Source organism: Cenococcum geophilum, assembly GCF_001692895.1.
Source record: "Cenococcum geophilum 1.58 unplaced genomic scaffold K441scaffold_20, whole genome shotgun sequence".
Lineage (NCBI taxonomy): Eukaryota > Fungi > Ascomycota > Dothideomycetes > Gloniales > Gloniaceae > Cenococcum > Cenococcum geophilum.
Genome location: NW_027137578.1, coordinates 794,189 through 855,136, shown reverse-complemented (window position 1 = coordinate 855,136; position 60,948 = coordinate 794,189). Strand labels below are relative to the sequence as shown.

At 39.9% G+C, this 60,948-nt stretch overlaps 8 protein-coding genes across 8 annotated transcripts; 2 read left to right on the top strand and 6 right to left on the bottom strand.

The window, feature by feature from the left end:
• Positions 1–14,456: 14,456 nt before the first annotated feature.
• Positions 14,457–15,659, top strand: K441DRAFT_687030 (uncharacterized protein; the record flags this gene model as incomplete). The annotated part of the gene is made up of 1 exon (XM_067652052.1): positions 14,457–15,659. The coding sequence occupies one exon, from the start codon at positions 14,457–14,459 to the stop codon at positions 15,657–15,659; it is 1,203 nt and encodes a 400-aa protein (XP_067504193.1).
• A 679-nt stretch (positions 15,660–16,338) lies between these two features.
• On the bottom strand, positions 16,339–18,504 carry K441DRAFT_635984 (uncharacterized protein; the record flags this gene model as incomplete). The annotated part of the gene is made up of 3 exons (XM_067646450.1): positions 18,351–18,504; positions 17,973–18,277; positions 16,339–17,920 (listed from the first exon to the last, which is right to left on the bottom strand). Coding segments are annotated over exons 1-3 (2,010 nt in total), but the record flags the coding sequence as incomplete, so codon positions are not given.
• Positions 18,505–21,081: 2,577 nt separating this feature from the next.
• On the bottom strand, positions 21,082–22,808 carry K441DRAFT_108550 (uncharacterized protein). The gene has a single exon (XM_067639942.1). The coding sequence runs from the start codon at positions 22,711–22,713 to the stop codon at positions 21,157–21,159; it is 1,557 nt and encodes a 518-aa protein (XP_067504191.1). The 5' UTR covers positions 22,714–22,808; the 3' UTR covers positions 21,082–21,156.
• On the bottom strand, positions 22,744–23,862 carry K441DRAFT_559703 (uncharacterized protein; the record flags this gene model as incomplete). Its single annotated transcript, XM_067643465.1, has 4 exons — positions 22,744–22,872; positions 22,929–22,994; positions 23,042–23,410; positions 23,461–23,862. The coding sequence occupies 4 exons, from the start codon at positions 23,860–23,862 to the stop codon at positions 22,744–22,746; spliced, it is 966 nt and encodes a 321-aa protein (XP_067504190.1).
• Positions 23,863–24,542: 680 nt separating this feature from the next.
• K441DRAFT_677248 (uncharacterized protein) lies at positions 24,543–26,113 on the bottom strand (the record flags this gene model as incomplete). The annotated part of the gene is made up of 4 exons (XM_067651045.1): positions 24,543–25,230; positions 25,285–25,725; positions 25,780–25,889; positions 25,973–26,113. 4 exons carry the CDS (start codon positions 26,111–26,113, stop codon positions 24,543–24,545), a joined length of 1,380 nt encoding a protein of 459 aa, XP_067504189.1.
• A 2,502-nt stretch (positions 26,114–28,615) lies between these two features.
• K441DRAFT_522952 (uncharacterized protein) lies at positions 28,616–29,578 on the top strand (the record flags this gene model as incomplete). Its single annotated transcript, XM_067642152.1, has 3 exons — positions 28,616–28,853; positions 28,887–28,999; positions 29,024–29,578. Coding segments are annotated over 3 exons (906 nt in total), but the record flags the coding sequence as incomplete, so codon positions are not given.
• Positions 29,579–29,647: 69 nt separating this feature from the next.
• Positions 29,648–30,396, bottom strand: K441DRAFT_659545 (putative 3-demethylubiquinone-9 3-methyltransferase). The gene has a single exon (XM_067648554.1). The coding sequence runs from the start codon at positions 30,277–30,279 to the stop codon at positions 29,785–29,787; it is 495 nt and encodes a 164-aa protein (XP_067504187.1). The 5' UTR covers positions 30,280–30,396; the 3' UTR covers positions 29,648–29,784.
• A 1,423-nt stretch (positions 30,397–31,819) lies between these two features.
• K441DRAFT_659544 (uncharacterized protein) lies at positions 31,820–32,379 on the bottom strand. Its single transcript, XM_067648553.1, has one exon. It carries the CDS (start codon positions 32,161–32,163, stop codon positions 31,924–31,926), a length of 240 nt encoding a protein of 79 aa, XP_067504186.1. The 5' UTR covers positions 32,164–32,379; the 3' UTR covers positions 31,820–31,923.
• Positions 32,380–60,948: the final 28,569 nt, after the last annotated feature.

Below are 60,948 nucleotides of genomic sequence, written 5' to 3'. Positions count from 1 at the left end.
TGGTATTATGGTCCGTAACTTAAGTATTGGGTATACTTTAGCCAGTAAGATTAATTTTAATGCCACTTAGGTTTGTGAAACGAATTTGGTTAAATAGGTTAGCTATAAGGCCAAAGATTCTATTAAGTTTAAAGGAGGTAAAGAGGTTGCTAGTTTTAATATAATCTAAGATCTACTCTTTAGTCTATTCCGTTTGGTTCTCCTTATATAGTGTGTTGTATAGAGACCGTATAACAGTAACTTATTTATCCCTTTTAACCTATACGCCTTAGTAACGTAAAAGGGTTTGTAGGTTATAGATAGCAGTAGGGCTGTAAGCCTTAAAAATAGCTTCCGTAAAGTTTATAAAGTCTTCCTTATATTACTCCTACAGGTTGTTATTTATAAGCTTAAAATATCCGTATTTAAGGATTTTGTATTTAATATAGTTGTTAACGTTAGTTATAGACGTAAGGTTAACTCCTTAGCTCTATTTCTCTTAACCTTTATTAATCTGCTTGCTTGTGTCTGTTATACTATATAGTATAGTACGTAGCGGGTAGAAAAGGTCTTATAGTGGTCCGTAAAGGCGGTTAATAGGTCCGTAACGGTTTGTAGGAGGGTAGGGGGTTTCCGTAAGGTCTTATAACGGTCCGTAAAGGTAATTAGTAGGTCCGTAGTGGTTTGCGGGAGGGTAAAGGGTTCTATAAAGGTCTGTATTATTACGGCTCCGTAACGGATCTAGTTAGGGGGCTCGCTTGAGCCTTGGCATATGTATATAGACGTGTCCTTTTCCACCTTCTGCTCCTTATCTTAATATCTGGGTCCATAGACATTCCAATTGTACAGGCTTGCATACGTTCTTTACGGCGCTCGTGCCTCGATTAACTAAGTCGCTATAACATATATTCGCGTTTATAACTTTTAGTAAACCGTACTAAGACTTAAATAAGTATATAGAGTTAGAGATAAGTCTGTAATCCCTGACTTCTAACCTTCTAGTAGGTCGTACTAGAAGTCTAAACAGGTGGTCACTATTAAGTATCGCTTAGGGGGAGGTGTTAAGTGATTGCTAATCTGTACGCGCTTACTAATTAGTGTTTATACTAATTTAATAGCATAAGTAAGTTAGATCCAGGGGCACGAAATACGTGTAGTATTATATACTCTTTTAGATAATAGTAACTGTTAATTCTATTAAGGGGCCGTCGAAATCGGACTCTGCACCTATACGCGGTAACGGCTACGAACTTAGTCTTTGAAGTTCAGATCCAGAGCCAACGTAGAGACGTCGTATAGCGTGTGGACAGGACCTAGTGGTGGTTGTGGGCGTTAAGGGCGGTGGTAAAAAATTTTCGGATGGTGAGATCTTGAAAACCACTACTGTTGGCCCTCTACAATACGACGACTACTATATTATTCTCCTATTTAAGGCACCTATACGATCCAACATGGATATATAGCATTTAACAGCATCCCCTAACCCCTAACAGAAAGTATTAACGACCTTTTATATTAATAAATAAGCGAACGCGGAGTAAATAAATAAACGAGTAAATATACGGCCCCTCCTAACCCCCAGGGCAATCGCCCGCGGAGCATGCGGTCACTCGCTGTTTTTAACTACCAAATACTACCTAGCAGCCTAGATTGCGACCCACAGTTTTCCCTATCTCCTTTTAACGGAGTAGTGCCCTTAGAAAGGGCCTAGCTAGGGCCTAGGTATAAAAGATACCTAAATACACAATATATCCCGCTCGCTTATTAGTATTACGGTAGTTAGAACGGATAAATCCCCCTTATACCTTTAATGGCTCTAGGGGGGGGGAGGCAAGGCATATATAGTAATAGTCTATAAGAGATAGTATATAGGGGATAGGTAAGATACGGAATAAGATAATAAGACACAGTAATCAATTAGTAGGGCCTAGCTGGGATGTAGTAAACCCCAGCTTTAATAAGCTAGAGAAGGAAGTAGTAGTTCCTAAGGAGTTTAAAACATCTAAGGAGGAGGACGTGCTATAGGCCTGTAGGGCCGCTGCTACGTGCAAACATGGCAATTCGGGGTTTTTTATCCTACTAAGGTGGCTTATAGGGTTTTTCCTTCCCCTAACTGCAGGGTTTTTCTTTATGTAAATTATAAGTTTTCCCCCTATAACGGAGTAGTCTGCGTGGGCCAGTAGGATCCGTATCAGACGTTAATTAAAGAATTACTACTAATTCTATTAAGGTAGACTATATAGTCTATATACTGGTGCGACCTCCCCCTAATTAGTTAGTGCCTTATAAGTGCACTAAACGCGTAAGTAGGTAGCTAATACACCTAACGCGTAAATGTGTGGTTAGTGTACTAAATGTATAGGTACACGGTTGGTACAACAGGTGCTATAATTATACATTTATAAACCTTACTATATTTTAAACTTAATACGGATTATATAAATATAAAGTACTCCTCTTTAGACTAATTAACGGACTTACTATATACTAACGATATATAAACGATGTACTCTTTAACTACTTTAATGACTTCTATATAGCCTACCTAGATAATATTATAATTTACTCTAAAAACGAGCTAGAATATAAGGAGTACGTTTATAAGGTTTTATAACGGCTCTATAAGGCTAGTCTTTAGGCTAATATTAAGAAGTTGGAATTTAGCGTAAAGTGTATAAAGTACCTAGGGTTTATTATTAGTACGGACAGAATTAAGGTAGACCCGGAAAAGACGGCCGTAATTAATTAATAGGAACTACTACGGACCGTAAAAGGGATATAGTTATTCTTAGGCTTCTATAACTTTTACTAACGCTTTATTAAGAACTACAGCAGAATTACTTAGCCCCTTAGCCGCCTTACAATAAAGGACTAGCCCTTTTACTTTAACACCGCATATAGGTAGGCTTTTAATAAACTTAAGAAACGGCTGGTCTCCGCTCCTTTACTCGCCCACTTTAACCTAAAATGGCCCTTAATGCTAGAAACGGATGCCTTAGATAGTATTATTACTAGCGTTTATTCCTAGAAGCAGACGGATAGGGAATAGCACCCTATTACTTACTACTTAAAGACTATAGTAGATGCTAAGCTAAACTACCCAATTTATAATAAAGAAATGTTGGCTATTATCTATAGCTTTTAGCACTGGTAAGTATAGCTAGAAGGGACTCCTAAACCTATCTAAGTGGTTTTAGATTATAAGGCCTTAGAATATTTTATAATAATAAAAGCCCTTATAGCCCGGCAGGCGCGCTAGGCGGATATCCTATCTTAGTTTAACTTCCTAATTATATATAGGCCCGGCGCTATTAACCGTGCGGACGCTCTTATAAGGCGTAAATAGGACCTAAATAACCAGATAGCCGCGAAGATCTTATTACGGACCTAGACGCTACTATAACTAAAGCACCTTAACCCTTAAAATATAGGAAGAACTAAGTACTAAATCTTTAAGCGCTAAGATATATCCTATTAACCCTATGGAATTCGACCTTATTAATAAACTACTATAAGTAAACTATATGGACCCTTCTCTACAGGAGTACCGCGAAAAGGCAAAGGATATTACTAGCTTATGGTCCCTTAAAAATAGACTACTTAAGCACTAGGAACGGCTAGTAGTAGTAAAAAAATAGAACTTATAAACCCGGCTTATTGCTAAAGCATATACCTAGGTCTTTACGGCCTACCCTAAAAAAAATAAAACCTATAAGATTATTAGTAACCGTTACTACTAGCCCGGAATAGTTATAGATATTAACCGTTATATACAGAACTACAATAACTGCCGTAGGTCTATAATCCCACAAGATAAGACCCTAGGACTATTAAAGCTACTCCCGATACTAGAACGCCCCTAGTAGCATATCTTTATAGACTTTTATAAACTACTAGTAGACCGTAACGGTTATGATATAGTTATAATCTTAGTTAACTATTTTAGTAAACGCCCTTTCTTAATCCCCTATTACAAGAATATTAATGCTAAAGAGGCGGCCTAATTATATATCTACTATATCTACTAAATTTACGGACTACTAAACACTATTATATTAGACCGCGGACTGTAGTTTATATTAGCTTTTTGGAACGAGTTTACCTAGATCCTAAGAATTAGGCTAAAACTTTTTACAGCATACTACCCCTAGATAGATGGCTAGATAAAGATTATAAATTAATACTTAGACTAGAGACTTCGGCCCTTTATTAACTACTTTTAGGACAACTAGGGTAAACTACTACCCCTTATAAACTACGCCTAGGCGACCCTACCCTATAACTCTATAGGATTTACACCTATCTAACTAGAAATAGGGTATTTACCCTAAATAAGCTTTAACTAGGATAGGCTAGAAGGACCACAGACTGTACGTAAGAAATTATCTTATAAAGAAGCCTAGTAGTACGCTAAGCGCTTAAAAGAAGCCTAGATAGTAGCCTATATAAACTTAAAAAAGGCTTAGAAATTAATGTAATAGTAGGTAAATAAGCATAGGCGAGAGCCTGACTTTACCGTAGGTAATATGGTTTAGGTTATAATAAAGAACTAGAAGATAAAACGGCCTAGCTATAAGCTAAACTATTAGATAGTAGGGCCGTATATAATCCTTAAGAAAATAGGCAACTTATATAAAGTAAAGCTCCTAGATTTAATTAAGGTTTACCCTTGTCGGTATACTCGCTTTATTAATATGCACGAATATCACTTATAGTGGTACGTATGCGGTGTTGAAGTTAGTAGTTAATTGTTGTCTAGAAGTCAGGGGTTGCTCCAAGTCAGATTAGCTAGTCTTGCCTCGTAGTCTCATAACTACGTCACGTAATTAACGTTCCGACACTAGAGCAACTCTAAAAAGAAGGCTAATCTACACTCTAAAGTTAAGTCTACTTCTAGACTATTTGTAGCGTATACGCAATAACTAGCTCTTCCGTCTATAATACGCAATAGCTCTACCTTTAATCCTAAAGCGCGCCACCTATTAGATTCTGCCATACCGTTAAACTAGCCAATTAGGATTTTCTATCCCCGGGATAAAAAATTGCTATTAGCTCACCTATAAATCCGAATCCGTTCGTTTAACCTACCCTACAGCCTATAATTTAACTTAATTCGTGTTAATAAGCCGTAATAGTGCCGTATAAGGCTTGCCCTTTATTATAGCGTCCGTAGGGTTAGTATCTCTATTAATCTACTTAACTTTAGTAATCTATCTTTATTTATAAGCTTAGCGAAGGCACATTATATTAATTATTAAGCGTTTCTCTTACGTAGTTTCTAGTCAGATAAAATAGTTATATAAGGACTTTAAGTTAGTATAAAGAACGAGTAGCAAGTTGACCTGTAAGACCTTGTCTAGCGTAGATTTAATTATAGCGCCTATATTAAAACCATGCGCTATACCGTACAGCTCTAAGGCTAATACACTCTTAGTAACTCTTTGTACTTAATTAAGGACCAGTAAACGATATTTGCCTTATTTAAGGTGTCTGCTAGTATAAGTATGTAGCCAATTTACGAAGATAGGTCCTTATTATTGGCGAAGGAAGCGTCTATAAATACTAGGAGTTATAAGGTATTAGCGTCTAGCTTAACAAACTTTAGGCCTCTATTTGCGTTCTTAATCTGCTAGCTTAATCGCTTATTAAGACTCTTTGCATTATCTTTAACTAGGTTAACTATTTAGGCAGTAAAGAATAGGTTATATAAGGCCTCTAGCTGACAGACTAAGGCGATATAGGCTCCTCTAGCGCGTTAAGCGATATACTAGTCCTTTAGCGTAAGTAGGTTATGCGTAACTCCTCTAGAGCTAGTGCTGTCTACTAGCGTAGTATTAACCACNCTAAGGTTCTTACACTNGCGCNTTTNTATTNGNNTAATNCTCCTATCTTATATTAATTAAATAAGTCCTCTATTAAACTTAATTGGTATATTAGCGGTTAGTTACTCTCGCTCCTTAGCTATAAATTTGGCCTTATATAGTTCGCTTTATTTAGCCTCTAAAAAGGTATTGTCTATAAGGAACAGTGTATTATTAGTCTATAGGCCAACGATTTTAAAAGGCTTATTACTGTAAAGCAAGTAGGGGTTATACGTGGACTAGTCCATTCGCAGCTAATTAACGTAGTGTAAATAGTAGGTCTTAAACCAGTAGTTTCTAGCTTTAGGTATACTATAAAGTGGCTTTACAACCTTTAGAACAGAGTCCGTATTAATTCCCAGTTATTTATTTAGCTTATATAGCGGTCGTACGTAGAACTCGCGGTTTAGGTTTATAGTAGACTGGACGTAGGCTTATAAGATGTCTTAGAGGTAGAGTTGTGTTTATAGTAGCATAGCAACAATATAGAGAATTAGCCGCTAACTAACTCGTTAAATTATTAGTAACTAAGTAAGGACTAGCTCTTTCTCTAAGTCATTATAGGCCTATATAATAAGTCGTGATTTCTTAAAGGCTTTATTAGTTTCCTTATTCTTAATCTCATTAACAAACCATAAATTAAAGAGTTTAACCCCCTTTGGCATATTATATAGCTTAATAATCTTAAAGACGCCTTTCTTTTTTTTTTATTTTTTTTTATCCGTTGTATTATACTACGTACAATACTGCGCATGCAGCCTCTAGGCTATGGCGCTATAGTTCTATATACATGAATCCTTTCTAGGCAGCTTAACATGTACTAGTAGCTATATCCTAGTAGTTTATAAACCCCTAAGGGTATATAGCTCCTTAATAAAACACTAAGGTGCTGCAACTACTAGGGAATAAGAAAACGGTAGGAAAAACCATAGAAAATCCTAACACCTGTCCCTGTCCTTTTGCAATTTATTTCTGTCCTTTTGCTCTCTAATATCTTTTTAAGAGCCTAGTAGGAGTTGCCTCCTTCTAGAATCCTATCTGTTTTATTCTTCCATAGAATCTTCTTCACGTACTAGTTTAGCTGCTTTAAGAGTCTCGCAGTCTTTACTATTAGCAAAGTGTTTTTCTTTACAATTAATGCAAAGAGGGGTGGTATGCTGGCAAGGCTTGCCTGTTACTATACAGGTAGAACAGGAATGGTCTTTAGATAAATNTGCAGCTGCACAGTATCTGCAGGCCCTAGTAGAGCACCTGTCTCCTATATGGCCAAATTTTTGGCAGCTCGTACACTACGTAGTAGGAGAGACTTCGAGGTATTTTACTACCTTAGTAGCTGTACCTACAATTGATATCTCTTTTTACTTAAGGATTTCTTGTCTTTTTTCTTCGTTCTCTATAGTAAAAACTATAGAGCCAAATCTGGTCTNTNGATTNTGTCTTTTTTNACTANATNAGATCCATCTAGGTAGTCCTTNTATCCTTATAGNATTAAAGGTCTNAATTTCTTCCTTTAGGAGCTTAGAGCCTCCTTCTCCTAGAAAAGGTAGGGTAGGAACCCCGTGGGCTATAATTTGAACCCATGGTTCTAGTTTTTGTTCTCTTTAAAAGGTAAAGCAGTTATGCCAGATATCCTTATATTTAACTAAGAAATCTGCATTATACTCTTCTGTAGTTATAAGGAGAATATTTTGTTTTCCTTTGTTTCTAGCTATCGATGCTAAAACTGGCTTTTTTACTTGCAATTTTGATGCAAATAGTTGATTGACTTTGTTTCGTATATAGAAGAAGGTATCTAGGGGTTGGTCCTTTTCGTCTGTAACTAGGACTAGCTTCTTTTCTTATAGCTGCTTTTTCTTACTTCTAGTAGAAGTGGTAGGAGATGGTAGTGATAAGAGGGTAGGGAGGAGGACGAAGAAGGGAGGTCCTTCTTTAGTCTTTCTGCATAAGTTTCTTTAATAGGGGCTACCTCCTTACGGAGAGCTCTTATTTCTTCTACTAGTCCTTTTAGGACATTGTTTGCGTTCTCTTTTTCTTCTTCTTCTTCTTCTTCTTGTGTAAAGGGTTTTCTCCTAATAGGATACTTCGTGTATAGTACACTAGCTGTTTAACTTGTTCTTTTATTTCTTCTTTTTCTTCTCTTGTTCTAGCCCTATACAGGCCTGGGTTAGGCTTTCTAGAGCGAAGCTTAGATGTTGTTCTGGAGAAAAGGAAAAGGGACCTGTATTAGCCATACTATCCGTAGTAGTTGGTTTTGTTATCTTTTTTTGCAGGTTTTTGGTTTTCTTTTTCAGGAGAAGACTGAGGATGTCCTCTTTTTTCTCCTGTCCTAAATAGGCTAGGAGAAGGAGAAGGGGGAGAAAAAGTAGATGTAGAATCTTCATCACTTATTTCTATAGGTTTTTTTTTGGACCTCTTAGGCCTTGGCATTTTGTATCTTATAGGGGTTTCCTAGTTTTTACTATCTTTATACCCTTTCTCCTTACTAATCCTACTAGAAGATTTCTGGGGAGATTAGGCTAAAAGGTAGTAGAAAATCTAGCCTCTATATTTCGTGGTTTTGGTATTTGGTTTTGGTGTTCCTATCCGTGCCTCGCTTATAAGCTAGGACCACCCTAAGAAGAATTTTCTGTTGGGGGAAAGGGGGTAAAACGACAAATAAATCCACCTCTAGCTCGCTAGGCAGTAGGAATTAAGTCTTAAAAGTTCGAAAATCGATTGTTTTTGATGGTAAGATGGGTATGCGTAAGTTTTGGAGTGTGGCGCTACCTTTTGGTAAGGTTGCATGTGCGGTGAGGTGTAAACGCCTTTCTTAAGTAGGCCTATAACCTCCTTTTATTATAAAGTGCTAAATTAGGTGTTACTATCGTTCTGTAAGTAAATAGTAGTATTAGCTATATCTACGGTATTATCGTCCTACAAGTAGATAGCAATATTAGCGATATCCGCGATATCAGCGATATCCGCAATATTACCCGTAAAAGCGCCTATATCTATTATAGTATCCGTAATAGCTATATCTGAAACAGCCGTAAGCAATAGGTATTTACGGAGGCGGCCTCTACCTTGCTTTAGTAGTAGCTATAGTTTAGCCTTAGGTAACGATTAAGGTTTGGCTGGTAAAGGTACTAGTTTATCTAATTTAACAGACTCTCGTGGTTTAACTAGGTCTTATAGGTCTAGTAGGTAAGATTTTACAACCGTAGAGCGGAAGGTTATAGGTCCATTTAGTAGCTTTACAGTGCAGGTCTTACCGTTAACGGTAAGTAGTATATATAGTCCGTCCTAATAACCACTTTAGCTAGTATTACCTTCTCTTTAGACTAAGACAGGCGAATTAGGTAGGAGGCCATAAATGGCATTAGTTTATGGTCCGTTTCGCATATTAAGAGCGTTAGTAATCTATCGTTTAGCTTATAGCTTCTAGATTTCCACTATTGCTTTCTTAATAGCCGCAGCTCGCTATATAACTGAAGGTAATGGCGCGTCCGATTTAACCATTTGGGGGTAGGCTCTAAAGACTAGGAGTATAGGGACTAGGCCTTTTAGGCTAGCCGTGTTATTAATAGCTTTAAAGGCTATTTATAGGGCCATCTCCTTACTAATTTTAGGGATTTTAGTCGTAATAATTTAGTAGGCTTATTGTAGCAGACCGTAGTAGCGTTCTACCATTCTAATAGAATTGTGTAATTCGACTAGAACTAACTTTGTAGTTGCTCCTATAGTAGTAGCGTAGTGCTTAAACTCCTTACTAACAAAGTTCTTTCTAGCGTCTATAGTGATTAAGTCTGGTAGTCCTAAATAGCTATTAATTTAGCACATTTAAAGAATATCCTAAGTGTACTTAGCGCTGATATTTTGTAGCTATCTGCCAGCTTAAAATTAAGTTGCTTCGTCAACTACGTATAGTAGGGGGGAGCCGCTAATATATATAATGTCGATGATAATGTTATAATTAAAATTAATATCGTCTTATAAGATAAAGTGAAATCTACTTAGAGATCTGCTATGCTTCTAGCAGTGGTAGTAGAGTTTAGTTAGCTCTTTAATAGCAGATCTATTAGTGTTATAGCTATGACTAGCCTTATTAAGAAGCTTTTGTAGTTTATTAACTAATGGGTAACTAAATTAACGGTGTAGACGTCGTAGTTCTACGTTAGTTAAGTAGTAAGGGTTTATATTAAAAGACTTAACTAAATAAGGCTGTAAGGAGAAGCTCTATAAAAGAAATAGGTGGCTAAATCATCTAATTACTAGCACCTTTTTAGTGCGAGTGATAATGACGTCCTTTAGGTTATCGTATTTAATATAAAGTCTATCCATATCTGCTAAGCAAAGTAGGAAAGAAGTATCTACTTTAATAATATGGAATTATACCTTGCCTATAGGGCTGTTGACGTCTATGGTTCCAATAGACGTAGAGGCTCTAATCCCGAGTTAGACGGTTACTTAGCCCTTAGTTAACGTGTTAAGACTTACGGACTTATCTACGGCCTATAGAGCTTAGAACCGACCGCAGCTAGCTATAGACTTACGCGAAGCACCTATATCAATTATAATTCCTATAAAGACCGTTAAGGTATATCGTAACGCTGTGGCTGTAGCCGTACTATAGGCAAATAGGTTAGTCTCCGTGTAAGGTTCCGTAGTAAACTCCATAGTGAGTTCTAAAGCCGTAAGCAGGTATATATAAGCCTTATTAGCTAGTTCTACGCTTATAGAGGTTGCTTCCTCTATAGTAAGTGTTCTAAAGGTAGTAATATAGGTAGAACTATTATTAGGTTCTTCGGTATTGCTTTTAGAGTTATTAGCGTCGTGTATATAGGCTTTAAAGTCTAAGTTATCCTCTTTATCTCTTTCGTAGGCGGCGACGTATTATTTAAAGTGGTTATTAAAGTTGCCCTTATTGCGGCCCTTAATATTAATAAAATGTCTCTTATAGTCGTCTCTGGACTAATTATGCTCCTTCTCTATATATTTTTATAAACGGCAGTCCTTCTTCTTATAGATATAGTACTTGGCCTTTAGTCTGCCGTTAGTTTTATAGGGGCGATTGCTGCCATAGCGATTGGTATTTTAGTCTCAATTTTGGTTATTTCAATAGTAATATTAATCCGTAAAAAAGTTTTAGTAAGATAATCTTATTAAGGCTTATAGGGGGTGTTCTTTTTCCTATATAATAATGGAGGATTATAGCTTATTAATTAACTAAGAGAGGTCTTTTAAAGGGTTAGGGATAGCGATATGGCATACTAGCACTTCCTAGTAAGTAGTGACTAACTTATTTATAAAAATGCGGTTTGTATAAAAGTCTAGGTATAGTCTATAACGTTGCTTTAGCAGTTTATCTATAAGCAGTTAAAAGTTTTAATAAATTAACTTATTAGGGTTCTCGTTTATAACTCCTTAGAGGGTTATACTGTTCTACTCTATAAGGTTCTTACGGTAGTATTTTAGCCCTTTAAAGAACTGTTATATATAGTTATAGGCTTCCGTAAAAGGTCTTAACTTAAGGTTGCTATTATAGTAGTGGTCCTAAGTAAGCCCTTTTAGCATGTTAGGGAATGCCACTATATAGCCTTCTAGTGGTAAGCTAGATCTTTTACAGATGTTATAGAAGATGGTTAGCTTAAAGTTAAAGCTGTTATTAACTCCATCGTACTTTTAGTTGTCTGTGTAGATCTTCGCAATTATAGCCACCTTTTTGCTATATTTAGGTCCTTGCTCCACACTAGGCACGGCTAGTTTAGGTAGTGTATATATATATAGCTGCTGCAGCTGCTGCTCTCTTAGCCATAGCAGTTGGTTAATAAGAGCGTAGATTTAGTTATAATTGGAGGATTAAGGACTGGGAGGGGTAGTAGGGGTAGTGGGGGTAGTAATTAGAGTAGCTGGCGGTGCAGTAACCGGAGTAGCTAGTAGTACGGCAGCTAGAATAGCTAGTGGAGTTAGTAGAGTAGCTAGTAGTAGGGCTGAAGATATAGCAAGCTTGTCTAAGGTTAAATTAAGTTAGTCTTGCAGAGTTATTATAATTATTAGTTTTACCTCTATAAGGGCCGCGATAAGCTCCTTATCCGTCTATTTATAAAACTCTTTTTTATTAGCGACGTCCGTTAGCACCTTATTAAGGAAGTATCTCTTATCTTACTTAACAATATATACTCCTCTCTTAACTAGGTATTAACGGATTCCTACTCTAGTATTGGATTATACTCGTTTAAAGGTCTCTGGCGTAAAGTTCTTAAAGTCTTCCTAAAACACTATCTATAATGCAAAGTCTATAAGGTTAGATTATATATATAGGTGTATCTTGGTCTCCATATACTCTATTAAGTCGTCATCCGTAGCCATCTCTAGGTCGATTTTATAGCCGTATTTAGTAATTCTTTCCTTCTAGTTAATTTCTATATTATCGTGTCTTTGTGTATAAGGGTAGGTATAAGGGTAGTCGTCGGTTTAAAGAAGTTAAGGTTTAAGGTGAGGATATAAAGGTATATATATATCCTATTGACAAATCTACAGTTCTTAGACACTGTAGATAATTCTTAGTAAAGATATAGTCCTCTAAGCGATCTAACGCGTTAACAGTTAAGTTAATACATGGTTTTAAGCTTTAAGGATAACGTAGCTCTCTTTAAGTAAAGATATAATTCTCTAGGCGATCTAACGCATTAGTAAGCTAATACGTGGTCTCGAGCTTTAAGGGTAACGTAGTTTTCTCCTTTAACTAAAATGGGGCGATAGCTCTGTAATCTGACGCGTTAGCAGTTAAGCTAATATATGGTTTCGAGCTTTGCTATTGCGTATTTCCTAATCTGTACGTCTACTAATTAGTATTAGTATACTCGCTTTATCAACGTGCACGAATATTACTTGTAGTGGTACGTATGCGGTGTTGAAGTTGGTAGTTAATTGTTATCTAGAAGTCAGGGGTTGCTCCGAGTCAGATTAGCTAGTCTCGCCTCGTAGTCTCGTAACTACGTCACGTGATTAACGTTCCGACAACCCTATCTTCTTACTAAATAAGCTATAGAAGGCCGCGAATAACCTATTACCTAGATAAAAGAACAAACCTCCCCTACTAATTTAAGTTAGTGGCGATAATAAATAGGAAATTAAAGAAATACTAGCCTATAAACTAGTATGAAAAACGTTAAAGTACCGCGTTAGTTAGAAAGGCTATAACTTAAATCCTACTTAGTACCCCGTATAGAACTTTATTAGCAATCCCTATAAGCTTTAAAAATTCTATAGCCGTTACCCTAGTAAACTAAAACCCCTAAAGTACCTAGATAAGTAAATAAAGTGCTAATATAGTAAAGATAATAGGCTACCGGAAGAACATAAAGATAAAAACGCCCTATAGGTATAATACGGATATACAAAGCCTAAGGGTAGGCTTTTGCGGAGGGGGGGGTAATGTTACGGCACTGGCAGAAAACGGCAGAACTTGGTGGCAGAACTTGGCAGAATTTTGCGGTCACGTGACTAGAGAACCATATAAAAGAACCCTACTTCGACCGGCGCTGCTCTTCTTCTCCTTTCCTTTCTCTAGCTTTAGATTCTCGTTAATAGACAATCCAATTGTATAGGCTTGCACGTCCCTCATACCGTGCTCATGCCTTAATTGACTGAGTCGCTAATAAAGCCTAGCCTTTAGCTAGGCCTTAGCTACCTCTAAGCGGCCCTTAGGTAATACACCTAAGTAAGGGATAAAATAACCCTTACACCTTTATATATTACGAATTTTAACAACTATAGTACTCTAAATCTCCTTCTAAATTCGCTATTTATAAAATTCCATTTTATAAAAACGATAAATATTAGTTACCTTACCTTAAATAACTTAACTTTAAAGATTGGGTGTATATAGCAATTGTATATAGAAATTAGCAGATTTTATAACCTTATATTTTTTATTACGGAGCCTTAATTCTTTTTAATCCTATTAGCTAGTTCTTATTAACAATAGTAGGACGAATTATACCAGCCTAAGGGATAGTAAGCTTAGATATAAGCGGAGCCTTTAACTATATATTATATAAGAGACTTCTATAGATCTTAAAAAAGAAGGGCGTACTAGACTAGATAATTAAGTTTACCTAAGCCTTCCTAATAGCTATCTTTTATGCAATTCTTATATTTACCGCTTCTATTTACCGCTTCCATTCTACGATAGCTAGGTTTGTATTTGCGGGTTTTAGAAACGCCTTTATTCACCAAGCCATGGTTACGCATATTTATTCACAATCTTACATACCTATCGTTTGGCCAATTGGGTTCAAACACGCTTCCCCAAAAATCTATGCGGGAGTGAAGCTGTGAAAGCCAATACTCCCGCAACACGCGCCAAGGGAATGTGAAACACAAATTACCTTTTGACGTGCTCGATCACAGCTGATAATCTACAAGGCTTGACGCAGGCTGTGGGGATGGAAAAGTTACTACAATCTTCTTCCTCTAGCTCACTATATCAATGACTCCCCAGCAAACAACAGAGCCCTTACTTATCAGCCACAGGTTTCACAGCGGTATTACAAAACCTTATTAACCTTCGCCTTCCCACTCACAAAAAGCCGGTATTCTAATTAGCGTTGTCTTTGAAGGTTCTCTGAAAAAATGCCAGCCTGTAGCTGCGGCAGTAACTTCTCCACTCCTCAAGCTCTTAGCCAGCACCAGAAAGCCAAAAAACATTGCTTCTGCAAGCAATGCAACCGTGCTTTCGCAACTCTTCACGGACTAGGACAGCATAACCAGGCTCTCCACAGCTGGGCTTGCGGACAGTGCAATGGAGTATTCAACACGCAGCAAAAGCTCGGCCAGCACCAGAGGGGAACCAGGCATTGCTATTGCTGTGACTGCAATCGAACCTTCGTCCACAATGACGCGCTACGCCAGCACCTCCGCTCGTCCCTTCACGCTAGTCAGTTCCATTGTTGCGACTGTGATCGCGACTTCATCAATCAGACCGCCTTGGAGCAGCACCTCGCCAACAAGATCCACAGACCGGTACGACACCAGACCTACGACCGGGTGTGTATGGAGTGCGATCGTGAGTTCGAGACCGAGCGAGCGCTGGAGCAGCACCAGGCCTCGTTGGTCCATCGGCCGCTCAGCAACATAAAGTGTGTGGGCGGGAATGGCGGTCGGAAGGGATGTCAGCGGAGCTTCAGCAGCCCGTCGGCGTTGCTGCATCATCTGGAGAGCGGAGCCTGTCGCTCGGGGATGACGCGGCAGAATCTGAATGCCGCGATACAGCAGTATGACACTGATCGGATTATCAGCAGCAGTGTCAATACGACAGGCCTCATGTTACTGGAAGCTACGGGACGACAGCAGACGAGGGCTAGCTCCAGCGCCGCTACGCCAACTACAGACCCAGACGGAGGCGTAGTGTTCACACCTATGAGCAGCAGTTCGCGGAGCAGTATCCTCTCACCGCAGATATTAACACCAAGATCTTCCTTTCCAGATAGTCTCGCCATCTCCTGGCTGGTGTCGTCATCGCTAGCTTGCCCCTTCTGCCCTGCGACTCGCCCTCCGTTCCAGACGCTTCAATCGCTCCAGCAGCACCTCTGTTCGCCCGCGCACGCGCCCCAGACCTTCCACTGCCCGGTGTCCCTTTTCCCGGTGTCCGGAAACATGTCTGTTCATAGTAATAGTTCTGGGATGAGAAAATCCTTCTCCACGCTTAGCGGACTGGCGCAGCATCTTGAAAGTGGTGCCTGCGAGGGTGGGGTAGCTACGTTACATAAGGCAGCGGAGTATATCGAGGACAGACTGAGTGGAATTGGAATGAAGAAAGTGAAGTTGTTGATGTAGATGTGCATTTGGACATCTCTGATTGGTTGGAGGAGCTGGACATCCTTAGCGGTTTTAGCTCTCGGTGGTGGTGATGGGTGAACCGTGGCATTCTAGGCGCATTCGTCATCTCTACTTCAGCCAATTTAGTTGGCTCTTAGGATGACTGCCGCTAAGCAAGCTACTTCACATGCTTGAAAAATCCTTTCGCCTTGTGATACCATTTCTTTCTTCGCGAATATTCCTCACATAGCTTCTTTATCTCTGGATGTAGTGGAAGATCCTCCGACACCTTTGGGTCTGCGCCAAACTCTAGAAGTATTTCCACCATACGAGCATTTGGGAAAGGGGGATTCGATAACGCCGATCTCTTCCCGATTGTCCTTCTTAGCGCTACAACCCAGACTTTTTCGCTTTCCCATGGCCCCAGTAAGGCCGCTTGGAGCAATGAGGTTAGCCTGGCGTTATCTAAAGGGGGTTGGGCTTGAACTAGCGTGACCTCGACATAGCTACAGAGACCATGTTCAACGGCCAGATTCAGAAACGAAGGCTCTTGGTTTTTACAATCCCAGGATGGCCACTGAACGGCCACGCGTTCGCCTCGGCAGACTGACCCTACCTTTTCCACCTCATTAATATAGTCGGCCTGCGGTTCGCTATCACGTAGCTCAATCAGCATTGCAAAGTCCAAACTCCAGAATACCGTTTCCCAAAAAGTGTCAGTTTTCCTTTTCCCATCCGATAGGGTCTTCAATTGCCAAAGGTAGGAATTTGCCAGGCATTTCACTGGGTCAAAGGAGTCGTTGGTAGCATTGCTAATCTTTGCCCAAACATGCGGCATTTCGACGAAGTCTTTCACCGTTCTGTGGAGGTACTGGACTCGCGGTTCCTCTTCAACGAATGGTGCTTCTAATAAGCCTTTGCATCGGCTATTGAGCCTCCGTCGCATATCTTCTTCCCTTAACTTCTGTTCTGCATTAGTCAACTCCTTCACCTCTGCTCGCATACCGGAGTCCGTATCTTCCTCGTCCGCGTAGTAAAACCCAAGAAGAGAAATTGGATATTGAGCAGCTCTGACAATCTGAAGATATTGACAAGCATGTTTGTAATAGAAAGAATCTAGGCTATTCAGGATCTTGTCGAACAGATCTTCCAAGTCTGACGGCAAAGTTTCCAGTCTTCTTTGCAAATCCGAAATTCTATCGGAATTTGTCAAGCCTTGGAGAAGTGATTGAACAACTAGGCGGACCCATAAGAATACTCCAGAAGCCTTCTCTATAATGCCTTCGATGAGGTTGGAGGCGTACTCTAGCTCCCGAGCTTTAAGATGGGAGTAGCGTCTGTTTTCATTGAATTTAGTGGTGATGTAGAGTTTAATATCATCGTAGGTGAGTTGCTCGAGTAAAAGGTTTGGTCTGTTCTCAAACGCATCTTCAAATACTAGCCAGGGACGGCTTGCAGTGCAGATCTTGACATGTGGTAATCTGGTAACCCCAACGATCATATCTACTAGCTCGCCATGGTCGCCGTCAAATTCGTCTAGTCCATCGATCAAGAGAAAAAGCCGAAGCGATTCGTCTGAAGTGAGTATGTGAAAGGCTCGGCTTAGCTCTGCCCATGTCCAGTTTGGCAGGCGCCCCCCGAGGGGATTGTATGTCTCATACCGATCTGCAAACAGTTTAGTCGTAAGCTGCGGACGCTGCTTCAGTATTTGGTGTAGAAGCGATTGTAGAAGTCCCATTCTCGACATTTGCATAACAGTACCCGAATTCCAAAAGTAGAAACCAGCAGTCAACAACGGAGATCCGCCAACCCAAGTCTTCAGGTATTCCATTGTGCGAGGGTCGTGGTACAAATACTTCATAAGAGTTGATTTACCTGACCCTGCTTTGCCGGTAATCCAATAGATGTTACTGAAATCATCAGTTTCCAGCCAGTCAACAAAGCTCGCCCATGGTTTGCTGCCTTTGCTTGCGGTATGGAATATCCAGTCGAACGTATTTTGGTGAGCCTCACAAATTCGATCCTCTCGCTCAGGTCTGTCCGGGAAATCGAGGTGCTTCAAAATCATTCGATGGAAACTTGCTTCCGTCTGCAATCTTGCGGACTCATCCAACTGCGTAGAAACCATGGCAATGTGATTCGTGTTGTTCACCTGGAGATTCTTCTGGTAAATTGCATCGAGCAAGTCTGCTTGCCATTGTTTATTTTCTTCCATGAACCCTTTCATGTCGTCGCTAGGCTGAGGAATATGGACGCTAGGCAGCGCATCGATACGTTCTCTAAGCCGTTGATCAATGCGAGGAGCATTATCAGATGAAGACAATGCCATACCGAAGACAAACTAAGAGGGTGGTGTCTAACTGCTTCCTGATTCCTTCAAGCCTCGTCTCTAGTGCACGAGTTTTTTCTTGAGACCAGACGCTATTCAACGCTTGCCGGAAACTTTCCCATCTTTTGTGTGGTCCTTTAATTTTCAATTTTTCCAGCTCTTGTAACAGCTCGTTACTCACAGCGCTGCATTCCTTACTAAGTTGTTGAAGTTGCTTTCCAGCAGCGGTAACTTTTTCCGGCGAGGGAATAACGCGACCATCATTTTTAGCCCATTCGCGCTCCCGAGCCAAGGCTTCTCGTCCCGTCTTGATATCCGCTCGCTTCGATTTTAGTTCGTCGCCGAGTCTAGAGGTTTTTGGCAACATGTTCCAGCGCCACGTTGTCCTCCAAAGCGCCATCCGCAGATTGGTAAATCTCATGGCTTTGCGAGATTAGTTTGCTTGCGAAGTCGACGAATTGAACGATGTTAGAGGCCAGTCCTAGTGCTGTGAGCGGATCCATGGCGACCCTTGTGCGGGAGCAAAAATTTCGGGGATCAGGCTGAGTGACAAGAATGAAGGGTGGCCGAAGGTGGGGTGGGGATATGCGGCTGAGCTGTCACTGCAGCCAACCCAGCCTTGCTTGACCGTAAGTGGCAGTGTCACGTTATTTCTCATCATTTCAAAATTTCGATTAGGCATTGCACATTCAAGTGCCTTTCTTACTTTCTCCCGTTCTCGCTTTCGACGCAGACATGCCCACACGAAGAGTGGAATATCCTGTAAGCCAGGATAATCCATTATACCGCTTGATGTTCCCTAATTCGGATACAGATAATGAGCAGGTTATGGAGCTAAAACGTTGTGTATTGCTTAACTTCTATCCCTTACAACGTCAATTCGGGTCCTTAGGTTATCGATAAGGGCTAGCCAATTAGATTAGATAAATTCGGCGCCCGTACTCAGATATATAAAGTCGGTAATATTTATAAAATACTTTATAGAACTGATATATAAGCTTAATCTTTAGATTTAGCTCGTTTAATATAAAACTTCTAGCAGTAGTCCCTCTTGTAGAACGGTATTTTATATATACTACAGCTAAAATAAGTCCTTAGAAGACGCGCACGCCTTTCCGTTTAAAAACGGCATTCACGCACAGGCCACTTGCTCTAAGGACCCTGACATTGCAAGGATAATTGTGGAGAATTTGGCCGGCATGAGCACTGAATACCACCCCCACGCGGGTTCTGGCAACCAAAGGCATCGTAAAGACGGGCGAGAAAGACGAGCTAGCTCCTAAATCAGAACTAGGCTATCTTGGCTAAAATAATCCGGATGCGGCAGGAGAGTCGTCTCTATTTCCCAGCAGAACCGCGCGTTATAGATTCTTGGTACGTTGAGCCTCTAGAGCCGATCCCAAAAATGGCAGAGCCGTACGGCTTGCAAAGAGGACTGAATAGACGAGTGGATAAATGGAAAAATTTCCAGTAGCAGACAGATAGTCCTCATTCTGATGCGACTGAACTTCCTTGGCGATGGTGTCTTGTTCGGAGGCGAAGAGCTGCGAGACACTCAAGGGCTGGGTATAGGCTTGATCAGTAGAGAAAGGTCGCTACGACCATCATTGAAGCTTTACGCGCCATAGCTAGATGTTGGTGGCGGAGGTAGATTGGAAAGTCGAGTTATTGGCCGGCTAGTTAAAAGATTGTAGGTGATACACACCTGGTTAGTTTTGAACTTCTTGAACCTCGGGAGCAACTCCGTCCATGAAGTTCTGGTTGTAAGTGTCCATTGGCGGAGTTGGTGAAGCTCGTGCCTATTATCCCTGGCAGCTTGAGTTAATTTACTAGATACTCATGCTATGCTCTCGCGGAGTGAGGCGGAAAGCGGCAAGCTGCTGCTGAAGCTACTGTGCCTGTTTAGCTAGTGCGATCTTAGTCGCACAGATATAGGCATCCGTCGGGTCGTACTCCTGCTCCTGTTTGTATCACATGGAATATCCTCCCCGGTCCGCAGATCCCAACGTAAGAGCTTATGCGCCGTAGTCATTCCAGAATTCTGCGCTGGATGATGCAATAGCGCTCTGTAGATCTTAACTTTCGGAAGAGCATTGCATGGTGCGCACTCGCTTGGGCGCTTCGTTGTGACTATCGTTCACGACAAGAGAACGTTCTCGTAGTCGAGATCGTGCTCTTTCTAAACTATTCACGAGTTTCCGGCGTGATAGCACGCCGTAATAGATTAAGTAATGGAGGTTCTTCTCTGGTAATGGCAGATCTGGGTTGGCTCCATTGTCTAAAAGGAAGTTGGCGGTGTTTTCATTGGTATTCTTCGACAAGAGCTGCCAAGCATTTCCCCAGTACGAGATTCGAGCGTTGATATCGAAACCATGCGCAATAAGTAATTCCATAGCTCCGCGGTTTAGATGCTTAACCGCAACTTCCATTGGCGAACCCAGTCGGTCCTGGTGGTAACGTCCAGGACGATAAATATGTGCCCCATGTGTGATAAAAAGCTCGGCTAAGGCGAGGTGGCGGTAAAAAATGGCCCATGAAAGACAGCCACTTGTCCACTCGTCGTCGGATTCTATCTTTAACCCCGCAGCGAAGAGTGTCTGGACGACCTCAATGCTGCCACCACGAGCTGCAGCAAAGAGAAGCCGCTTCCCTTCCTCTGAATTGACGAAGGCAGAACAATGCACGGAACTTAGGCGGCGACGCAAAATCTCTACGGAATACTGATTCAAGCTGCAAGAGGCCATGAACTCTAACAGAGTAATAGGAATTGTCTCTGAGTACGTGGTCCGAGTGTACGAAGGGATATAAGCTTGGTCAATTTTACGGAAGCTGCGAATCGCAATTCCAGAGTGCCTTTCAATAAAACTGCTCTCCACAGCATCTGGCCTTCGTTCGAGACAGGGTAGGCTTCGCCCCAGCGGTGGGATACTGTTAAAGTGGAAAGTCGTATCGTCGCTGGGAGGCACGGTAAAACCTAAGATATGCACTTTTGCCATTTTCTCCTTTACAGTGATTTGACGCCATTTTGAGAAGGCACTATCATATTAACATCAGCAATGTTCAAAGATGCGAATATCACGTTGTAGGTTCGAGAACTATAAAGACTTTGACGGAGGTTGTAGGCCAAAGGGACAGAGACTGAGGTATGATGACTGAAGCAGAGGCTTCTTTTATAAAGTTCGGCACTTACTTCTTTGTTTCCAGCAAGTTGATGACCAACTGCACTTGATTTGTCTCCCATTCAGCATTTTGAGCACAGGTAATCCACCATTGCAAAACGAAAACATAGAACCGCAGTCTAGCGTTCGCTTCTATCTCAAGATTAGACTCTGGCCAATCACGCTCAACTAGAGTTGAAGAGGCCCGCCCTCTTTCCTCATGCAATGTTTCGATTGAAGTCTGTTCCACCAAGTCGACAAGTGCATTTATGCAAGCGTTCAACAGCAACACGTTGCCTGTAATGAGCTTGCCGTCCGTTTCCGTCGCTTCCAAAGTTTCCGGGGCGCTTTTCGAGAGAAATTGGAAAACGGTGTGGTGCGCGAGGCGCACGATTCCAGGATAAGCTTTCGTAGAGTACATATCTTGCAACGTTGGTTCTAGGCCTTCATATGGAGAATCTGTCTCCTCAAACTCCAACAACCCTCCGCAAACAGCCAAGATACGCGTCTCGGCAAGGTAAGTATTGAAATCTGTATACTTACCGGTGGCGAAATGCACCGCATATCGGAGCTGCAGGGGCGTCAGGTACTCAGGGGTGCTGATCGTTATAGCTAGCATGGTGCGAGCTTCGTTCCGGTCCTCAGGGTCTAACTGATCCAGGATACGCTGATAAATGTCATCAAGCTCCTGTGGCATCCCTTGCAATCGTTTTAATAGGCTTTCAATGTCCTCCCCGCGTTTAGCTGCGCGGAGAAGCTCGCGGCTTGCCAACTTCACCCATATGAATAATCCCTGAGCATGTACGATAATCTGATTGACAAGCGTGCGGTAAGTGTCACCATGCCTTTGGATGAACTTTTCGAAGATGCCGCTTGTGTATTTTCTAATGTCGCCGCCAGTCTCGTTTTCCATTAGAAGCATTTCAGAAGGGTTGAGCTGCTCTCGAAAGTCGATGTGTGGGCGGCTGGACACACATAGCTGTAGATTCTTCGTACAAGCTTCTGATATACTGGTGAATAGTTCGGCTACCACGGCATCCTCGCCCTCATATTCGTCAAGAGCGTCCACAAGGAAGAAGAATCGAGTCTGTGGCGAATGTTGAATGATCGCGAGAAAGCATGTTTCAAGTATCCGCAAATTCCAAATGATGCCGCCGTGTTGTTGCTTCATCCTCCGAAATTCATCCTCCACTGCATGAAACAAGTTTGATCGCAAGGACACCACATGGTAGAGCAACGTGCGCAGCATTCCCTCCGCCGATTTAGCCATTCGAGAGCCTTTATAGTCAAAAAAGCAGGCGGCTACGACAACGCCCCTACCTTTACCAGTTATGGCTTCTTGGTTTTGAAGTCTAAGTGAGATTGATGGCGTATCCGCGAGATGTTTCATAATGGTTGATTTGCCAGAGCCTGCTTTCCCTGCAATCCAGAAAATGCCTGTCCCGGACTGGAGCCATTCCTTAAATCGGATGTGTGGACGTGTCCAGATCCAATGAAGAGTATCTGGATAGGATGTTTCGATTAGGTCCTGCCGATTTGCCATGCCGTGGAACTCTAGACTTTGGAGGAACTCTGCCGACTTCATGAGCCACGCGCGTCTGTGGATTGATGAATCCTAACCTTCTTGCAAATTGCTTGAGAATGCCTGATGATTGCATGAACGAAGTTCCTTGATCCACTTGAATATTTCGCCCTCCACGACCTCGTAGCCTGGGTTTCGGGCGGAGGTAAACTTTGTCATATCCTAAGTCAGATTAGTACTGGCATGTCTCGCACGCGCCGCGATGAGAGAATGCTCACCATATGGTTTGCTCGAATACCATAGCTCGGATATGCAGGTAGGATCGCGGAGTGTTTGGGTACAATCTTTAATATCAGCTATCGAAAGGGGGAAGCAGAATCGTTGAGCTCACATGTCCTAGGCCCTTCACTGGAAGTTCTTCGTAGAAACACACAACGGCAATCTTGTCACCGGCGTCGCTGCGTCTTGATAAAAGACCTTGGAATCCTTTCCCTACGTTTGCAAGAACTTCCGAATCTGGCTGAAGGACTGCGACAATATCTCGATTACTTGTCTTTATCCATTTGGCCATGTTCGATGCAAACGTAACCCATGCGGCATAATCAGAGCCATGATGCGGAGTGCCTAGGAAGGCAATCCCGAGGGTGTCTTGTTCGATGGATCGAATATCGGCTTGCGGGCTGGACCTCGACAGGTTCAGTGCGCATTCCGTGACAAGACCACCCAAGCTGTGCGCAATGAAAACAATTTTCCGACCATCCTGCGGTATGGTTAATATCAACTGTGACGCTCCGGGGATATTGTCAATACCGTGTTTGTTTTGGCCCTCAGTCGCGACAGAGCACCTAATAGGTTCTCTGCATGATTTCCCACGCGGTTGGACGAAGCCGGACCCCAGAATTGTGTAATGTCTGCATCATAGTCAAATGCAAGGATACGCGCGTCTGGATAATCTTTTGGCAACAGATCATAGGGCCAGTAAGTCTTCGTCTCCTTATCCTGGTGAAGCCAAGTACTGTATGCATTGCCTGTCAAGCCGTGTACAAAAACGATATCTACGATAGCTGAATTGGGATCTTCTGGTTCATGAAGCTTCGTCAAACCAATGTTAAGGCCTTTGCCGATCGGAGGAGCAGACGCAGCGCTCGCAGAGGAGCGTACGGGTTCGGTGGAGTCGAGTGATGCTTCTGAAAGACCCGGTGAGGATGCCATCAGCGCGACTGCATTCGCAGATGCGGGTGAAAACGATCTTTCATCCCGTGTAGCAATGCCCCCCCGCAGAGGTCCCAACTTCTGTTCGATCATCGTCTGTGCGCTTTCGTCGCCCGAGCAGCTGGGCCAGCCGTTCAAATGGCATGTTCTCAAGATCTGGGAAGTGAACGAGTGCTGATAGTGCCAACGCTGGCTTTACGCTCTGTCATGCCGAGGCTGTGGTGTGTGTGTGTGTTGTGTGGGAGCCTAAACGCGGCCTTCCGTACGCGCGTTGGCGGTGAGACATTACTTTTCCTTTCGCATTCGCTCTTGTTAGACTCCACACCAATAGGAGAGTAGCGGGCACCCATTGGCACTTTACTCCATTCCTTAACCCGGTTAAAATTGGTTGTACGGTTATCGATAAGGGCTAGCCAATTATATCAATTAGATCAATCCCAGCCCGCGAACATTAAATCAGATCAGGACTTTAGATGAAGGTGACCTCGCTTTGCATTACATGCATCCATCTAGCCAGCCAAATATGTCCGAACAAATGTACGCGTAAGAATGGTAACCCGAGACATAGTGTCCGTCCTGAATCCCTGAAGCATATAGCTTCGCTACTGGTCCAACTCAACACGCCGGAACCCGATATCCAAACAAAATAAAACATACATAAAGAAAAGAAATCCATCATGTTAACGAAAAGCAACCCCTGATTCCATATTTTCCTCAGCGAGAGCCCCAAGAACTTTCCCCGAACCGTGGATATTGCGCGAATGATCTAGCAACTTATCCTTTCGATAGAAGCGCTTCTCACAATCAAGCTCCTTGCAAACAAAAACTCGCTCCCGAGGATTGTGTTTCCGCATGTGACGGTCACGGTCGCTTCGACGGCGGAATGAGCGCGCAGTGCAGGCCGAATGTGTGCATTGGTATTTTCGTGACTTAGGAGGTCGCGTGCGCGGCTCAGTGTCGGCAACATGGCGAGGGGAACTAGAAGGTTGGTCATCTAGAATAGCTGGTGGTTCTTGAGCTAGAGTAGCCGTGCTTGATTGGTCTCGATGATACTCCAAGCCCGGAAGAAGAGCATAGCCGCTCGTTGTGCATGGTGAACCATCTTCGAATGGGGCAAGAACAGATCTATCGCAGGACGTAGGCGAGGCTATAAAGAGCTCGGGAGTTTTTGGAGATTGCAGGTTCTCCGTTGCAGTCAGGAGTGGCTCCTCACCAATCCAAGCAAGAGATGTATCCAAGGTATGGTCAGTCGCTCGATCACCGAAGACAGGGTCGAAGTCGGCGAGAAGCGAATCTCCAAACTGTGCTGATACATTCCCGCCTGCTGGATAATCCGGGATGAGTGAATTATGGGCTTCTGGGACCGGGCTGAGAATATCAATATCAAGGACCATTGGATCCAAGACCTAGTTTTGTACTTACAAAAGTGTTGTATCGTTGAAGATATGTCCAGAAGCGGACGTATTCAGGATCCTTCTGTTATTCAACCAATCCGAATTCCAATTTGAATTGTCATCGATACCAGCTCCGGAAACAGGATTACTACGGTCTTCAGCGGGACGGCAGTGTTCCTGTAATTCATGGGGAAGGCTAAGGTCTGCCTCGTTCTCATATCTAGGTGAATTCGAAGCTAAAGTTTCTTGTCTACAAACATCCGCACTGGTTTCCAATATTGAGGTATGCTCAGCTACGAGCAACGAAGGAATGGAAATGGTCGGGGTAGTAGCAACCGGGCAATTATACGATCCCGAAATTGTGACGCCATTGACTTCGTTGTAGTCCGAAGAATGGTGTGGGACATGGTTGAGACCGATGATGGTGGGTGGTTTATTTGCCGTAGTGGGAATAAACACCAGAGCATGCCTAACCCGCGTCAGCCCCAAAGGAATAGCCTAAACTTCGCACGAATTCTCAAACCTCCAATGTCCACCGCTGTGCTTCAAGTGATGTGAATCTTTGGGAGTGGGAAGTTTTGCGCTGCTCGGGCATGCAGCCCAATCATGTTCTATCGGTAGTCTTAAGGTAGGCTACATGTGTCAGGAGATGTGTGAGTAAAGCGTCGACCTAGGCATGCTTTAAGGGTTAGGGGTTAGAAGTGAAATTCACTCACTCGTGCTAACGGTTCAGTGGCATGGGTAGTGCTTACTGAACCATCAGCACGAGCATAGCTCGGGGTGTACACAGCGAAGGATGAGAGTTGCGATGAAGGCGATACAGCATCCCCCCGCTCCAAGACTAAAGTTTCTGCCATCTGGTTTGGTGCGATCGGCGTTTCGGCGGTTCCTCATCCAAAGCTGGACGTATTTGTCTTATAGAGGATGCTGCCCTTATCGCATGGCCAATCACCTTGCACTGGTAGCACTGCTGATGTCCTCCGGATTGCAGGTGTAACTGCCTAGCGTCCCAAGGGCCGTCGGTGTGGGTTGATTTGCGGTGGTCTGGTTAAAATGGTGAAAACCTCAACGGCTTCGCTTCGGGATGATGCCCTCCGCTCTAGGTGTTAGCTTGCAGAATAGCAGTGTCGTAATATTATCGTACCTTACCGACTTCTCTAATTATCGAGTTTGCGGTCTTCTCACGGGCTCTGAATTCGGGTTTTTTGGTCGAAAAATGTGCGACTCGTGTAGTACATAGTCAGTGGTTAACTAACGGCGTACCTTTCCTTAAGCATCACGAATGAATCTACGGGAGCGTGAAGAGCTCTGAGGAATGAAGGAAAGCTACAGTTTATACTATCCTTGAAGCGAAGGGCGCCAGGCAAAATTAATGCCTTGCCCCGCTTTTCGCCCGGGCTACTCGCCCTGGCTACTCGCCCTAGCGCAAGAGAAAGCCATCGGCGTGCTGGCAAGGCTGAGATATACGAATCATGAGAGGCCCGAAGAGCTGCTTCGCAACGCCCTTTTCAGGGCGCGCGCGGAGTGCGACGTGGCCCGTTATTGTTATCCAGCGGCTTCCGCCCCGATGGCACGCCCAGATCATAGAACTGGCTAGATTTAACAGGGACCCCTGTTTTCTCTCCACGAAATGACCCCGAGGTAGCGGCTCGAATCATGTCGCCCTGATCATGGGCCCTTTCGTGGCTCGAGCGTTGAGACTGCATTCAAGAGTACGCGCTCTCACCACCACCGCAGGTAATTTCATTGCCTAGTAGCCCTGTCTTCCCGATACTCACACCTTAACCATAAACCTCCTATGTGCCATTGCCCATTGCCTGGCCTAAGTCATCGCATCTAACAACCGCACCTCAACTTTCGCCCGATTCCACTCCGCCGTCACCGTCACCAATTCAGCCTCAAGCAGCGCTGCTGCTCTCATGGAGAGGATTTAGGATAATAAAGCAGCTTCCGGGGAAGAAGCTACTGGATACTGGTGTCTAGATATAGCTGGCAGGATTGACTGTTGATTAGTTGATCCCTGCTCATAATCCGTCTGGTGAAATGAGACAAGCGTCGCTTGCATACCTTCCCTGCTGGATCTCTAATGGCCTATCGGGACTTACTGGAAATACTTTCAGTGCTTGGAAGATGGAAGAGTGGCAGAGACTGCGGGAAATCCGGCTTGAGACTGCATACAGCTATTCGAGTTTCGTCTGCTTTAGTAGCTAAGAGAAATGTGACCTGGCAGGCCGCAAATAGTCTCGAGGGTATGAAGATACCCTGCTGGGGATGAACCGGAACATGAATGATGCTTGGGTCAAATGGTGAGATATATGAAAGCTGACTGAACGCTTTCACTCCTTGGATTCGTTGTTACACAGCGAAGGCCTCACACAGTCACAACCATCTTTGCAAACAACGTCGTTCCAGGAGCAAAAATCTGTCCTTGGGGGTTCACAGCTCGTCGAAACAGATCTAGACCCACGGGCAGATTAGGCTTTGTGGCTCGATCAACCAGGCGGAAGGTAGCGATATGCCGGACTAGGAGGCATTTGTGTCATAGAAACGGTTGCCAGCAGTCTGAGCGATTCAACTACAATTGCCGTGCTGAGATTAATCATGGCAAGCACTTGCAACCAGTAAATTTTGAAGATATCTTACCTCAACACTTTCACATCCACACCGCACCCGAGCGATTCCGAGACATCCATGGCCCATTTTTCCAAAAGGGTTGCTGCAGCGGTAGTCATGCTCGTTTTTCTAGAGCAAAGTCAGGCCGATGTGATTTTAAACAGGTAAGAGTTCGTTTTGATTTGTCCGCGTTCAATTCCAGTTGGAGTTGTTCCGGAAGATTGATACATCTGCGGCACTTACGTCCCAATATTATCATCAAAGTAGAGACATACTCTGCTGCTGGGTGACAGAATGCCTAGGCATCAGACCTAATCCTCGGCATTCAGCCAAAGTCTTCATGATGAACAATATCTCAAAACTAATTTGAAATGCGAGATACGCATGACGATACTATCGAAGTCCCCACAATATGCTCTCTGAATTGTTCCTCTGAGGGCTTTAATAGCCATGTCGTAAGCTCTGAGACTGAAGGAGTTGGGAATCCAAATTCAATGTCATTCCAACAATGTTTGAATGGACTTTCTTTACCCTCACTCGTTGAACTTTCGCAAATCTGTGTGCTTGGGTACTTTTATTTAAAACTGCTTTATATTTTAGCTCTATTTCATTATTCATTCTCGTAACTCTCAATTATGCATGTCATGCTATGGTCAATAATATTCTTTACATGTATTATTGCGCTAGCTTGTACTGCTATAAAAGCAGGACTACTTACGTCTCTTAGGAGACCAGGCAGCTCCGAGCTCATATATCAGTTTGAGAAAGGTATTTCACTTGAAAATATTGCAGTCCGTTCAAACGGTCAACTACCCGTCACTCAGATCGGTCAACCGGAGATCTACCAGGTCAATTGCCAGGCTCCCACTTTTCCTGACACTGTCCCGTACGCAACTGGGCTCTTCGGCATTGCGGAAATAAGCACGGATATCTTTGCATTCGTCGCTGGAAACTACTCCTCTGCTGCACTCAGTCCTATGCTTGGTTCGTTCTCCGTCTAGACAACAGACATGGGAGCAATGACCTCCCCTGATGCTCCAACTCGACCTTCTATGCGCATCTCTAAAGTCATGCATATCGACTCGGCGATGTCTCTAAATGGGATGACTGCGCTTCAACCTCAGTCGCATGTCACAGCCGGCTAATCGAATTAGCTATCCACTCTGCTTATCGCGGATTCTTTACAGAGTGTCGTCTACCATCTCAACCTACAAACCCTCTCTTACTCCATCGTTCTCAACGACGGCGCAACCATGGCACCGCTTCCAAATGCCATTCCTGTCATCGGGATTAACGGCTTCCACTACCGTCCGGCAGATGGAAATTTCTACTACTCCAACTCTCTCCAGGAGCAATTCAACCGAAGTACCTATCGCGATCACTGGAAATCCACCACAAGTCACGGCTGCGGGCGAATACACTGCTATTGCCGGTGGTATCTTCAGCGCGACTTCGCGCTAGGCGAGTACGGGACTGCTTACATTGCTGCAAATCCGATAAACGAGGTCTTCAAAGTGACGCAGAAGGGTGAGGTGAGTGTAGTAGCTGGAGGTTTGAATGATACGACTGTAGCAGGAGATGCAAGTGCAGCTTTGGGGAGGACAGAGAGGGATAAGAACGTTCAGTATGTAGCCACAAATGGAGTCACAGCGGCGCCGGTTAATGGGACCTATACGGAGGGCGGTAAGATTGTTGCTGCAAGAGTATAAGGACAGTATTGGGATGCATGTTTGCAAATGTAATGCGGGATCAGGTGGATTACTGGGAGTTTAAGCACGGCTGAGTTGAATAATTTTCCGAGGGACAGGACAACTGACTCAATTACCCTACTCTGTACTACATGATATGGAGGTAGAAAAACCCTCAACTCTGATATACGCTGCTATTTATTTTCTTCTAACCAGTCTGCCTTGTCTCAACCGTCATAGGCCTTTTGCAACTCCGCTATGTCCAACTTCTTCATGGCCATCATTGCGACTGTCACCCGTTTCACCTTTTCCACATCCGAATCACCAAGCATATCCTTCAACACTGTTGGAACAACCTGCCACACCACACCGAACTTATCACCCAACCAGCCGCATTGCTGTTTAGTATCATCTGCGTCCTTCCCAAGTTGTTCCCAGTAATAGTCGACTTCTTCCTGATTAGCGCAGTCGATCTGGAAAGAGATTGCTTCGTTGAATTTGAATTGAGGGCCGCCGTTCAATGCCACGAATGGCTGCCCATTCAATTCGAAGGCTACGACAAGGACACTACCCGGTTCACGGCCATGCGTTTCCTTGCCTGCCTCGGTATAGCGTTGTGTTTTTGTGATTTTGGAGGCTTTGAAGATGGAGGTGTACAGGTTGGCAGCTTCTTCAGCTTGGCCATTGAACCATAGACAAGGGGTGATTTTGCTAAGTGACATGTCGAGGAGAAGATTTTCTCTGCAGAATAATCTTAATGATATTTTTCGTCGAAGTGGTCTTCTCAATCCTCCTTGCTACAGTTGCGGTAAACTTATAGTCTCCCAAAGATGCCGAGAATCCCAGGCTCCAATGCAGTGCCAAGGCTTCATACCGTCGTCGAAAGACTAAATACGAAATACGTGGATTGCGAAGAAATCGAATGCTCAAGGACAACAATCATTTGTCCTTCTCAAGCCTCCACAGGCAACAGCGCCACATTCCCCGCTTAACACTAGCTAAGCTTCCCACTTCAACCCTAACTCGTCAGTTTGCGAACCACCCTGGCGCATCCGGTGGTTAGCGTGTTTTATTAACTTTCCCTTAAATAGCAAAAATACCAAAACTTCCCCTACAAAAAGGCCGTGCAGACGTGGCTGCGCTAACCACCGGAATTGAAGAGACGCTGTACAATAGACCTGTGTGGACGAACTAATAACTTGAAGTAACAGCATTTTATGGTAAGGCGAAAGAAGCACGCCAGTTTGAATGGCCGCTTGGGCAAGGGCATCATTATCTCACACGTCACCTTCAGAAGTTCAAAGGAATAAAATTCTCGCTTTATTTCATTCCGGGCGAGCTAGCGGTTTAAGGACTTTTCCTATCGCTGCAAGATCCACATATCATCCTGGCTAGCATAGGAGCTGTAGATGCAGTAGTAGCCATCCCCACGAACAACGGGCTGATGCAATACTGGGACTAAATAGTCTCTTGCTTAAAACTTCGAGCCGCCCGAAGCAAAGAAAAGCAGAACCGACAAACCATCTCCCAACCATCCCCAAACACGAACGACAGTAAGCAAAGAGTCAGAAATCGCAAGCTGATTGCACTTTTACTCCCCAACCCCCACTCTCGCGCTTCATCATCACTATCCCTCACCGCAGCGCGACCCACAAAACCCCACCACACGCCATTACTCGCAAGTCGTCAACAATGGGCTTCGGTCCGGCAAACAGGATGCCCTTAAGCCCGCCGACATGATGCGTCTGGATCTCCGCCGAGTGCTCAATCTTGGCGCTCTTATCCGCGCCCCGGATCGCATTCAGCAGCACCTCATCAAACGGGACCAGCGACTCGACATCCAGCTTATCGCGACATTTGGCACACCCCTGCACACCCCAGCGACTCAACACGGCATCGCGGCCGATCTCGACGCGCTCATGACCAGCGACCTGGGCAAACGTGCGGACGACGAAGGAGCCGGGGAACTCGGCGTGGTTGATACCATGCGTGCGCTTGAAGCTGGCGATAAGCGCCGTGTGCGGCGCGCCCAGGAAGGGCTCGCCGAGCAGCGGGTCCAGCGAGCCGACGTCCGTCACGTCCTCCGACGTGTACCAGGCGCCGCCGCCGGCCCGCTTGAACGGGTACAGCGGCGTCTCCACCGTGAGCGGCGTCCCCGGCGGGATGTCCGGCAGGCCCTCGACGCTGACGGTGCCGCCGAAACCCGGGATGATGGCTAGGGTGCCCGTGGCCGCGGCGTCGTGCGCCTTCTGCCGTTGCCGGAAGACGTAGTCGACGAGGCGGTGGTGGAGGAAGAACGCGGGGTCGAAGCCGGCCGTCTCGTTGTCGCCCATGTTGCTGTTCGCGCCGAGGATGGGACCCGCGTTCTATACGCCCGCCTGGTAGAAGCCTCCAACCGCAAGGTGGATGGCGTTGTGTGGGCTTTCGAGTGAAACGACGTACTGCGGGTCGGTGCTGCCGTGATCTTTGATCCATTGGGTTGCACAAGAGTTGTTGGAAAAGACTGTGTAGTTGGGAGCTTCGAGGCAAAGCCTGTACCTGCTGTAGACCGAGTACGTGCCAGGCTGCCTGGTTGTTGGATCCGTCGGATCCGGCGTGATCTGCATCGTGCCACCCAACCAGTTTGCGACGTTAACATTCAAGATCTGGGTTTGTACCGCCCGATCGGTGTAGGCTGAATTGTGAAGCTCCGTGTCCTCCCTATCTTGTTCAGTGGTGTTATCAATATTCGATATCAGAATGAGGCCATATTGATATTGATATTGAATAGCAATTCAATATTGAATTCTTGCCAAGCCTCTATACAAATACAAGGTCGAACAGTGCACAACCAAGGCCACAGCCTTACGTCCAAACTACATAGAGGAAGTAAAAGGAACTTAGCTCGCCTTAATAAAGTATTACTCTATTACTTTATCTATAGTTATTAATAAAGGGTACTATAGCTTAAGAAGTTTTTAGTTTTTAGTTATATCTTATAGTTATATATATTTAGCAAGGAGCTAGCTTGCTTAAAGCTACTTTTAAGAGGATATCCTTATATTTTAAATAGGTATTAGAAAAAAGATATTTAATTAGCTTTTTATTAGTTTCTGTCGGATGAACAAGTCACTGAGAAGAACTCTGTCGATTGAGGCTAGCTCTAGAAGCTCTCTATATACATAAGGTAGGGGCAACAGACTAACGACGACGCTGACGGCGATTTGTAACTGTTACTCAATCGCCACCAGGTCGATATTGCCACTCAGTCGGTAATATGTAATGAATAGGTAATAGAAATAAATAGTAAGACATACGATGGTGTCGACCTGAATCAGGTTATCTTGTCATCGACTCAGCTACCTCCCATTGACTCAGTCATTGACTCAGTCATTAACTCGGTCACCTACCCCTTGTTTCCATTGCCACCCCCCCACCCCCTTCTCGTTCTCATTTCCTACACCTTTCTTATATATATAGAGGCTCTTAGAGCCACATTCAATAGTAGCTCTAAAGCTAATTATAAATATTAACGCCGCCTATTTAGTTATTATAGTTAATAGAGAGCCTAGGAAGCGTTAACCTCTTAATTAAATTATTACCCTAAACGTTAGCTACTAGCTTCTTAAGGAAGGAATTATATGCTTGCGGCCGACGCTGATTAACTTATTAACATCCTTATTGCTATATAAGTAAACCATTATTAAAAATTGTACTAAATTCTTATTCTACTATACAATTAAAAGCACTAAATTAATAACTATTTCTGTAATAAAGTTAAACAGTAGCCTTGCCTTCCTTTTATTAGCCCTTTTATATACCTTTAGATAGGCCGTTAAGTTTAATTAAACCGTGCTAGCTATAGCAATTCTAAGCCGTTAAAGCACTTAGAGCAACGGAATATTTATAAAATAGTTATCTAAGAATAGGCGAAATTAATAAGCTTAAAGAAGAAGTTGTTAGGTAAGGTAGAAAACGTACTTAGAGGTCTTTAAAAGGGCAATATCTTAATAATCTATTTAAGAAAGAAGTCTAAAAAAGTAGTTAGGTAAGGTAAATATAAAGCTATAATAATATCTATATTAACAAAGGCTTATTATCTTAAAGCCCTTAGGTATTAGTTTACTACGCAATTTAATTATAGCTGTAGATTATCTAGTAAACCTTACTATTATTTTATTAAAGCTAACTATAGATCTAGATATAACGTACTTTCTAAACGCCTCGCGTAAATAATATTTAACGCCTTTTGGTAGAGGTAGTAAGACGTAAAAAAAAGTGCTTAAGTTACTCCTATTTTTTAACCTATAAATAAGCTGATTAAGTGTTTAGGATATTTAGGATCTATAGCCTAAAGATCTTGTACTTAGGGAGCTTTAAAGACGCCTATATATAATAAGTCCTACCTAAATTATTAACTTGTTAGTAGAGGTCTCCTTCTATGCCTATAATTGTTTACTAGCGTATTATCCTAACTAGTAATATCCGCTAGCGTTTTAAGAAGCTATATAGAGGTTCGTGTTAATTATAAGCTTCTTAAATATACTAACACTAAAGAATAATAGAAATACTTAAATTAGTAGGTTCTATCTAGATCTATTTTTATTAAATACTATACTAATCTAATCTACTACCACATAGTAAGTAGAGCGTTTAATGTCCTTATTCTAATTAGGAAGATTATTAGATTTAACGTCCGTACTAAAGCCGTTAATAGGCTTATTAGCACGCTAAGTGGCAAATACTGTTAGACGCTGAGCAGGCTGATGGAAATGATATATATGATACTCTATGAGCAAGGATCTTAGGGGCTCGAAGGCCCCGAGAAGATATCTACACGATGGCCCGCGCGCTGTCATGTGACACGTCGCTGAGCTCAAAGAGACTGCCTAAGTACCCCCCCTACTAATACACCCCCCAGGCTCTATGAGCCCTAGCGAATAGGAAACTCCTCCGGGATGACTATACTATGCTCTATAAGGTTGTGGTTAATAGGTAGGGGTAGTATAAGTAGTAAGAAATGTAATTGGGAAAATGGAGATTTAGAATATCGACGACGCTTAATCGCCCGTCTCCCATGCTGAAAAGTAGTATTAGTGACGATGGTTCTGGAGGAGTCCTCCACATTCGTTTCTGGCTTACATAAGCAGATTCCCTTTGTTTCCATCTTGGTTAGAGTTAGTAAGCAACCACTTCTGACTTAGTAGGTATAGGCCTATATAAGGGCTTATATCCGTCGTAGATAGACTCCATAGCTTCATTTATTCATTCAATATCATTCAGTTCATCAATTAGTAAGCCTTTGAAAATTAAAACCGAGTCGATTTGCATTAATTCCGGGGTTCCGCCGGTCGTAGTATAATTTCCTAATCAGGCCTAGGTGGCCTAGGTAACTTTAGTGGCACCGACACCTTCTTTAATCGCCTTATAGGCGTCCTTTGGTAAGCTTTCGTCAAGCCGTCTGCTGGCTGATCTACGCTCGGTATATAGTGCAGTTCAATCCTGCCCTGTTCAATATCCTTAACCTTGCGGAGCTTGATATCCGCATATTACTCCTTTAGCCTTTTAACGAATCAATGCGTCTTAGCCTTCTTATGTTAAGTCATTTTAACAGTTAGTGTCTACCGCCAGTAAGGAGCCTCTGGTGACTGTAGGGCTTCCTTTAATATTCGCGGTATCTTGATCTTGTACGGAGCTTTTAGATGAGGCTCCGGAGGGGTCGGCTGTATATGTGCGTAAGACGAGCATGCGACTGCCGTATAAGAGACCCTCTTTAGTTAAGCAGCCTTTGTCTCCACACCCCCCTTAAGCTGTTGGTCAATTTAATAGACGCCGCTGTTATTAGAATCGACGTCGTCCTGATCGTCGCCTTTCGCAATCGTCGGTATTATGCTCTCCCTGCCTACGAGGAGAGAATTGGCAGTTAATTGCCGTGCTGCCTCCTTCGTAGTAGGTGCAGTTTAAGAGATCTGGCGCTTTGCCGTCAAGGCGTGCGTAATATATTAAGGCTTTAAAGCCTATTGAACGACATATAAGCCGTTCTTATAAGTCGCTCTGCCCACCACTAAATTGTCGGAGTACCTTTGAATCGTACGGCCACCTATTTCCTTGTCAGGCCCAATATAGAGCTTCTTGTGCCTCTTAAGAGCCGACTCCAATAGGAGCTTGTAAGGTAATTTGGGTGCATAGTAGGCCTCTATAGCTACCATGTAGGTATCGCCGTTATCTATTAGTAGAGGTATGTGTACCATTCCTTTACTAATTATATAGTGGATAGTCCCTCCTAACGTTCCTATTTTATACGGTGGTAATAGTATCTTATACTTAATAAACTGGCTTTATTTATTGCTTATTGTAATATTAGAACAGAAATTAAGGAACCAGTCGTCCTAATTGCTATCGCCTAAGCCGTTGACTATGGCCATGCTGCTAATAAATAGGCCTTTTGCTGAGCCTCTGCCTGTCATTCCGACTTAATAATTTAAATTTGGTGTAGTCTCCGCCCCTTCCTGGGGTGGGTCTATATATAATATATGCTTTTTATAGGGCCTCTACGTCGGATATTAAAGCTCTGGGTAAAGGTAGAAACACCTCTCTTTATCGCTAGGGTGCTTGCTATTGCAATATAAGCAGCGCTTAAGTTCCTTTTCTTCTAAATTGGATTTTGGTTAATTGTCTTTGGGTAGCTTCTTGCTAACTAAGGATATCGCGATAGAGGTAGCTGGTTGAGTACGACTCTCGTCTATAAGGTTGCTTACCAGTTCCTCTATTATAATAAGGTCTTTCTCCCTTATAACTCTCCTGGCTGCCTCTTAACGATTGGCTGTCTATATTAGGAATTCCTTTTCTACCGCGCAAAGCAATCGGGCGTGCGCCTGCTTCCTTAATATCGGCATTAACGCCGTGTTTGATTTTCTTATACCTAAGGTAAAAGCTTCTATATAGGCTTTAAGTAAGGTATAGTCTTTACAATTAAGATCGAGCCATTAATTTTATATTTGGTAGTTATAAACGAGACCTTATACGGTGTAGAGTGATTAAATTAAGCCAAGTAAATCTTTAATGGAGTCGCGCGGCTTGCCTAATACAGTAAGTCGATCGTGAATTAATTCTGACACTACGCCCTTAATTATCTTAAGTCCCATTATCTGTTTATAACGCCATTCTCGGCGGTTATCCGTATTTATTAGCGGCTCTATAGCCGTACCTTGTATCAGTGGTAGGAGGTCTTAAAACTCAAGTTATCGTACGATTCGACGATACCATTCTTTGTAATTGCTCTCCCCTTTTAATATAGAAACAGCCCCAAGAGAGCTGTAATATTCCTTCTTTTTCTGTACTGTGTCCGCCATAATATATAATTAACCGGCTCACCCGTATCTTGCGTGGCGTCAATTTATATTAGTTTATTGTAAATTCTATTGCACCGTGCCTAGCTCTAAATTTGAGGGTATATGGCTTTGTGTCGACCGATTAATTAAATAAAATAGTAGCTGATAGAGCTTTGATGGAAGCTGTAAGAGGGCTTATAACCTATCAGACGCTGAGCAGGCTGATGGAAATGATACATATAATACTCTATAAGGAAGGATCTTAGGGGCTTGAAGGCCCCGAGAAGATATCTACACGATGGCCCGCGCGCTGTCACGTGACACGTCGCTGAGCTTAAAGAGACTGCCCAAGTAACCCCCCCTACCAACAAACACTAACTTATCTAAAAGGTTAATGTCATGCCTAAGCCTAATCTACTCGGCCATGCAAACTAAAAAGATAGCAGTAGTGTCTCGCGACTGGACGGGCTGCTAGTTGGAATGCCTTATTAAGCTCTCCAGCCTATACCGCCGTATAGGTAGCGCAAGGTCGTGACAACTGCACTCCCTCTTAGGGCGCGTCCTTAGGCGCCTGAATTGCGACAAGTGGCTAGCCTTTTGCCAGGTGGTTTTGGCCACGTAGCACTCTGGCTGCCAATTGCGAGGCGCCCGCTAGCACCTTAGCTAGCATATTAAGCTTTCTATAAGGTAACCTCCAGCAAGCACGTGCGATACCTACCTACGTGCGATACCCCGCACTGACTGCAGAGAGTATAGTCGCTTAGGCTGTCCCGTACTCGTAAATGCTTAACCCCGCACCGGATCGAACACTGACCTCTAGACGCGGGACACATTGTTATGCTTAAGCCCAACCCACTTGGCCATGCAAACTAAAAAGATAGCAGTAGTGTCTCGCGACTGGACGGGCTGCCCGGTTGGAATGCCTTATAAGCTCTCTAGCCTATACCGCCGTATAGGTAGCGCAAGGTCGTAACAGTTAATAACTTTAAGATTTAATTCAGGAATAGCGGCTATAGGCTTCTATATAGTAGGAACAGCAAAAAGGTCTATTCTTACAACTTCTTTAGCTAATAGCTTTAGTAGTTTAGTCTTATCTACCTTATCTGTCTTATTCTTAGTAGTCTTGCTATAGGCCTTAAAAATAGTTCCGAATTCTTCCTTAATATCCTCTATCTAGTTACTTAGCCAGGCCTCCTTATTTAGTACTATTAGAGCTACTAAAGCCTTTAGAGGCTGTATAACTACTACTACTAAGCCATTATATGTATACTGCATCGCTTAGAAGAATTGTAAATAAGACTTTTAGACTTTAATTGCTTCTAGAGGCTATAGAGGCTTTAGAGCTAAAGATATACGACGTTTCTTAGGCGGTATAAGGACGATATTTTATAGAGGATTTAATGGTTAAATAGAGGGCGATGATATTAAAGCTTTATAATTAACTACACTACTAGATATTCTATATACGGGCTTCCTAGCCACGTCGCTACTATTTACCGTAATATTTAAGTGTTAATAAGGCGCTAGCACCCCTGCCGCCGAGCAATCGCATTAACTAGAGGCTTTAACACTAGGTTATATACGGTATAGAGCCTCTAGATAGGCTTGAGAGGCTTACATATACGAAAAGTGCAAGAAATCGTTGCTATACGAAGGGATAGGTAAAAGTGTAACCCCGTCAACCTTTTTCCGGTAGCTCCATCGGTGACCCTATTTAGCTTTCGCTGACCCCCATTAGTAACCCCGTTTAACTTTTCCGTGACCCTACTTAGCTGCACCCTATTAAGCTCATAGATTCTTCCTTAGAACCTCTTATATTTATTCCGCTTTCCGCCTAGTTAGTAATCTAACATTTTGTTAGATTAGTCCTTAATATATATTCTTTGTGTCCCGTTCCTACAGCCCATAACTTAGTAGTATCTTAGCCTAATTACCCCGTAGTTCGCAGTTAGGCACTAGGATACTAAATCCCGCACCCTCTATACTTACTATATCCAAATATGTCAGGATTTTCCTCATGGGTGTGGTCGCCAGAATATGAGAGTTATTATTGCTGGCGACGCAATAAAAAAGGAACGGTTGAGTACCAGTGGTATCCAAATATGTCAGGATTTTCCCCATGGGTGTGGTCGCCGGAATATAGGAGTCATTATTGCTGGCGACGCAATAAAAAAGGAACGGTTGAGTACCAGTGGCATCCAAATATGTCAGGATTTTCCCCATGGGTGTGGTCGCCGGAACATAGGAGTTATTATTGCTGGCGACGCAATGAAAAGGGAACGGTTAAGTACCAGTGGTTTAGCCCTGCGCTACAAACAAGTGTAGAGCAAACACAAGCTCCCCCCATGTAAGTACAAAGACGTTTCTTTAAGCAGTGCTGAGATTCCCTAGTAATATTAAGACCTTTATCTATTCTTCCTAAACGCTGGCTTCAAACTAACTATAAAATCTCCTTAGTCCACTGGCCGCTAGTTCGTACTCGTACGCTAGCACATCTATTCCCCAAAGTATTCCCTTACAGGGTGTTCCAGCACAGCAGGAGGAGGAGGAGGAGGAGGAGGAGGAGGAGGAGGAGGAGGAGGAGGAACAACATACCCAGAGCTATATGACGAATCAGCAAAAAATCCGCTGTATTAGAACGGGCATCGATGCCAGGGACGATGAATATTTGGATCCTCGTAGGTTGTAGACTAAAGCCTCCGTAGACCGTTATTAACGTTTAGAAGGATATAGGAGGGTTTCCCCGCGATCTCAAACGCAGTTCTTTAATTATGGCCCGGTATTTATCAACCTAAATCAGGTTGTCTTGTCACCGATTCAACTACCTCCCATTGACTCGGTCATTGACTCGGTCACCTACCCCGCCTCGACTCGGTCACCTACTCCTTATTTCCATTGCCACCCCTCGTCTCCTTAATCGATCGCTCGACGCCTAAGTCAGTGATCTTTTTGGACTGGGTTAATCTTGGATCTCCATGGTGGAGCCGTAGTTTGACTGGACCGGATCCTGTCGATTTGATTGGTTGGATGGAGTGGATTTGAAGCCGTGGAGCTCTTGGAGCTCCAATTCTCTAACCCGATTCGGGCAGGTTAATGTAAGGGTGAGCCAATTAGCGACTGAGGATGAGCTTTAATTTTAGAATTGGGTGTACGAACCATACAATCTAAAAACTCTGGTGTGGACAAGCGGCGTTCCTCTTGCCCCTGTCGTCGTCGTCGTCGTCGCTTTAATTGATTTATCCTTATCTTTTTTCTTACTGCCACTATAGATTAATATTTGTTGACACAATTGCCCTCTGTATCTGATGATGTAATCCTTGCGCCTAAGGGCTTTAACCCAAAAGCAGATGAGTTAAAAACAATTAATGAGTTTAAGTCTATACTAGTAGCTCCGCAGCCGCTAGCTATAAGAGAGAAGATATACACCTCCGCCCGAGCTTATAAACGCCTTAAGACGACTTATTAAGAATGCAATGACCTATCGCTAATTGATCGCTTTAAGGAATATCTTGCTACCACGCGTACTTCTTGCCGAGAATTAACACGTTGACGTCTTATAATACTAATAGGATCGCTATAAAAGCCAGCCAGACCTTGCTTGATTTGCGCTTGATATATTAACTATACCTCCTATAAGCGATAAATGCAAGCAACCTTTCAGCGGCTGTAAGATCCTTCTTAATGACCGACGTTCCCGATTATAAATAAGTATAATTAAGGCAAATGAGGTTCTTTGGCATTTATATAGGCCATCGCTAAAAGGTATATTTGATAATAAGGAAGTAGATAAGTTGGTAGGAGAGCCTTGCGAAAGGGTGCCGCTTAAGGAAGCAGTAAAGGCCCGACTTGCTGCTGCTGTTGCCGTAGAGGTGCTTAGGTAGAGGACGACGCGACTGATGAGGAGAAAGAGAAGCTAGATGAGTAATATACGGCTATTAAGATTGACTACGAAAATAAGGTTATTGGTAAGATATAATATAGTAGCTTTTAGTAGGTTATTCTATATCTACCCTTCCTTTTATAACACCACGCTAACGCTAAGCCTTTCTATATTTAGTATATAAATGCACTGGAGCTCTATGGAGCTCCTGGAGTCAAACAATTTACTAGCTAGATAGAGTGGATTTGAGCTTAGATCCACTCTACTCCAGTCTAAAAATATTACTGGCCTAAGTAGTTATAGATATAAACACAGACACAGACATAGACATAGGTAGTAGGTAGGAAGGATCGATTTGGATTATTTAGATAGCTTAAAGCATCCTATATATAGAATAGGGCCTAAAATTAAACTAATTTTTAGATTTTGACTACTATAAATACTAGAGTATTAATATACCTTATTTAAAATCTATAATTTTTAATATTTTAATTATTATTCTAATTGTCTAAATTGTCCTAATAGTCCTAATAGTCCTAAAGGTCCTAAAGGTCCTAATAGTCTATATAGTCCGGGCAGCCTCCTAATAGGCTCGTAATAGCAAGCCGAGTGTAAGTGTCTTTTAGAGATCCCAGCAGCCCTAATAAGAGCTATTAGGAGTATATTGGTACTATTAAAAGGTATAAACAATTTGCTAATAAAGAGAAGGTTAATATTATTAAGGACCTTTTATATTAATAGAGTTGGTCTTTTTATACGCTAGTCTTTAAGTTCTTAGAAAGTAAGAACGGGTATAGAAGTAATAGAAAGAAGAAGAAAGTAGGGAATTTACTTATTACTTTATTAGAGGATAAGGAAATATAAGAGAAACTTATTAATAGGGCTAATATTTATATAACGCTAGTAATCTATACTGTTCACTATATCTAGAAAGAGCTCTATTAACTATGGGGGTGTTCGGTTGCAGCTCCAGATTGAATCTGGAGGCTTCAGAACCGAGTTGATCTGAAACCTCAATCTGATCTGGAGGTGGGTGTTCGGTCAATCTGGCGACTTTCTGATCTGGAGCTCCTCCAGATCGGCAACCGCGTCAAATTCGCACGCTTTACCGTATATAGTAGTTGAACTTAAGCTCTTGGCGTCAGATCAATCTGGAGCTTTTTTTTCTAGATTAATCGTCAAGTCAAATCTGGAGCCCTGCTCGTGCGCCCGTCCGATTGCCCACCATGCCCCTATCACCACCACCTTTACCGACGACGGTATTACTGCAGCAACTGCAGGCCCTATACAATGCTGTCGCCGTTCGGATACAGCCAGAGGTGTTTAGGAAGTTGCTCGAATGGCTTCAAATCAACGGCGGCTTAAAGGATACGAAGCTTCTATCGGCAGCAGAGAGGCTATTAATATTCCTGCTAATATTTTCTAATAATCAGTCATACCGGTTGGTTTGTGAGGAAACGCTTTAAGCCTCATCTGAGGCCCTTTTAGAACGATCAACCGAACACTCGGCTTTATTTCAGATTGAGTACGACTACCAGATTAAGCGCCACTAATTATCTGCTAATTGACGCCGGTGAAAGCACGGATCAACGTCAGATTGAAAAAGCTCCAGATTGCAACCGAACACCCCCTATAATTATAACGCGGCCCCTTTAATATATAGACTCTAGATATAAAGTTTTAGGATATTAACCTTAAGAATATAGCTAGGTTTATTTAGTAGTATAGTTCGCTACTATACTAGCTTCTTAAGGGGATATCTATATTAAATAGAGAGGAACGTAGTTAGAATCTATATAGTGTATAATAAAGTCTTATAGAAAATACTACGGTAAACTTATTAATAGGCTAGGTATATAGGTAAATAGAAAGTTAATAATATAAATATAACTAGTAAAGTAGGTTGCTAAATAAATTAACTCTAATTATATTTTAAGATTTACTATAAAGAAAAGAACTATTTACGTAAGGACTATAGTCCTTTAAATATATAATACTACGCCTAAGAAATATACTAAATAAGTTAGTATATTAGTATATTAGTATATCGCGTTTCTATATTTCTACGTTCCTATATTTTAAAGTTATAATATAACTAGCTATATAACTTAGCTACCCCTTATTCTATAGCTTAATTAGTTTTAGTACCTTTTATACTATTTTAACTAACCTATTTATATCTTTTCTTAGTAGTGCTACTACTGCTAATATATGGTCCGTAATACTATCCCCTCCTCTTTATCTTTGTCCTTAAAGATATCCTATATTTTTAAGTTATCTATTAAAGGTATAGTATTTCCATTTTTAATTTAATAACCTTTATTATTTTTAATACCTTTTATTAAATCTTCTGTGTCTAATTATTGTAACTAGCTAGTGTTATTTATTCTATTATTTAGTAAACTTATATTAGCCTATTTTTATTATATAGAGGAGAAGTTAATATATATTATAATTACAGCTCCGTCTAGTTATTAACCTTTTTTATATATAGAATATATATAAGAAAATATACAATTATTCTATAATATTTAATCTGTCTTTAATACTAGGTATATGCATTTTATTACTCTTTATATTATCTAGTTTCTTATTTAATTTATTTTTTAGGGTTTTATATATTAGTAGCGGCCAAAAGGTTAGAGAGTAAACTAGCTAAGGCCCTTATTAAGGTTTAACATTAATCTAATAAGGCGTCTTGTGCCTTTAAGGCTTAACTAGATACTTATACTTAATTAAGCCGCCTTATAAAGGGTTATAAGAAGGTATGCTTTAACATCGGCAAAATATAGTACCCTACCAATGGCCTCAATAGTTGGTGGTTGACGCAATTGGCGCGCAGTTGAGGGGATTTAGCAACTCAACCAACTAGCCTATGTCGTGTTTTTTTAACACGCAGCCTGCGCGCACTGCCAGCAATCTACGCATTTGGCAACCACAATTGTATTTACCTCTTTTATACTAATAGCATATTTTAAATAAACAAAAGCTACTTTAAAGCTATTTATAAGGCTAGCAAAATAAATAATATTGTTTTAGATAATTTAATATAATATAGCGATAGTTCTCTTCTACTATTAACTTACCTACCTGCCTATCTACCTACCTGCTTGCATCGCCTACCTATCTACATTGCCTACCTATTTGCATCTACCTACCTATCTATATCTGCCTACCTGTTAGCATCTGCCTACCTATCTGTATCTGCTTACCTGTCTGTATCTATTTACCTATCTGCATCTACTTACATATTTATATCTCTTTATTTATACCTACCTATCTATGCTACCTTAATTTGATTAATTAATTAAATCTGTCGGGAATGAGGCAAGCGGTTGTCACGTGACGCCGCGGCACTAGCGTGGCGAGGAGTCTTAAGCTCCTTGCCCTTCCTCATTCTAATTAATAAGCTTTATTAACTAACATCACTATAACCTACTTAAGTAGTTGTTATTGGTGAGTTACCCTATGTAACTAATACTAATTAGTGGTTGAATATATAGTCAACTATAGAGCAGCTAGGTTTTCGAATAGAAGAGACAGTCTTATATAGGGGTGCTATATGCGCTTATATGGAATGGATTTCGGCGATACTATACTACCTTAGACTTGCGGAAAACTAGTAATAGAAGTATTACTGAGTACTAGGAGATACCAAGTTGCGTCTATTACGTAGAACAACCGCGTTTATGAAGATTTGGTTAAGTACTTTAGGTTAGAAGTGTTACTAAACCTAGGGTCCTAAGTTAACGTCCAAAACGTGTTAAATAACTACCTTAATACCCTCCATGTACCTTCACAGATTTTAGGATTATAATTAATACCTAAATCCACCTACGCACGTCCGCTATTATGGCGTTAACCTATTTAAAGAAGTACGAGAAGGATATTAACCCGGAAATATAGAATACTAATATAATTAACTTTGCAAACGCTAAGCAATAGGACCTAAACGGATTCTTATTATACCGTATAGTATACTATAAAGACAGCGAATATAACGACACTATGCTATAGTACTGTGTAAGGGAGGACTTTATTAAATGGATAAAGGAAATATAGGCTCCTATAAAGAAGGATATTGTATAAGACTTCCGTAACTTCTTGCGGGAGTATAGAGTATTTATACCTATAGATGGGGGTACTATTAGAGACAATATTTAGGAGCAGGTTATTAACGTAAAAGAAGAGCACGAATGGACTCTATAAGAGATTAAGCACTAACTACGCACTATAAGGAAGCTTAACTTATGATAGAACCTAAGTAATACACCTCTAGAGACGAACCTACCTCCGCCTTTAATTCCTCTATATCCAATTTAACCTATAACCTTAACGTCGGATACTATACCCTAATGAGAGCAGGCGTAGGATCCTATTGCTTCGCGATTTAACGACCTTTAGACTCTACTAACTAGACCTACGTCCCTACTACAGCCTGTAATATAACTCCTACCTCCTCTATCTTAATCTTAAATTAGAGATAGTTTAAAATTACTTATAGAGCTTATAAAGCTCTACTCGGATTAGGAGAAGAAGTTTAGCGGGGAATTATATAATGTTCTTAATTCGAAACTACGTATCTTTTATAACTGTTGCTAGAAGGTAGGAATAGAGTCTAATTAATACCACAACGCCTATTCCGTTATGCTTAAGGGCCAAGCTAGTACCTTTTATTATAATTGTTTGGCAGGAAAAAGATACAATTTTAACCGCATAATATATATATTAAGATACCACTTTAAAATAAAAGAGAATAAGTAGTAGTATATATTAGAATGGAGAGAGACTACCTTCCTAAGGACTATTGCTACAAACCCAGGTATCCCTTGGCTTAATTATCTTTAAAAGCTTTTTAATTAACTTTAGACGATTTAGCGTAGTTTATCCGAATCATATTAAGAGGATTTTAGCCTACGTAATTAAGTTATTAGTGCATGCTAAGGCGTTAAAGAATGTAACCTTACTCTTTTTAATCCTGCAAATACTTATAAAGGAGTATATGCTTAATTAAGATCTTCTATTAGCACCGCTCTACGCTCTTAAGAAGTACAGTAATTTAACGCCTAACTCTAACCTACTTTAATCGACCCGCCTAACTAATATAACTATAACTGGACTAATTGAATATATGGTGGCCGTAGTAGGTAATACGGTAGAGGGTATAATTAACAACTATAAGGCAAAGGTAGAGGTCCTTATAGAGGTTTATTTTAAAGTAATCGCCAGAAGAAGTGCTACGTTTGTGAGAAACCAAATTACTAGTTAACTAGGTATTCTCTTAATAAATAAAAGGAGGTATATAATAAGTTTCGCCAGAGTGTAAGAAACGTTAGAAATTATAAGGTTATTACGGCCTACTTCTAAAGCTTCCTAGTTTAATATAAGGCGTAAAAGATCTTAAGGGTAAGGTTAATGAGGCTAAATAGCTCCTTATGGATATAGAAATTAAGGACTACTTACCTAACTAATACTTTACTAAGTATGGTAAGGTAGATGGTATATATAACGGAACCTTGTAGCAAGAACTACGATAGGCTCGTTATTGGGCTAGGTGTGTAGGAAATGCAAGTACAAAAGTTAACAACGTAATAACAACTGGTGGAGTGGTTGCCTAACAGATTAACTCTAATTGTATTCTAAGAATCACTACAAGGAAGGAACTATCTAGGTAGGGACTAAGGGTCCTTAAATACACAACCGTACTCCTAAGAAAGTTATTACTCCGTCTACTCTGTTTGCTCTATTTGCTCTATAATAGATCTTATAGATTATATAGATTATACGGATTATATTACGTAACTCTGCTTACTATTTCTCGTTATATAGTTCTACGGGTTCCATCCTAGACCGTGCTTATATTAACCAACTAGCTTCTTTTAACTCCTCTCTAAGTAGTTATAATATTGTACTTAAAGCGTCCGTAATACCATCTCCCTCCCCTCTATCTTTGTCCTTAAAGATACCTAGTATCTCTAGGTTGTTTACTAGAGGTATAATATCCGTCTAATTAATTTGGTTAATATCGTTACTTATAATGCCTAAAGCATCCTCTCTTTCTTCTATAGCTCGCTAGTCTCGTACCATTGCCGCGATATTATCTCTTAGTGAAATAATACTATCTCCGTATTCTCGTTGCGCAAAAGAGGGGTTAGTCTATGTTGCGTTAGCGAGTCCTTTATCTTAATAGCCTTCCTCTTATTCGGAGTGTACTAAGGTAAATGTTTAATTGTCTTATAATATTTGTTCTGTTTCTAACGCTAAGTATACACGTCCTATAACTCTTAGTAGTCTTTAAGTTCCCTAAGTAATTTGTTATAGGGTCTCGTATTTAATTTAAGGCAGAAAAACTTAAGGGTAATCTTGCCGCAGCGCTGGCGGAAGTCTATCGTCGTTCCAAAAAATCTGCTCGTGCCCTTAAGGCTTAGTAGTCTACCTTTATAAAAGTTTAATGTCTTTAACGTGTTTATAAGAAGGTCTGTTTTAAGGAGTAGAAACTTATAGAATAAGGTTTATAGGAACTGGGTAATAAAAGAACGGATTCTCTTCTAATAGAGAAGGAAATAGATCTAAGTAGTTTAGTAACTGCTCTTCTTGGGTCCCCCTTAGGTGACTCGTTCTTTAGTAATCCTTTTTTATTAATACTACCTAACCTAATCTCTTCCGATACTCCTGTACCTTTCTTATAGCGTTTTTTAAATTCTCTAATAGCTCTTAGGTAGTTTTAGTATAACCTATCCACTTAACCTTATACTATGTTTTGTCGTCAATATCCTTATAATTAACAATCTTTAAAACTTGCCATTTGTCTTCTTCTTATCCTCTATATATGTCTACTTTATAGATTGGTGGCTTAATATTCCTATATACTAGCTCTAGCATTACGATGTGCTATATAGGGTAGATCTTTATTTTAGCTGGTAGGTTTAACTTAAACGTAACCGGTAAAATCCTCTACGTAATTTTAAAAGGTCCTAGTCTAACATGGTCTAATTTCTTGCTTAGTTATTGACTTTTGAAATTTTTATATAGTAGCTATACTTTATCTCCCTCCTTAAGATCTGGTCCCTTAGATCTCTTAGCATTATAGTACTTTTTTATTCTCTTTTATACTTTCTTTACTAATTCTATAAGGTCTATATAAAGATTTATTAACGTCTTTATTCTCTCTTTAGCTATACTACTTGTTTTCTTTACTTACCGTAGTAACAACGATATTCTTAGCTTATATCTATAATTTGCCTTAAATAGTAATATGCCTATTCCTTCTTAAGGTGTTGCGTTATATGTAAACTATATAACTAGTAATAGCGATACCTAATTATTCTATATATAATTAATATAATGCCTTAGGTACTGCTCTAGTATCTAATTTAACCTTTTTATTTAACCGTCTATCTGCGGATAATATGCGGTGGAAGTTGCTGCTCGAACTCCTTGCTCCGCTAAGAATACTTCCTAGAATACTGCTATGAATTTTAGATCTCTATCCGATATAATCTTACTTAATACTCTATATCTTATAAACACTTCTTTAATATAGATTCTAGCGACATCTTCTGCTAAGATTTCTTCTGTATATACTATAAAGTATCCCTACTTTATAAGCTTATCTACTATTACTAAGATTACGTNATAATCTTGTCCGGTAATAGGATCTTTTAATTTTGGTAACTTAATAATAAAGTCCTATAATATGACCTCCTATAGTCTCTCTAGTATTTTAACAGGTTGTAGCCCTCTATATGGCTTATGCCTTATTGGTTTATTTCTTTAGTAATCTAGACATTCCTTTATAACCTTTCTAGCTATCCTCTAGATTCCGTCAATAATGTACTCCTCCTAGAGTCTTAATACTAAGCCTGTAGCTCCATTGTGTCCTTAGGTTAGTCCCTTATAGAAGTCCTCTATAAACTACTCTGCTATACTTCTTAGAATGTACTTTACTTCTTAATTTTCGTATATATCCGTTTATAGATCTTCTAGCTATACTTCTAGAATTCTTTACGCCTAAAAGCTTTCTGGTGTCTTATAGACTTTCTCTAGTTTATTATCTTCTTAAGTTGCTGCAATTTTTAGATAATTATACCTGATTAATCCATCTATATCTTTTCGCAATAAAGCCCCTAATAGCTTTTCCTTATTTTGTAGTTTAGCTTTACGGCTTAAAGCATCTACCCGTGTATTATCTATACCTTTAGTATACTAAATCTTAAAATAGTATTCCGTAAGTATCTCTGCCTATCTAACCTGTCTTTAGTTAAGTTCCTTTATTATTAGGAATCTTATTAGGTTCTTATAATCCGTCTTAACTATAAATAGTTTCTCTATACCTTATAAGAATGCTCTCTATTTTTTTAATACTGTAACTATACCTAATAACTCCTTGTTATAGATGTTATAGTTTAACTCTAGTAGTGTTATCTTCCAACTATAGTATGCCACTGGGTGCCATCTATTTTAATGCCTTTACATAAAGTACGCCCCTAGTGTATAGTTTAATGCATCTATTTCTATAACCGTCTTTAGTTTTAGTTAATAGATCTTAAGAACTGGCTCCTAGGTAAATAACTTTTTAACTTTCTTAAAGAGTTCTCTTTGCTCCTTCCCTTATGCCTATAGTTCTTCTTTCTTTATTAACCTCGTAAATAGCTTAATGTCCTTTAACTATTGTACTATAAACCTTCTGCAGTAATTGCAAAACCCTAGAAACAATCTTAACTGTGTAACGTTTTCTAGTTCCTACTAATTTACTATGGCCTTAATCTTCTTTAGATCTATACTAAGTTGGCCTAGTTTAATAATAAATCTAACAAAATTGGTCTTTCTAGTAAAGAACTTGCATTTCTTAATTGCTACTAGCATCTGTTCTTCTTATAGTCTCTTTAAAACCCATTTAACGTGTTCCCTATGTTCTTCCTTAGTTATTAAGTAGATAATAATATTGTTAAGATATGCTATAATAAATTCATTTAAGTATTCTCCTAATATATTGTTAATACGCTTTTAGAACGTTACTAGTGCATTTATAAGCCTGAATTATATAACTAATGGTTTATATAGTCCTTTCTTTAACTTAAAAGCTGCCTTCTATTTGTCGCCTTCCTTAATCCTAATCTAATGGTACGCCCATCTTAGATCTATCTTTGTGAAGATTTGCGCATTACCTATCCTGTTTTAGATTTCGCTAATTAAGGGTAAAGGATACCTATCCTTCCTAGTAATGCTATTTAACTATCTATAGTTAATATATAGCCTTAGTTTACCATTCTTCTTTAGTACAAATAGTACTAGATAACCCGCTAATAATTGCGATGGTCTAATATATCCCTTTTATAGATTTTCCTAGATAAACTCTTTTAACGCTCTACCTTCTTCTTTAGTAAGCTTATAGATTAGAAAGAACTTTAGACTTGTTCCTGGTTCTAACTCTATTTTATAGTCCTATACTACATATTTTAACAGCTTTTTACTTTCCGGTGACTATAGTTTCTTACTATACTTATAGTATCTTTTTGGTATATAGCTTAGTCCTTTTTCTATTTCTTTATAGGTTGCTCCTACTTAGTACTATACCAACTTGGCTTATTATTATATCTTGCGGCGTTAAGTATCTTTAATATTAACCTAACCTGTAATCTAATTAATCCTTAGATTATATTCCTATAACTAAGGCATGCCTAATACTGCCTCGTCCCGTCCTAATAGTAGGATATTAAAAGATATCTTAATTTATCTTCCTTTAATAGTTATCTAAATAGGTCCTATTTTAAGATTAATGATCCCTCCTCTATAAGTTATTAAATCTCCTAAAATTATAACTAATAGGTAAGGTTGCTCCTTTTATCTATAAGGTAGTCCCATTCTCTTAACTACTACTAGTAAGATATGGTTTTATATTGCTTTACTATCTATTAGCGCTTTAAACTGCTAATCTTACTAATTAACTTATAAATTTAGGTGTTGTCCTTAAATTCCTTTAAGGGTCTAAGGTTCTACTACTGGCTCCCTCTGGTCCCGTAGGCCTCTACTTTTCCTAATTATTAGCTACTTAATCTTAGTGCACTTGGCTTACTCTTTAGCTAATGCCTAGTTCGCTTTTTATCTTTAATATACCATAGACACGTATTTTCTAGGCATTTCTACTACTATTGTCCGTCTAAGTATTCTTCCATAAGGAATCTTCCTAGTTAAAATACTAAACTTCCTTCCTTTTAGACCTCTATTGGATACTATCTATGTATATATTTAGCATTCCTATACTATTGCTCATCTATTATCCAGTATATCCTTATAGGGTATTTCCAATTCTTTTTTTTTAGATTTTTATACATTTCGCATATATCATCCACGCACGCAATCTATAATAATATGTGGTGTACTAGGTGCTTTAGGTTAACTTTTAGCTCGTCCTTATCCCTAAGTTTAAACCTTTATTATACTAATCTAAATGTTATAACTTTATTCGCAGGTACTAAGATGTGTCTTTCGCTTCTCTAGTCCTCTAAACGTTCCTTTAGATCCTTTAACGTTATAATTAAGGCTCCTTTAATATGCGTTATAGCCTTCTCTATAATTAGGTGGTTCTAAATAACTTTTTCATCCAACTATATGTAGAAATCTTCCCACTTATTACTGTGTTATTGCCTATACTACTTTTAATATAGCTGCTGGAGTATATACGGTCTGTCCGTAAGGAAATATCTCTTTATTACTGCGTTATAATAGCCCTTAGTATATCGTTCCTCGAACCTAGTAGGAATCCCTAGATCCTCTTCTTATTCTAGTTTAGTAAGCCACTTAGCTTTTAGTGTGCCTACTCTCGGCCTATTAGTAATTCTTTATACTAGTGCTCTGTCCTTTATACGTCCTAATATACTAGATCTTCTGTTTAGTTTCTGTTCTTACTATGAGGTAATTCTTACCCTAAACTCCTCTATGGTTTCTTTTATGTCGCGTCTTATAAGTAGATCCTTAAAGTCTTCCTGCTTCTTAATCTTAGTATTAACTTTTTAATCTTTAGGCTAAATACTATGTTCCCCTAGTAAGTCTTCTAGGTCTATATATCTATCTCCCAGTCTAATCGCTGTTTGTACCATAGATTCTCTAATCTGTAAAGAAGCTCCTTACCTCTTACCTATAGGTGTCCTTATTTATACTCCGAAATCTTAGTCCCTTAGATTCTTTAATCCTAAGCTTGCTTCTAACTTAAGCTTAGCTCCCGCCTTAGTCTATCTAGGCGTTTGTAGTATTCTTATCTCGTCTTAAGAGTCTTAAATTTCACTTATCTCGTCTTAAGAGTCTTATGCCTATGGGAAACTCTATCCTAAGCTTATTTATATAGTCCTAAACTAAGCTACTACTCTGCTCCATCGGTTTCTGTCCGTTGTAGGTCCTTAAGCTTACCTTATCTCGTTTTAAGAATCTTAGTCGTCTCTTATCTTATCTTAAGAATCTTAAGCCTTTAGCCTTTTGCCTTTATTGAGTGCCGAAGTAGTTCGCTGTCCTACTTCTCTTGCGTCTTATAAAGCAATAGACATCGTATCTAGTGGGGTTTTAATCCCTACTAATGTTCCTTGTTTTGTAATGGAATTATTCTCTACCTCTAGTATAATATCTCTAAGGTCTACTTACTCCTAGTAAGCGGCCCTTATTGCCTTATTATTATAGAATGTTTCGCCTATATTAAATTTATCATCCTTAATATCCGATCTGCGAACTGGTTCGTTAGTTCCTCTATATCCTATAGGTGCTAGCTCTTATAGCCAATAGCTTGCGCCGTACTTAGCGTCCTTATAAATTTGGCATGCGTTATTATAATAAAATGTAAAACTTCTAATTAAATATTCTTTTATTCCTCGCAGTATATTATTATCCCTTTATACGTGTATATCGTCTGCTGGTCTTATGCCCTTTACTATATAGTAACTCTGCCTACTTCTATAGTCTCTAATATAATAACCCTGTTTTCCATAATTTATGTAAGCTCCTTCTTTAAACTATTTCTCTTGTTATAGAGTCCGCCTAAATATCTTCTACTGTTAAGATCCCTAATTCGGCCTCTGCTTCTTAGACCTTTAATTACTTAATCCTTATCCTCTAGGTTTTTATAGTTTGCTCCATCTCTTATAGGCTTCTTTAGTACTACTTAGGTCTATTAGCTCTACGCNATACTATAGTTTCTAACTTAGCTTTTATTATTGCGTACTCTGCGCCTTATATAACTATAGAACTCTATCTTAGCCTCTCTTAGCCTATTCCCTTTAGTAGATCTAATTATTAATCTTAATCGCCTAATCTATTAGTTCCCTTAGGGTATCCGCATCTTCTATTAGGATAATTACGTCCTAGACTTTAGCCTTAAGTCCCTGTTTATACTGTGCTATAAGCGCCCTATTATTCCACTCTACTTATATTGCTAGTGTTTGGAACTATATCGTATACTTAATTACTAAAGTTTATTACACGAGGTTCTGGAGTTTTCTTTCCGCTATGGTTGTTCCTTTTAGGTCTCCAAATATCTATATAAGTTATTCTGCGAATCCTTCCTAACTTAAGAATATAAATCGCACGTCTTAGTTAGTGGTTGTTATTCCGTTCGCCTATATTTCTATAAGGTAAGGTTTAAACTACTTAAGTGCTTTTCCTAATAAGAATAGTCCTATGTAGGCTATCCAATCCACGGGTGTAGGTAACTTTACTCCCTCCTATGAGACCTTAAAGTATATCTGCGTAAGGAATCCTTTGAGCTTTAACTTCTCTCCTATAAATCTCTTAATTAATAGTAGCTTAATTTTTGCTGCTCCTATCCTATTAAGTCTTTCTTCTAATACTATATTGTTAGCTGTTAGCTAGTTAACTATTTCCTATAGCTATCCAACCGTTATAGGTTGCTGTAAGTTAGTATCCGCCATACTAGTGTTACCTCCTGTCCTTAAAGTAGTTGCTGCCGTTAATGGCGTTATAGTGGCTGCTTTTGGTAGCATGTTGTTTGACTTCTTGTATTAATACCGTAACTAGGTAGTGATTATATAACGGAACCTTGTAGTAAGAACTACGATGGGCTCGTTATTAGGCTAGGTATGTAGGAAATGTAAGTATAAAAGTTAATAACGTAATAATAACTGGTGGAGTGGTTGCCTAATAGATTAACTCTAATTATATTCTGAGAATTACTATGAGGAAGGAACTATCTAGGTAGGGACTAAGGGTCCTTAAATACACAACCGTACTCCTAAGAAAGTCATTACTCCGTCTACTCTGTCTACTCTGTTCGCTCTATAATAGATCTTATAGATTATATAGATTATACGGATCACATTACGTGACTCTGCTTACTATTCCTCGTTATATGGTTTTACGGGTTCCATCCTAGACCGTGCTTGTATTAACCAACTAGCTTCTTCCGACTCCTCTTTAAGTAGTCGTAATATTGTACTTAAAGCGTCCGTAATAGTATATAAACCGTTGCTATTCTTAATAACTAATCTACGCTCCATTCTATTACGAAGTTAGATATCTTTAATGAGCTAAAGGAGAGCTCCGCGTTTTCCTTTAATAATAGATACTTAGCGAATGTCTTCTATAGTATTATACCAGATACTGGAGCCGCAGGAGTATCTATAGTAGGAGAACCTTAAGTTTGAGCCCTTTAGCAGCTTAATAACTCTGTTTAGATTAACTATTTAACGGCAGGCTAATATACGATTCGTTTTAGCAAGGGTACTGCGATCTCTTTTGGCATAATTAGGGTCCAAACCCCCTTAGGGTGCATTACTTTCCACGTTGTTCCTACAAATACTCTATTTCTATTTTGCATTAAAGATATAGATAAATTAGGCGTTAAGCTTAATAACCTTAAGAATATGCTTGTATAGGGAGATAGTTAGGTACCTGTTATACGCAAGTAGGGTTACCCTTGGTTATTCCTTTATTAACTAGAAAAGAGTGTTGCTTAGAGTAGGGCTCCCAATGATGAATAAATGTATATTCATACCACTTATCGTATTCATATCATTAAGAGCCCTAAGATATTCATTATCGCGATAATATCGCGATAATTAGTATCTTATGTAAGCTATACAACCAGTCTTAGCAAAGTATTAAATTACTTAGAATTCTTCTAAATTACCACCCACCCTATATACCTATGTATAGATATATATTAGAACGCGCGGAGTATCTATAGTTCTTAGCGAATCCTTTACTATAAGCCACTCTTTTACACTGCTACTAAAGCTTTAAAATATCTATATATATTTATAAGCTTATGAATATTCACAAGCAAATATTATATTTATATCGCTTATTATTATTAATATTATCGCGATAAGCTTATAAATAACGTTATCGTTGGGAGCCCTGGCTTAGAGCTACCTAACTAAGTTAGAGTTACGTTAACTACACTATTATTTTAGCTACCTATCCGTCCATTAATTGCTTAGGGTTCTTTAGTAAGTAGGCTATAAAGTTAAGGTTAAGGCAATTAAGTATCTTATAAAGTACTACTATTACTACTAAATGAACCAGAAGTCCCCTAGCCGATTTAAGTTTACCCTTAAAGATAACTATAACTTTAACTTCTGTATTATTGTTGATGTTATATATCTTAGCGGCAAGCTAGTACTCCAAGTTATTAACTTCTTAACCTCCTTCCAAGCTGTATGTTTCTTAAAGGATATATTAGCTAGGAACGCATAGGATACCCTTTAATTATACTAGATTAATGTTTACCTAGGACCCCCTAATTAAATCGTCTATAACGCAGGAAAGAACTTCTTATTTATAGAGTTTTAATAATAAATAAAGGTAATGGCAATTGAGGTTAAGGAAGTCCCTATTAAGGTACATAATAGTATTAAAAAAGTAGAGCGATATTACGCGTTATTACGCTATATATATAAGATTATCTCTTTAGAACTAGAGGACGCTAGTAAAGAACTTACCTTGTAAATAGCCGTTAAAGCTATTAATAATTCCGCTGGCCTAGATGGACTTATACCTATATTGCTAGTCTTTAGCACCTACCCTTAAATAACTAACAATTCTCTACTGTTTCCCTCCGTTATATAATAAGCTAAGGCTATTTATAAGGCAACGAAGGAGGTATAACGTCTCTACGCTACACGTTAGGTTAACGACGTACTAGGAATAAGAAATGGCCTAAATACCTTAACTATGCTTAATCTGCCACTCTAGTCTAAGGTACGCGTATAGCGTAAAAAGGGAGGATAGTTAGGCCCATATTAACTTATACTATTTAGATGCCTTACAGATCCACTTAATTCCGTTTAACTGTTATTAAGCCTTACTATAAAGATAATAGCTCTAAGCCTTTGCAGAATGCTATAGAAAATGCCTTAAAGGAAAGCCATAATTAACGTGCTCTAGAAGGCGACTATAATTCTAATATAATTATAGTAAATACGCCGCAACTATAACGCGGTAGAGGTCGCCTAAAGGGATTATAAAATCGCCAATATCTTATTAATTTTAAAAAGCAATTTATTGCCGCCATTAAGAATAGAGTTAAGTTATTAATGGCCTTTATAACAGCTAAGGAGAAGGCTAACTTTAAGCTTGCAAAACAGCTTTAAAAGGAAGGTTATATTATAACTCCTAGAGCTCCTTTCTAAGCATCTAATAAGTAGAAGATCGATGGTCTTATTACAAGAGGAGTTTTTAAATTTAAGAAGTATAACCCTACTAAGTTCGACGAAGTTCGCATTTTTAAGTTAAGAATGGTTAATAAGATTAAAGGCAAAGCTACTAACGCCCTATTTAAGAAATTAAGGCTTATTATCTAAGGTTATAACGATAATGGCAAGGAGGTAATTCTTACGCAATTTTCTATAATTTAACGAGCTAGTTAGCGAGTTATTGTTGCGCTAGCTTCCTCCTTAATAAAGAATAAAATGGCGGTCTATCTGTAAGATATTACTTAGGCCTATACCTAATTAGAGACGCACCTTTAGCGCTTAATATTGGCGCACCTTCTAGAGCAAATTCGCCACCAATATCCTAAAGATATAATTATGGTTGTGCTTAAGCCATTATACGGAATTGCAGAGGTAGGAATTCACTAGTGGGCTACCTATAGTAAGCACCATAAAGAGAAGCTTTTAATAACTATATCTATATTTAATCCCTACTTCCTTATTATAACTACAGGAACTCTGTTCGGAATTGTTAGTATATAGACTAATAATATAATTATCTTAGGAAACGACCGATTTTTAACTCTTAAAGAAGATAAGCTAGTAAAGGCAAATCTTATGGCAAAGCTAAAAGAAAAGCTTAATTTAATAACACTATTACTCTTTAATAGATGTATCCCTTCCCTAAACGAGGATTCCATTACTTTGCGCTAGAAGGGTTAAGGTAAGAAGATTAACGTTATTAATATTAATTCTCTAAAGCAAGGATATGTGGAGTAACGTGCTTGCGAAGCTTATATTGCTTCTATCTATTAACCCAAGGCTTTATTTAATCTCTCCGTTATTACCTAATACTAGGAACTAACTAAGGACGACATTCTTGCCCTAAATAAATGTCTTTCCTAGTAAATGAACTATCTTAATTGGGGACTACTCTACGTACCTATTAATCTTCTTACCGCTAAGCTCTTTGTATTTGTTAATGGATCGTTTGCAAATAATAAAGATTTTAGCTCTTAGTTAGGATATAAGATTATTATCGCGAATGAATTTACTAGAGAGAATAACTTTATAATCTATAGCAATCTTATCTATTAGAGCTTAACTAAGAGCAAGCGCGTTACCCAAAGTGTTTTGGCGTTAAAGATATATAAAATAGTTGGCGGAGTTAATATAGCAATTATAATTAGAACTACCCTAAAGATAATTATAGATCAACTTAAACTTCCCGTTATCCCTATAATTATATACACCGACTTATATTCCCTCTATAAGTGTTTAATTAAGCTTGGTACTATAAAGGAGAAGCGCCTTATAATTAATATTATGGCAGTTCGGCAATCCTATAAGCGTTAAGAACTCTTTAAGATTTAATAGATTAATGGCTAAGATAACTTGGTAGATGTAATAACGAAGGCGAACCTAAATAAGGCACTAAAGACGTTTATTAATATAAATACTCTACGTGTATAAGTTAAAGGTTAGGTTAAAAGGGAGTCCCTAGAAATTTCTTAGTTATATAAGGTCTTAAGATATCTAGGAACTTTAACCGGCGGTTAAAGTTATCTAATTAGTTAGATTCTCTTACTAAGACTTTTTTAGAGGGGGGAGTATGATATTCTATAGACCCTAACTTAACCTAGCTAATTAGGATTTTCCATCCCCGGGATAGAAAATCGCTATTGGCTTGCTTATAACTAGCGCCTTGGTGGCCCTAACATAACGTCTACCTATAACCCCTTAGTAAGAGAGCACTACGTGCTAAGAGGTAAATTTTAGGACAGCGAGACTTATATTATAATAGCAATAGTAAGTAAGGAGGATTTATATTTGTTATGCTAGTTAAGCAGTATTTATATATAGATGGCAACTATAAAAGAAGAGTTACTAGTGTCGGGAATAAGGTAAGCGGTTGTTACGTAACGCCGCGGCACTAGCGTGGCGAGGAGTCTTAAGCTCCTCGCCCTTCCTTATTCTAATCAATAAGCTTTATTAACTAATATTACTGTAACCTACTTGAGTAGTCGTTATTGGTGAGTCACCCTATGTGACCAATAAAATCGTTTATAGTGTTTACTGGCTAGTCGTTATTATCTAGTTCTAGCGACGGTCGTCTAGTTCCGGTAACAGTTATATAGTTTTAGTAACGGTCATCTAGTTCTAGCGATAGTCGTTTAGTTTTAGCAACGGTTCTCTACTAGCTGCCGTTCTAGTGCCTCCCTAGGTAGGGAGGATATAAGGAAGGAAGGGTAAAAAAATAAGACGGCTATATAGGGTAGAGGTATATATAGAGGCTATTGGGAATATAGCGGGGACCTAATATAGAGCCCCGTATAGAGCCTCTATACATAAAGCTTTACGCAAAGCCTTATGCAAAGCCTCTATATATAGAGCTTTATATAAAGCCTCGTATAGAGTCTTATATAAAGCCTATTAATCTTAAAGAGATTAATCTTAGTTAGTTAATAGGTAGAAAGTATTTTACTATTCTATATATAGTATCTTAAAATAAATATANAGTNAATATAACNACCCTTATTAACACTAGAGTAAATAGCTTCGCCTTTATAAATACTACCTATATAAATAATATTGCTAAATTTCTAAATATAGAAGCTATCCAACTAGAGAAGCCTATTTAGGTAAAAGGCTATAACGGATAAGCCAGTTAGCCGGTTACCCACGTCTTAAAGTTATATATCGCTCTTAACGGATAATGCTAATATAGTATCCCTTTTTATATCCTAGACCTAGGGTCTTATAATATAATCCTTAGACAAAAATAGATGTCCTATTTTAATATTTAGCTAAATATATAATAAAGACAGTTTATCTAGCTAGAGGATAAACTAAAGTTGCCCTCTTTTATTAGGGAAATCTAAACTAGCCGTAAGACACTAGCCGTAAGGGCTAACCCTACCTACTAGTAGGATGTCTAGGCCCGTAACCTAGCCTTTACTTAAGAAGACGCCTACCATAAAGCTAGAAAGAACTTTATACTAATAAAGATATTCTCCTAAAGCGCTATATTTAAAGAAGACTCTACGTATAAAAGCGGGATAAATAGTAACGTAGATAATATCTAAATCGCGTAGATCTAACTGGTATAGAAAAGAACGCATTAATAGGATATAAGGGATAACCTTTAAAAGATATAATAGAAGCTAAAAGGAGTAATAATAATACTAATACTTTAGAAGTCTATAAAGTTATATACGCCCCTATTATTATATAACCCCCCCACTATAGATATTACCGTAATTAGCGCAGTAGTATTTTACTTTAATATATACTGGAAGGATAATAAGGTCTTTATAATAAGCCTATATAAGATTAACTAAATTATTAACAATAGGGAGGAAGAGCTAGCTAAGGAGACCGATAAGAAACTAGTTAAACGCCTTCTTTTTACTATTTATATAAATTATAAGGATACGTTCTTAAAGGCGGCTTTAGATAAGTTACCCCCTTACCAAATATATAATTATAAGATTTAATTAAAAGCTAATAACTTGCTAGGTTATAGCCCCCTCTACTAATAAATAATAGATAAGCTAAAAGTAATAAAGTAGTACTTAATTAATAACCTAGATAAAGGGTTTATTAAGCTAAGTTAAGCCCCTTTTACTTTTTATATTCTATTTATAAAAAAGCCTAATAAAGGCCTTCGCTTTTATATTAACTATTAAAAGCTAAACGCTATTATTTAAAAAAATTAGTATCCTATTCCTTTAATTAATAAAACCCTTATATATTTAAGCTAGGTAAAGATCTTTACTAAACTTAATATCCGCTAAGCTTTTTACTAAATTAGGATAAACTCTGTATCTAAAGATTTAATAACGTTTTATACCTATTATAGTTCCTATAAATATAAAGTTCTTCCTTTTAAACTAATAAACGGACCGGCTATATACTAAAGGTATATAAATAACGTTATTTTTAATTACCTTAATAAGTTCTATACGGTATACCTAGATAACATTCTTATATACTTAGACAATAAACTTAAGTATTAAGTTTATGTTAAGAAGGTTCTAGAGAGACTATAAAACATAGGCTTATAAGTTAATATTAAGAAATATAAGTTTGGGGTAAAACGTATAAAATACCTTAGGTTTATTATAACTATAGAAGGAATTAAGGTTAACCCTAAGAAGGTAAAGATAATCCGTAACTAAAAGCCCCCTTATATAGTAAAAGGAATCTAATTGTCGGAATATATGGACAGGAATATATGGACAGAGGTTACGTAGTCACGTGTCTCTAATTAGTCACCCTTATGGTGACTCATTAGCCCCCTACTTAGGCACCGCGATCCTTACGATCCTCTACTTTCTGTACCTATTAGACAAGAATCAATTCAACAGTTAATAGGCCAATTAAGTGCACTTGGGTGATACCGACACTAATTTTTCCTTAGTTTTTATAACTTCTATTACCGGCTTATTTACAACTACAAAATTATAATAAAACCTCTTATATAACTAACTAAAAAGGATACGCTTTTTATTTTTAATAATAGCTATATAAAGGCCTTTAAAG

Bases quoted from the DNA above. Each gene is read 5' to 3' on its own strand.
- K441DRAFT_108550 (XM_067639942.1), bottom strand. From the start codon at position 22,713: ATGAAGTCGGCAGAGTTCCTCCAAAGTCTAGAGTTCCACGGCATGGCA.
- K441DRAFT_659545 (XM_067648554.1), bottom strand. From the start codon at position 30,279: ATGTCACTTAGCAAAATCACCCCTTGTCTATGGTTCAATGGCCAAGCT.
- K441DRAFT_659544 (XM_067648553.1), bottom strand. From the start codon at position 32,163: ATGCAGATCACGCCGGATCCGACGGATCCAACAACCAGGCAGCCTGGC.